Source organism: Alligator mississippiensis, chromosome 3, assembly GCF_030867095.1.
Source record: "Alligator mississippiensis isolate rAllMis1 chromosome 3, rAllMis1, whole genome shotgun sequence".
Classification (NCBI taxonomy): domain Eukaryota; kingdom Metazoa; phylum Chordata; order Crocodylia; family Alligatoridae; genus Alligator; species Alligator mississippiensis.
Window position 1 is genome coordinate 152367213 of NC_081826.1, and position 70899 is coordinate 152438111.

A 70899-nucleotide genomic window follows, 5' to 3' on the forward strand; every position below is an offset into this window, starting at 1 on the left:
GCAACCAAGTTTATCTTAAACTAGTTTCAGCCATTTTGAAACTGGTTTATGTGCACTGTACTTATGTTCTGTTACAAGTTTAAACTAGTTTCTGATCATTTAAACCAGTTTATGTGTAATGTCTGCCCCTAGCCAAACTATGGAGGTTTTCTGCATGGAGCATTTGAAAAGATCACTCCACTTTCCATTGTGATGCAGTTATGCTTTACATGAATTGGAACTGACTTCCAAAGAATCTGATGGTCATAAATTTCAGTTCACTTCTTCTTTCATATGACAAAAATGGTGTCCGTATCTTTATCTTGGTGCACTTTGGCATTTTTGTGGATTTGGGAGCTCTTGGCCAGAGATGTACCAGGGATCACTACATGGAAGTGGGTCTCATCGATCCTTTCTGTGCACTTAATGGTTCAGCAAGACATAATGGGGATTTGGGACACCAGCTTCACCTAGCTTTTGGAGGGGGCTGTTTCTGGTGTGACTGTAGCCAGGTAATGCTTTGCACCTCTGGTCCAGCGGCAGCTCCGGCTTCTGATCTTGCCCCTGCTGTGCTGCGCTGCACCATGCCACTCTGGGTGAGCAGCTTTAGTCAGGCAGCTCCTACCCCAGTGCACGGGACTCCAGCTTCAGCTCCCACCTGCCTTCTGGTGGATCTGGAGCCAGAGCCCCATGTACTTGCTGGGACTGGTGCAGCATGGAGTGGCAGGAGTGGAAGGAGGAACTGCTGCTGGAAGCAGGAGGCACAGAGAAGCACCCAGCCAGCTGCAGCTGCACCAAGAACAGCCCGCTCGAAGCTGCTCCTGCCCCTGCCATGCCATGTTGTACCATGCCATGCCATTCCAGGTGGGTGGGTGAACAGCTTCAGCCAGGTGACTTCTGTCCCAGCACTGGGGCTCCAGCTTCAGCTCCCAATCACCTTCTATGGAGCTGGAGCCAGAGCCCTGAGCACTGGGGCAACAGCCCAGCTGAAGCTGCTCACCCAGAGTGGTGCAGTGTGAAGTAGTGTAGCCCAAGACCTAGCAACCAGGCAACCCTCCCCACTCCAGACAAACACACACATGCACACATACCCCCACATCCTCACAGACAACCTAGAGGGGATGGGCATGTGATCCCAGCCACTCCTGTCCCTCCCACTCCTGAACATAGCTCCCTGCCCACCCACAGACCCATAGGGATTTGATTTCAGTGAGTTGTTGAGGGGAGGGGGGGAGTTGCTGACCTGGCCCGTAACAGCTCATCAAAACTCCCTATGTGGCCCTTGATCCCAAATAATTGCCCTCCTCTGACTTAGATGGATGCTGCCCAGCCTGGAAACCCTACATTTTTACTCCAGTGAAAAGTTCCCTGTTCTTTTCATAGACAGCAGATGTGTTTAATTAAAAAGAGAGGGCTGAAGCCAAACCTTAGCTTAAAGAAAATGGCAGCATCTTATGAAACACACGAACCTGATATGCAAGCAGATGGCACTGCTTAACTAAGGCTTATGAGAGTCCTGCACAAATTCATGTCAGTCACCCAAAGTTAGCATGACTGAAACTTGTGGAATTTTGTAACATTTGCTCCTCAGCTGTACTTGTTTAGACAGACCAGACAAAAAATACCTGTTTTAGTCTGAAGAGGGAAGCTGGAGTCCTCAGTAAACATGTATGGGCAGCACTTTTGAGCAGCCTGCCTTTCAAGTTTCATAAGAGCAGCTATGCTCAAAGAGTCTGTAATGAGGAAGGATTTGTTTGCTGAAAGATTTCTGAGGCTCTGTTGCTCCAGTTGCAGGTAGGGGGCCAGTCAGACAACCAACAAATGAAGTGACTTCTGTTGGGGGGTAACAAATATTGAAGTGAAAGCATTTTAGAACCATCTACTCTTCTGTGTCTTCTAGGCCTTTAAAAAAAATACCCATCTGCCTGCTACCTTGGTATCAGAAAACATGGAAAGCATCATGGTGATAAATAAGCCTAGAAAAGTCAGAAATGGTCTCTATTCCTACTGTCTATGGGATATAATCATTGCCTTGTACCTAGGACATAAAAAAGTCCCCTCACCATGACTTCCTGGGTGAAGTCTTTTAAGGCACACTGCCTTTCCACATTTAGTGCATACTTGATTGCACCTGTGGAAACAGCTGGCAGGTTTCACCAGCCAGTGTCAGTTCCATGTCTTTTTCTTGCAACACTAAGTGAGCCCACCTGTGGCCTGACCAAAAAAAGTGTTGTGGGATAAACATTATATGAGAAATAAGTTAGTTTCCCAGTTTTGGCTTTCTTTCTTTTGCAGTTTTCCCAGTTTCTTTCCCATCTTTGGGAGAATGCACCCTGCAGAAAGAAGGGGAGTCAACAAACAGATGGAGCCCTTTGGAATTAACATTGATAACTACAGCTGTGCACAGTTACCCGTAGGCTTGCCGTATTTCCATCATCCTATCCTGTAGATACAAGAGTTGGTGGCCTGGACCAGACAATGGAAGTCTTTCCACTGACTTCAGTGGGAGTTGAATCTGGTGGTTTGAGAATAACTGTCTCTTTGGTAATTTTTTTTCAAAAATTTGGAGGTAATTTTTCTTCATTCATTAATGAGTACATTGGAAAAGTATCTCCACATGGACAATCTCAGTTGCTATTTTGTGGCAGCCTTTGCTGGGAAAAGGCTTGGAAGAATCTGTGACATGCATTGTGCTCCAAAAGAGGGTAAGTAGAGACAGTCAAAAAGCCCAAGGCTGAATCAATTCAGTTTTTGCAGGTTAGTCTAAACTGCACAGATTAAATTGAAACAGAAGTGACAGACATTTACCTCTGATTCAGGAAATACAGCCACATGCCTGCAGTGTCTCCGGCCAGAAGCTGGGAGGCATTAGAGCTCCGCTGTCTGCTTGTGTGTTCATTTCCTCTTCTTCTTCTGGTTGTGTGTTCACTTCCTTGTCCTGCTCACAAATTGTGCCCCGCCCCCAGACTCAGGAGGCACCAGTCACCCCTGACCAGGAAGGGGTGTGGGACAAAAGTTTCATATACTGGTTTGATCCAAATCAGTTAAGTCTGACATTACATTCAACCAGGTTTATCTTAAACCAGTTTCAGCCATTTTGAAACTGATTTCTGTACACTGAGCTTCTGTTCTGCTACAGGTTTAAACCAGTTTCTGATCACTTAAACCAGGTTATGTGTAACTTCTGTCTCTAGCCCAGCTCACTGGGCTGAGCACCAGGTCCTTTGCATCTGAGTCAAGAGGTAAAGTGGAAAGCGGAAGTTCCAGAGATCTGCATGCTTCACTGACTGCTAAATGCTGCTGCATGAGCAAACTCGGGGAGCTTGTCTCTTCCAGCATCAGTGTCCAATGCCACTAATGAAATTCCTCCCCTTAAGTGTTATGACAAGGAAGCTTGAATCTACACTTAACTGCTTAAAGGCTCTGCAAAACTCAGCTCATCCAAGTGCAGACAAGAAAAGGAGAACCATGGACAATACCTACTTAAAGTGCTAATGCAGTGTGGTGCTTTGAGTGGGGTATCTGTTATCACAGCCAAGGGTTTGCAAGGAGAAAAGTGGAAGCAAACAAATCATGAAGCTGAAACAAGGACTAGCTGGCGAGATAAAACCTGCCCTCCTGCCATGCCTAGCATTTCTCTGGAATGTTTCTCCACTCTGACTTTGATAGCTGGGTGCTGGCAGATGCCATGAAAAGGTTTTCTGAGATAAAAAGCAGTTTTCTTGCTGAGACAAAGGCATCCTTGGCCTCATTTCTCTGGTTTATGGCCATACAAAAGTGACCCATTACATTCCCTCTACCATAGCTTCTGTGCTTGTGTCCAGGAATTGTTGTTAAAGCAGGATGCACAATAGATTTGATATAGGCAGATTGCCATTCACTTGCAATTTAAACTAACATATGTGCAAATTCAGGAACTGATCCTGCATTGGAGTAAGACACTGTCACCCTGCTGAATCTACTGGAGCCACACTGAATTACACCAGCAGTGAATTTGGCCCCCCAGAGTTATGGTTACCACTTACCCATTACTGACCTGACCACAAGGGTGTGAACTCACAGTAGTGAGTTCCCTTCTCTCCTTTACATTTTAATTCCATTATTTAGAGCTTCCACATAACAACTGGGACTTGACAGACAAGGTTTCAATAGTGAAATGGCTAATTCAGGCTGAAAAGCCCCTGTTCAGGGTACAAATTGATGGAAGAGAGTTTGGAAGGAACAGCATTAAGGAGGCTGGGATGATAATGACCTGGTTTTCTCTGCTTAAAAATCATAAATCCTCTGATTAAAAACCCCAAAATCTGTGATTAAAATGAAATGCCACTATATATATAGGTCTCAATTGAACACAAGGTTTTATTGATATATTTACAACTTTAAAGCAATGTGGAAGCCTACCAGTGCCTCAATCACTATAATAAAATAAATTCTAAGTACCTATACATTCTGGTATTTGATTTTGGGTTTTTTATCATGGAAAATCAGAGCTCCCCTTGCCCCCTTCACTCACCAGGATACAGGTCCAGGTCCCTCACTCCCCACCCACAGCCCCCTGGGCCCTGCTGGTGCCCCTCACTCCACCCCTGCTGGTGCCTCTCACTCCCCACCCACAGCCTCCTGCTCCCAACCCTGCCGACCCAGGTCCACAGCCCCCTGACCCCCACGGCAGCACCCGAGCCCTGGTTATTACCCACAGGAGGCAGCAGCTGCTACAGCAGAGTGGAGCATGGAGCCTAGCTCCCCCTCCCCCACAGTGGCATGGCCAGAGTGGAGCCTATGGGGGCAGGGGGGTGCAAGCCAAGGCTCTCTACCCTGTGGCCTTCCCCCTGGGTCCTTCATGGCCCAGTGGGCAGGGTGTGGTGCAGCAGAGCAGGACTGGGCAGGGAAGCTTGTTGCCACCACTGGGATCTGTGCCACCATGGCACAGCTGGAGAAACAGTAAAAGGGGTATGAGCAAGAGTCCAAGCTGTCCAATGATTCCTCTCATCCTTCCTATCACAGAAAGGTGTAGCCCCATGAGACTGTATTTAATATGACGTCAAGGAAGCCTCATATGCATATATGTGTTTAGAGATGATGGTGCAGCCCAGGATGTAGTGCATCACATGCTACTAGCATGCCATTGGTGACGCGTAGGGGGTACACACAGGTGCTCATGCACTCCCTGAGATTGGCAGCGCACCCCCTGAGAGACGCACTGCCGACACTGCCAGTTGCTGCTCCCCCTGCCACTGATACCGCTGTGGCTGCCTGTGGGAGCTCCCCACTGCCACCACCACTGCCACCACCTGCGGGCAGTAGCTGTGCCCCCCCAACCTCCAGGAGTACGCGTCATTCATGCAGCATGTCACAATGAGCCATGCAGTGCTAACTTCCTATCTTTATGTGCCCACACAGGAACTCTATGAGGCAGAGAGGAACCAATTCAAGCTCCAGCTATTTTCTACCACCAAGCAATGACGGCCAAGTTGTACACATAATATCTGAGCATGCGATGTGGATGGAGTCGAGCAGTACCCAAAACTGGATCACTCATCAATACCATCCTGAGCCTGACTCATATAACAGGGAACCTTTACCTTGTTACCAGGAGAAGGCTGGGGGACAAGCAGGGCCTGTGAGGGGCCCTTTATAAGTAATGTCTTTGTGGCTCAAAGTGAGGGGAATACAAACAAAAGCAATACAAGAATAGGCAGATTAATGCACAGGCCAGCATGGCCCTGGCCCAGAGCTCCTCCAAGAGGCCTGGGGCAGACAGTATTGCCAATTAGGAATAATTATTCTTCAAGGCCCGCTGCACACCCATTTGCTTCTTGAACAACTGCCTCCTCACCCTCTGGGCTGACCTGGGGGAACAGCTGGAAAGGGGCATAGGAGTGTAGAAGCTGAACACCAGCCTCCTGGAAGATGAGCAGACCAGGCGCAACTACAGAGTGCTACATGGGCTGGAGGACCTTCCGGGGCCTGTACCAGAACCAGACTGAGTGTTGTGGGGCGAATGTGAAGAGAGGGTTTTTTTCCAGTGAGTGGGCAAGTGGCAGGCTCTTTTCCACTGGAAGTGGCACGAGTGCCTGAACTGTAAGTTGCAGGACCTGCACAGGCAGTCGGCAGCAGGCTGGGATGTGAGGGAGGCCATGTGGGAGGTGAAGGCCCAACTCGGTGCCTAGTACCAGGAGAAGGCCAGGAAAAAGTTCTTCCAGGCCAGGGCCCCCTGGGTGGAAGAGGGGAAGGAGTGGTCTGCTTACTTATCTAGGCTGAAGAAGAGCAAGGAGGAGGCCATGACATGCCTGAGGGATGGAGAGGGAGGGGAGCACCAGTCCAATGACAACATGCTAGCAACAGCGGCTGCCTTCTGTGGCAGAAGGCCACCTCTGCTTCTCCCCAAAAACTCTGCTCTGTGACAATTTGGGCCCAGCAGAGGATACACACTTTACCCTATCTCTTTAGGTAACTTGAGCTGGATACATTCCTGAGGGAGTGGGGAAACCTGCTCCCTCTGCCTACGTGACTGGCATCACATACCAGGATGAGGGGCTTGGGCTCCCTGGTGGGCTAGAGACTGCCAGTCTGCCCAGCAACTAGTGATGCATTTCAAATTGGTTGGCTGACAGCCAACAAGTGCTGGCCTCCATTGGACCAGGTAAATGAGGTCATAAGGGCTATATAAGTTAAGGACTGTCCAGGAGGAGGGGGCAGCAGCCATGAGGAAAAGTCAGAGAGAGAGAGGAGCTGGACCATCTGAAACTTGCTCTCTCTCTCAAAATTCATGATCAAGGAACTGCCTGCCTCCACAGGGAATCTCCACCTGCCTCTGGATGATACTTGTGAGTAAGCTACCTGAGATCTAACTAGATCTATAGCTTGCAGTAACTCAGATGCATGATCAAAGGCTACTCCAGCCACCCTGTTTGCTCTATGGGATTTCTCTGATACTATTCAACTCTGTACCCTATTCCAAACTTACTCCTTGTAACCAATAAAGTTCTTCTTTGTACCTACCATGGGAGACTTATTGGGAGTGGGTATAGATTATGCTTTGGGGTCCCCTTGGTTCAGCTGACTAAGGGAGACCACTACTTGTGCTTTCAACTGAGGGAAGCACCTCAAGTTCTTGAAGTCAGTCAAGTACCCTCGAGGGCTACTAGGCCTGTGTTTCCCAGGCGGTGCAGAGCCAGAATCAAGCCCATCCCTGGGTGCTGGCAGCTCTACCCCCAGGCTAATGGGTGTGCTCCAGGAAGGGGGTCAGCCAGATGTGAGGCACCCCTAGGGAGGCACTCAGAGCCTGGAAGGTGGTCAGGTGCAATGAGGTGGGTGGCTCAATGCAGGAGCACCCCCTACTGGTCCGTCACACCTTCTACCAGGAGCTCTATGCTGAGAGGCTGGTGGACCCGGAGGCCATGCAGCTGTGCCTGTGAAACCTCACCCAGACCCTCAGGGAGGAGAAGCAGCAGCAGCTGGAAGAGGACTGGATGCTGAGGAAACTTGAGAGGACCATCCAGAGTTTCAAGAATGGTAAGACTGCTGGGTCAGATGGCCTGCCCAAGGAGTTTTACCTGACCTTCTGGAACCTGGTGGTCCCAGACCTGCTGGAGTTCTTTCGAGAGTGCCTGCAGGAGGGCCAGCTGGATGTGGGGATGGACTGGGACCTTATGACCCTCCTGTACAAAAAGGGTCTGAGGGAGGAGTTGAAGAACTGGAGGCCTATCACCCTCTTGAACTTCAACTACAAGCTGCTGTGGATGAGTGATTCAAATCCATCCTAGGTACCGTCATCCATGAGGACTAGTCGAGCCCTGCTGCAACTAAGAGACACACTCCAACTGGAGAGGGAGAGAGGGCAGAGTGTCATTGTCCTGAACCTGGACCTGGAGAAGGCCTACGACAGAGTATCCCACTGGTTCCTGTTCAAGACCCTGGAGCAGATGGGAATCCCCCCGACCTTCATTAGTTGGATCAGGACCCTGTACACAGACGTGAGCAGTGAGGTGCAGGTCAGTGGGTTCCTGAGCACCTGGATCACAGTAGAGTCAGGGGTCTGGCAGGGCTGCCCACTCTCCCCAATCCTATTCATCTGCACCATCGAACCCCTGGCCAAGTACGTGAAGCAGGACCACAGAGATCCCTGGGATCTACAGAGTCCACATCCTGGGCAGCAGCAACCAAGAGGCAAAGATCCTGGCCTAGAAGGATGACCTGAACATCCTGTGCCTAAGCAAGAGGTTGCTAGGGAGAACCTCGTGGGACATGCAGGTGTATGAGGTGGCATTGGGGGCCAAACTCAATGTGGCCAAGAGCACCTGCCTGACCATGGGTGAGCTTGGGGACTTGGGGTCTCTGGGGGTCTCTGTCCCCCACGAGGTCAAGATCCTTGGGATGGAGTTCAACCCCAAGCTGAGTGGCAGGACAGTGTGGGAGAAGATGGAAGTGAAGGTAAAACAGAATCTGGGACTGTGGCACATGTGCTGCCTCTCCAAGGAGGCGGGGGTGGGGGTGGTGCCATGCCTGTGAAGGCAGTCTTACTACCGGTGCTTCTGTAAACTGCACTGGGCTTCCCCTCTTCCATGGCGACCGTGCATAAGGACAAGAGAGCTGGGGGCAGGGGCATGCCAGACATCCTCCTGTTCCTGTAGACCAAGTACATGAGCCAGATCTGCAAGCTGGTGATGGGCATAGAATCCAATACCACCTGTCTAATGAGCTATTTTGAAGGGCACCTCCTGAGATACTGGGGGTGCTCACCCCACCCAATGGGAGACTATGGGTCATGGGCCTGCCATGGTTCTACAAAATCCTGAACTAGTTAAGCAGCTTGTACAGCCTGTAGAATGGCCAACCACAAAAAGGCCTAGGAGACAGACTAAGAGACATCATGTTGCCCATGAACCTGCTCCCAGGTGATGCAGACCAGGGAACGCATCTGCCGCAAAGGCCTGCACAAAGATCACAGCAGTCTGAACTGGCTGATAGTCCACCAAACCCTGCCTGTGAGGGCTCAGAGGCATAGAGAGGGGCAGCTGCCAGCTGCCTGAGGACTACCTGCCACGGAGCCACTGAGATCAACCACCTCCTTTGGCTCTGTGTCTACGCCAAGGAAGCGTGGAAAATGGTTAAGCGGTTCTGTGAAGCAGTGACTGGGGTCAGTTGGCTGAGCAGAGAGGCAATGGTGTACAGACACCTCTCCAAACACCAGGGGAGCCCATCGACCCATTTTGACCACCTCACATCCTGCATCAGGAGTGCCCTGTGGAAAGCCAGGAACCTCCTGATGTACAAGCACAAGGATATAGAGGTGGTAGACTGTGTTAAAATGGCTCTGAGCAAATTCCAGACCTACTACCAGAAAACAGTAGCAGAGGACAGTGAGGACACGGCCAAAGCCACCTGGCAAAGACATCTTCCAACCCCCACACAGCAGGGAAATGGACTGTGACAGTGATGACTGGATCTAAGGACAGCCACAGTGACAGCAACAGCAGCAGTGAGTCCTCCAGCGGGAGCTGAAGCAACAGCGACATGGACAATGGATGATCTGAGTTTGTGACCCTGTCATCAGGGTGGGGATGAAGGGACTGTGGTGTCTGGTCTGAGAGGCCAGCAGACTTGTATGTAGGTGCACAGGTGCATATATTATAATGGATTTGGGTGGCCCTCAGGCCTTTGTACAGGTGCATGGGTGGGAATTTTGTGACAGGTTTATGGTTTTCCCTTTTGGTGTGTGACTAGGAATGTAGATACATATAACTTTATATATAGAAACCTCTATATATAGAGATATATTTCTCTAATAATGCCCCCGCCCACCAGATTTTGTGGTGAAGGGGGCGCCCAATTCTTTTCTTGCCCAGGGCCCCAAAATATCTTAATTTGGTTCTGTACAGGAAGTGGAGCAAGGGCTTCAGCAGTCACTGAAACCAAGCAGGGCTGAATGGACCAATGAGAGAGCACTGGTTTCACACTGTATGATAGGATGGACTGGCTGGAAGGGCAGAAAGTAAAAGAGACTTGCCCTCAGGCCTGCAAGCTCACTTTAGCCCTGGCTAGGGAATGATGAGAACCTCCCAGGCATGCTGCTGTGGAGCCTAGAGTGGTGGTAAGGGGAGCCCTGGCATGCAGGCAGAGAAGTCTCTTTCTTGTTTTAAGTTTGCCCAGGATGAGGGTGATTTTGAGTTCAGATTGTTCTTTGCTTTGTGAATACCTGGACAGGCTGTGTCTTTTCTTTTGCTGGGACAGAGACAGTAAATAATGGAGACCTGGTTGTGGCTGTAGAGGTGGTTAGGAGGCCATGAAAGGGCACCAGAGTGGCACTCCAGGTTTGACCCTACCCGGGCGCTATATACAGAGAGAGAGAGGAAAAGAGGTCTGGGTCAGGCTGTAACTGAGAAGGCTAGAACCTGAGCCCCGAGAAAGAGAGAGGCTAAGGCCAAGAAGCTAAGCCAGAGTGTGTGGGCTCAGGCTAGAGGCCTACAACTTGAAACCAAGAGGGCTGAAGCCTGTACAGGAGAGTGACGGACAACTGAGTGATACCCATGAGGCATGGATGTGGTTATAAGGGAGGATGGAGGCCACAATTGTAGCCCTTAAGGCTTGAGTTTGGGCCACTAGGGTCATGAGTTGAATGCCAAGGTTGAGTCTTGTCAGCAGGGCCTGAGTAGTTTTGGCTAGGTATGTGAGCCACCAGCAGAAAAGCAAGCAAGAGTCTGGTAGCAGACAGAGGGCCCAGAGACCAGAGACTGAGTGAGTCTACTAGGCACCAAGGAGTCTATTGCAGGACTCAGGGGCAGCCTCCCGTTCAGCAGAAAAGGAACATCAAGGCATGGCAGGAAAGACAAAAATGGGGAGTTATATGGAGGACCTGGACAGGGGCAGGACTAGGGTGGTCCACAGGTGGTGTCATGGTAGCTCTCAGGGCACAGGCTGTAACACCCCTGATTTCCATGCTGCTTGTGGGGCCACTTACTCCTGTGCTAAGTAGGCAGAAATGCTGCTGGTAGTGTAACAGGGTGGAAAAATCTGATCTGATAGCACCTCCCTGAACTCCCTTTTGCACTGGTTTAACTGATAGCCCCTAGGCTAAAAGATGCTGTCTTCAGGGGCATAAGGGTTCCCATTTCCTGATGCAGAGGAAGGTGATTTGAGTGCAACAACCTCTGCATGAGATAGCATTTTCATAGACACATGTTTATTCTACTGCACCCCAGAGTGGTACTAGTAAGTTCTAAGAACATAGGGTGTGACATATAATTACCAGATGCATATTGCATCTTCTGCTTTGGTACATTAAATGCCTGCAGAGTGCTTGGAGAGTACAGAGTGTTTCATGTTAACTTGCAGGGGTGTAGGTTGTAGCCGTGTTGGTCTAAGGACATAGGCAGACAAGGTTCCTTGGGTGAATTTGATATCTTTTATTAGACCAACCCAAATGGTTGGAGAATAGTTATTAATAGTTAATAATAGTTATTAAGCAAGCTTTTGAGTTCAAAAACCCTTCATCAGCAGTTGGTGTGTCATGTTAACTTGGGCCTTCAATGAAAGAAAAGTGAGATTAAACCTGCCTTTCTGTGTATACCTGTGCTGTTCCTTCCCAAGAAGAGACAGTGGGACTGGCTGTGTGGGGCACAGTAACAGGTTAGGTGCTTGAGGGCCATCGTGATGCCCCCTACAGCCCCCCTCCCCCCCCCCCCCCAAATCCCTTCTAGGCTTTCCACCTCTGTACTGTCTCTCAAAGTCTCATGTTGCCTTCTTACCTGCTATGTCTTGATGGAAACTTCATGAAAGGGAGGCTGCCCTCTGAAATTGGCAAACCTAAGGTGCTCTCCTTTTTTAGTGGTCAACTCTCTCACCCTTGTTTGCCTTACTACGTGGCTTTGACTTACCCTACACCATGTCCCATGCCTTGCAGGTGTTTTGAGTTCCTACATCACCAGGCCATCTCAGGCTTTTATTCTCCTGTTAGGGCTTCAGTCTTCCTGGCTTCTGCCCCTCTACTCTGGCTGGTCCCTTAGCCAAGCTCCTGGCTTCTGGGCCCCAGCCCCAAGCTCTATCCCTACCTAGGCTCGGCCCTGCAGCCCCCAAACTCTGCCTGTATCTGGGCTCTGGGCCCTATGGCCCCCAAGGTCTCCCCTTCCCTTAGCTCTGGGTGCTTCCCCTAGCAGGGCTCAAGGTAATCACATGCCCCTAGGGCACTAATGGGACATCCAAAAACCACCCCTCACAGTCCACACAAACCACCAGTTTACATAATGCAAAAACCCCTGTGGCTACAACAGAAAACTACCTCTCATGCTGGGTCTTAACATATATACTCACTCCCAGTCTGAACCACCAGGCTGTCTCCAATACTGACCCCTACTTCCCTGTAGGCTGTAGGCATCTAGTTTGCAGGTCTCAAGGCCTCTCCTCTCAGCCAAGCAGTCCCCTTTAGCCTCCCTGCACCAGAGCTCCTTCCCCTGTAACTTGCATGGCTAGACTGACTGTCCTGGCTCTGTTCCTGGCTTATATTTCACTCAAGCCCTGCCCCCTTGTGGTCATGTGGCTTCCATGTCAGTTGACTTGACTACAGGGCTGTTCCTTAACCCCTGCTCTGCCAGCTGCCTGTGCCTATGCTACAAATACCCTGCCTTTAAAGGGGCCATGCCACTTTCCAGTGACAGGGCAAGGGCTCCCTGTTACAGGCACCATTAATGAATCTGCTTGCTACCTGTTTCCTTAGCAAAAGATAAGCTAGAAGTCCAATATCCTCCCAGCTATGAAAGGATGGAAGCCCGTAAAGCAGGTAAATTAAGAGGCCTGGGTATAAGGAAAGCAAGATTTGGAAGGTGAGGGACAATGAGCACCAGCAGGTGGGAAATGACAACTTTGGTCAGAGTTGAGTAAACTATTTGCAGTGTAAAATTTGTGGGACAGTTCAGCCCTTCCCTTCTCTGTGAATCATCAGCAAGCAGATGGTGATGTTTATAAACCTGCTCTTTAGTATAGTGTGAAGCTAGGATAATTCAAAAGCTCCACAGCATAGATAGAACTCTCCCTGACTTAAAAGACAGTTTCCACTAGCAGTCCAATTTGCAGTAAAATGATATTGTCAGTCCCTGGGGTTCATAGTCCCTGGGAATAATTAATTGTACATACCAATAGAGGCCATATTTATATACCATAAGGACCAGATTCTGTTTCATGTATTTGGCAACTAAGTGCACTTAGGCAAGTGAAGTGCATTTCTATTCCACCCTGCTCAAGCCCCTGAAAATCCATATTACAACTCATTTTGTTATGTACCTTCATCTTACTCATGAGACTAGGTCACATAAAAACAGTAAGGAGGAAGAAAACACAAAGGCTGCATACACACTGTCACGGTGGGGTCCTTTAGGAGGGCCATGATCTCCTCGAGGTCCCTCGCTCTGTGTCAAGGCTGGCCCAAGGCACCCTCTTATTCTCTCCCGCCACATCTTTGCTGTTCAGTAGGTTTGGGAGGCTGCCTATGACTCCCTGGGCACGGCTACTTGGGACCTCCGTCCCCGTGTGTTCCTGGACCCCCTGGGGTCTCCCGGTGTAATGGGTGCTCCCCAGGCACCCTAGCCTTATGGGCTGCGCGTGGCTCCTACCGCCCCTAATACCACGCCCCAAGCCTCGCTGATGGGAAAGACGTTGTTAGGTCAAACTACACCTATGCCCACTCTTGGGCCTTCTCTACAATAAGCTGGTCCCCTCTGGGATGTCCCCTCGAGCCACCGGTCTTTTAGGCCCACCGCACCACTACCCTCTCTAGTATGGGCTCACCGCGCTGCTACTCCCCGTCCTCTCGGGGGCCACTGCAGTACCTTGCCCTTCTCTGGGACGCTGTACTGCTAACCCTTTCAGTCTGAGTCCACCACAGCACCCTTCCCGTGTCCTGGGTTCTCCGCGGTGCTAGCCTGTTACCGGGCTCGCTCCTCCTGTCCTGGGTTTCTCAATATCGACCCGCTCTAGGGCTCCTCAGTAATCGCCCCCCCCTGGGGCTGGGGTCTATGTACCCCGCAAGTGACGCCCTTGCTGGCATCTGCTGCGCCCGTCCTGGGCTTCCTAATATGGCGCTCCCCCTCTTCGGGGCTTGCTGCGCCCACCTTGGGCTTCTCAATAGTCCAATATGGCGCTCCCCCTCCTTGGGGCTCGCCGTGCCCACCTTGGGCTTCCCAATAAAATAGCCCCTCTCTCTGGGGCTGGGGTCTACGTACCCCGCACACAACCCGGGGTCTGTGTCCCCCATCCGCAACCCACTGGTTGCACCCGCAACCCACTGGTTGTGCTCCTCACTGCCAGTTGCGCCTGCACTGGCGCGTAAGCTGCGCCTTCACTGGCGCTGTGAGAATAATGCGCCCTCCTGGCGCTAGACCGCGCCCTCACTGGTGCTAGGGCACCCCCCACTCTCTGGGGTCCCTATGAGGACACTGCGCCCTCTTGGCACTAGGGCACCCCACACTCTCTGGGGTCCCTATGAGGTCAATGAGCCCTCTTGGCACTAGGGCCCCCACACTCTCTGGGGTCCCTATGAGGCCTCCTCGAACCCCTACAGCCTCACCCAAGCCTCCGGTGTAATACACACACTAACCAAACAAAACACAAGCCTCCTGGCTGTAACTTAACTCAAGGCTGCCTGGCTGCAACAACATAGCTCCTGCACCACAGAGCCACCATCCTTCAGCCTGCTTGAGCAGTCCTCGCATCTTAGCCCTGAGCTCCTGCCTCTCTGGCTGCTGGCAGGGAACTGCCAGCCTGGCCTCAGCCCTGGGCTTTATAAAGGCCAGGCCCTGCCCCCTTCTGGCCAGCTGATTCTTATCAGTTGCCCTGGCAACCTGCAGCTGTGCTCATTATCTCCGCTGGGGCTCCTTATGTACTGTCAGAGCTTCTCCTCTGGCAGTTTTCCCCTCTCTAGGAGCAGGAGCACCGAGGTGCCCTGCGACACACACATTCAAATAATCTGAGAAAATTTTCCCAGGTTTGTTCTGGTAGAAAAACTTACCCAGAGCCATGTGAAGGCCCTCTTACAGGCCCTAAAGAGTGAGCTTGCAGTGCTGACACTGTGCAGCCACAAAGAGCATTTGTGCACACATCTCAACATGTTATTCAGGCTCCCTTAGTCTGCCTAGCAACATATGGCAGCAGTACATAGGGTAGCCCTGATTGGCTGACCCAGACTGCCCATGGTCAGCCCGTATTTCCCTGAATTATGATGTGGAGATTGTGAAGAGGGCAAGTTCTGCTCCTTGCTGGAGCAGCCAAATGCAGTGAGTGACACACTGGGTATATCTACACACGTTATTTGCATGGAACAATAAACTCTGGTGTATATCTCACCTGAGTTTATTGCTCCTGGGTGCCAAATTTGAATGTGTGCCTGGGAATACAGAACGTTAAGCCAGGATAGAGCAGCCCCAGCTGGCAAGGGATGTCAGCCTGCCAGCCTGGGGCTGCTCCAACACAGCTCAGTGTGCTACGAAGGGGCTGGCTGGGGCATGAGGGTACTCCTGTGTAGGACTAGCTGGCAGGCATCCAGCATAATTGAAGCATCCTTGTGCCCCAGACAGCCCCATCATCATCTACATGTTCATTCCTGTGCATGCAAGAACTCCACTGCAGGATAGTATTTGTATTTACTAGTACTAACCTGCAACAGAGCTAATTAGTTTCCTCTGGCCTAATAGGGCCGCATGTGTAGATGTTGAGACTTTACTGCAGAGCTAATTAGGCAGCTCCCCAGTAAATGTCTCATGTAGGTGCACCCACTGTCTCCTTAGGTTGGTGTGGGGAGAAAGCGGGGATGCTGGAGAACTATGTTCTCTTCTGAGAGAAGGCACAGCATGTACAGACATGCACTCTTTCAGGAGAAAGTCTCCTGTGAGGGATGTAACCTTGGTTGTTCCTAGGTTATTTTTCTTCTGGAGTGGCTGTTTTTACTCTGGGAGAAAGAGCCTGAACATCTGTACACTTATGGTTTCTCCTGGTAAAGCAGCATCTCTCCCAAGAAAAACTGAACATCTGTACAAGGACAAAAATTGCATTAACATTTTTTCAGAAATTCAAGCAAGGTGGAATGGAATCACACTTAGGCATTTAAGTCCACATATGCCCATAATAGGTGGGAAAGAATTGAATACTGCCTAATTGTGTACTGGCACCACACTACACTTTTCACTGGAAACAAGTGCTTCTGGGGAAAAATTACATTGGTTTTCTAAATAAAAATGTTAGGTTAAAAAAAAAATGTAAACAAAAAAGCCCACTGGAACTTTAAAAGTTTTCAATTTGTTATCATTTATTTCATAAAACAGGTGAGAGGGAGAAAATAAGGGGAGGGCAGGACAGAATACTGTGTGGGGGAAACTGAGCAAAGAACAGAATAATTTTACAGAAAGATTATAAAAACTGAACTTGTTTCTATAATTTCCCATGAAAAAGCTAATGCCCATTGTAACCCATTCTATTTTGTACACATGCTAGCAGCATCCACCTATGCAAACATTCATTTCTGAACAAAGCTCCTGTTATAGCATCCGTTGCTCTGTGATTTCATTATTCATTATTTGCCCTCTGCACTATGTAGGTGGTCTCGTAAGTCATATGGTACTGGTTTTGCTCTCTGATTGGCTAGCTCCCAAAACCACAAAATGCTTTCAAGCTGGCCACCCAAGCCTTTTTCCCACAAGTACCAGCCACATCCATTCAACCAGGTTTCAGCCCTCCTATCAGTCTGTAGGGGAACTCATAGATCTATGAGGGCCATCGTTCTCATATTCTTTTCCTGTCCCCCCACCTCTTGCACAGAACAAAGCATTAAAGCTACAGTATGTGCTAATTGACAGTTTGGTCCCTCAGCATGTGCAGCAAGCAAGCTACTGCTCCCTGCCACCCAGCCCCAAGTGGCACAGGTCTGAATGCTCCTTCAGTCTGATGCATGGAACTTGGCTGAATAGCAACTGCTCTTGGCCATCCAGGCATCCACTCCCCTGTCTCCCACAGTTGTCCCCCTCAGGAGCTGGAGTATTTTGCTGATCCTACTCTCCTGTTGCTTTCCAGAGGTGAGGTTTCACTGTGAATTAGGTGGCTTAGACCTCTCACCCCTTCTCTCCCTGTTATCCCTTTCTTTCTTCCCCACTGCTACCACCACCCTGCTTGACTTTCTTGCTTTCTCTTCATTTCTTCTGTGAAGATGGCTTCTATGCTAACAGCTGTTCATGAACACTCTCAGCATGAAAGCTGTCCCCCACCTCCAGTTTAGGATCATAAGCTGATCCTTTCCTAGGGAGGTCCCTTTTCAGATTCCATGATCATAGCCCCTCCTTCCTTTAGCAGGCACTTTCAGGAGGCCAAAAGGTGGAGCAGCGCTGCAGTGGATAGGGGACAAGGTGGTCATAGGGGAAATGGGGGTGTTGATCGCTGCATTTTTGTTATGATGGGCAGAGGAGACAGATATCTGGAAAAGGAAGATTTGGAGGCCGGAACTCTAGAGACAGATTGAAGTATGTGCAGTTGAAATTGTCTGCCTTAGGAAAATCCCAACTGGCACAGAAAAATGGTGTTGCTTGGTGCAGCAGCAAGAGAATGAAGCAGAGTTTCACAGGCTTAGTTATGAAGAAGATTAAAAGCTCTGGGATAAATTTGGAGAGGGGTTAGGATTACAGAAAATGGAGTTCTAGCTCTCTAGTAAAGCCCCCATGTTGCAGAAGATAGTGGAAATTGTTTGATGTTTTTTGATGCTTCTGGGCTTTGCTGGTTTCTACATGAGGCTAGGGATGAAGCTTTCCCCCCTCCTGTTGCTACAGGAATTAAGGTTTGAGGGAGTGTGGAGCTTGTTTTTGCTTTGTTTTGTTTTTTCCTTCCTCAAAAGTATTGGCTGTTGCTACAGCTCGGGATTTTGCATGGGATTTGCTGATGCTCTAACTGGGACTGAAAAAATCAGAGGTTCTTGGGTCTAAAGTCTTTCTTCTCTGTCCAACAGACTGGTTGCCACATTTGGGATAAGGAAGACATTTTAACCAGTGATTAGACTGGCATGTACTGTGGCGTATTTTGCCTTTCTCCATGGCTGGGGGTTATGGTTTCATCTTCTTTGGATCCTTTGTGTATATTTTGATAAATTACCACCTTTCCTTGCAGTGGCAAGGCATTGACAGTGCCCTCATCTCCCTGTTTTTACCTGTGGCAAGTTAGGGTGTTTTTATGTTTTTGAGCATTGTACCTGTTAGTTGTGCAAGAGGGTTGTTTGTGTAGTTTTAGCGATAGATTAGACCAGGGGTGGCCAACCTGCACAACAGCATGGGAAGCCTATATGTGTGGCACGCAGCAGATTAGGGAATGGACAGGCAGTACAGTAGCAGATAGGGCAGGGAGTAGAAAACAGAGTATTGAATCAGACAGGGAGAACAAGGAAGGAAATAGAAGGCAGAGCAGAAGCTTGGGCAGGTAGAAGAAAGCTGAGCATATCCAGTAAAAGGAAGGGTTTGTAATGGCACTCAGGAAAGGTGCAAGGCTAATGTGTGGTATGCCTGCCAAAAAGGCTGACCTCCACTGTGATAGACAAACACTTGTATAGGATGATTTGGGTAGGAATGATCCTGCCTTGATCAAGGGGTTGGAGGAGCTGACTGCCAGAGGTCCCTTTCAGGTCTACTTTTCTATGATTCTGTGATTTTTCTGAAAATGCAGTAGCACCATTTCAGGTATCCAAATTCCACAGCCCCATTTCAGTCACCTGGGCACTCCACCCTGGTTCCCCCTTGCACACATTTCTGCATCTCCAACTCACTGCAGCATCAATGTCAAAGCTTCTGACTTGATAGTCCACGTGATACGAGATGGCTTCCAGCTCCCTGAGGGAGTCATTTGTCTCTGTGGCAAAAATTTCTACATGAATTGTGTCCCACTAGCACAGGGTAAAGGTCCCCAAGGAGTGGGGCTTGTGAGCCCTGGAGCCCAAACTGTCCATGAGCTGGACTAACAGTATTGAACTCATCGCCCCATAGATGCAAAAGGGCCAGAGGCTTCACCAGAGTGAAAACCAAACAAAATCCTTCTCTTCACTTTAGCTGTCCCTTAGGAGCTCTTCAGTAAGATACACACATACAGAATCACTTATTTTTAGTTACCTCTCTTCATCTCTTCCTCCTCATAGTTCCTTCCCTCTAAAGACATTCTTGCCCTCCTCATCTTCATCCACATACACGTTAAGCTACACACATGTTCAAGTCAGCTTCATCCAAAAAAAATAACTCATTAACAAAAAGGCCCTACTTCCTTTCAATTTGTCCTCTAGGGGCAAGGAAGAACAACCATATTTTTGTATTTGCTATTGTTACTTTAATTATTTGGGAGTTGCCAGAGTGATGAAGGCTGGAAAGCTCTCTGAACAGATGGATGGATGAGTTGATCCCATTTTTGTGTGAGATCTGCTAAGGATCTAGCAGTTCATTAACTTATACTGGCCTTATGAGGCTCCATAGATTTTTCTCCCAATCTGTCCAGCTATTTCACCTAATATCATCTGGAATCCAATGTTTGTGCTCTGCATTCAATGGTTCTTGACATCGGTTATCACTTAATTAATCTGGTAGAGATGAGTTTCAGAATGTACCCAAAGCAGGGTTATTGATATTTTAATAGCCTAGGACAATGAAGAGGCAAGTGTGGGAATTATGTAGACTAGGTAGGGCAGCAGAGATCCAGCACAAACACTGACACAGACAAAATGCTAACCAGTCAAACGGTGCACAGAAGGCTCAACCATGCAGGAGAATTCAGGGTGGAGGAACTTCATTTGTATGCCCCTCTCTGCTCCATCACAGAGTAGAAGGAGAGAAAATGTAACCTTGTTTTTTGTCTCCTTGGGGCCAGAAGTGCCAAAGATTGTGTTCAAAGGCAGGGACAGAAGGAGAAATCTCGATCCAACCAGTGTCCATGTCAATGCTCAACAGTTTCATGGGGGACAGGATTTCATCCACCATCTCACGGTTTGCTCAAGTGTCCAAACAACTGTTAATTTGAGTTTCCATAAAAAGGGAGCTGATTTTAAAAGCACTGTGATTTCTGCTTGCCCTCTGTAAAAATCACATCCTTGTTGTTTTCATAAATGCCTCTTCCAGAGAAGGGTTTTCTGTTCCCCTGGCTGAACTCAGAGAGGACTCTTGAGCAAGACTAAGACTGGCTTATAGCACAGAGGAAATAGTGAAATACACTGTCCATGTGCACAGGACTGGCCTGTACATTGGCAGCTTACGCATACAGCAGGACAGCATGAAGCCACGTTGCCCAGGGAGCTGCCTAGGTAGGGAACTTGTGCCCCAGGACACAGTTCTGTCCGTACTCTCCCAACTGGTAGTAGCCTGCTACGTCCTCTTGCAGCAGGAGAATTCAAACCCTACCCTAACACAATAAGGACATAAGACCATAAAAAGTGCTATTCTGGGTCAGATCAGTGATCCATCTAGCCCAGTATTTTGTCTCTTCCAGTGGCAGGACAAAATATCTGCCTCTATCACCTCCTGAGGCAGTGAATTCCAGAAGTTAGCTACACCTTGCATAAAATATGACTTTTCTCTTGTTAGTTTTAACTGTCTCCTATTAACTGCAGTTGTTATCTTGGATCTTGTCTTGACCAACATGGAAGAATTGGTGGGGGATGTGAACGTGATGGATGATATCTTTTATTGGACCAGTTACATGGTTGGCATAGACTTAGAGAAGCTTTGAGGTATCACAGTACATTTCCTCAGGTCCCTGAGAAAGAAGCAGGGACATCAGAACTAAACAACATATGGAACAAGGGCTTGTGTAACATGCCATATATAAATAAAAACAGGATATAAAAGAAATTATTGGGTAGCCAAAAAACAAGAAGGATATAGAAAAAACTCTTCCACTGTTAGGGTAGGGTCTGAATTCTCCTGCTGCAAGAGGACGTAGCAGGCTACTACCAGTTGGGAGAGTACGGACAGAACTGTGTCCTGGGGCACCAGTTCCCTACCTAGGCAGTTCCCTGGGCAACTTGGCTTCATGCTGTCCTGCTGTATGTGTAAGCTGCCAATATACAAGCCAGTCCTGTACACATGGGCAGTGTGTTTCACTGTTTCCTCTGTGCCATCAGCCAGTCTTAGTCTTGCTCAAGAGGCCTTTCTGAGTATGGGTTGGATTTGGCTGCAAAGATAGAACCATCTGGCATAAGAACCAGAAGCAGGGCTACTCCAGACCCCAGGGAACACATCCTAAACAAATCAAAGCATAACACCAAAGGTATGGCAGTAAAGAGACTGGAGGTAAGGTGGGGCCAGAGAGAGATAGCAGGTGGGCCAGACCACAGGGAGCACCATGTGGGCACCTGTTACAGCTTCCTTAACCTGCTATTAAAACCATTCAGGGGTTTTACTGGTCTGCTTGGTACCCTTTTTGATTTGTGGTATGCACTTTTAATATGGTATTTTCAAACAGCTTCCAAGTTGCCTGCAGGCCTTTTACTTTTTTTATTGCTCCTTTAAACTTTCTTTGTAACTTTCTCATTTTTGTGTAATTTCCCTTCCTAAAGTTTTATATTGGCTTGGTGGACTCTTTTGGCTTACTCCTTCCCACTAGGAAGTTGAGTGTGGTTATTTTATGGGCATTATTACAGAGTGGCTCACAAAAGGATAATTCTTGAACCAGGTCCTGTGTGTTACTCAGATGAGGTCTAGAATTGCTTCTTTTTTTGTGGGTTCCAACACAGCTACTATGTCTAGTTCTTTGGATAGCTAAAAGGGGGCTGTGCCCAAGTTCTGCTGATCCCTGCCTCTCCTAGGCCTCATATCTATGCTTCCACATACATGCTGCAACATGAGAAGGCCACACAGGAGTTCAAGGAAATCTAATTCACCTTTATTTAAACCCAAGAGCTATTGTGAAAGCTGGGATACTGGTGCCAGGCTAGGGTGTTATGTCTTGTGTTGTGTCAGTGTTGACTATGTAGTTTTACTGAGAAGTTAGATTATGGATTTTTATAGGATGGTTTGGATAGAGATTATCCTGCCTCCAGCAGAGAACTGGACTAAATGACATCTGGAGGTCCTTTCCAGCCCTACTTCTCTGTGTTTCTATGATACTGTCAAAAGCAGAAAGTAGACACAGCAAAGGGAAATGTCAGCAGTAAAATGGCTTGGAAGGGTGCATCCAGATGAGTGCACACATGCAGTATGTGGTGCCGCAGACTTGTCTGTGGTGCTGCAAACTGCATGCACCACACATGCAGGCATTTGCCACGCTGCCATGCATTTGCAGCATGGTGGGTTTCTTGACACTGGGAGGTCCTGGTGTAAAAAAAAACCCATGCCAGAAAAAAGTGGGATGGCACATGTGGTGGCAGCGTGCGTGCTGGCTGAAGCCAGAGCCTGTCTGGCTAGAGTAATGCTCTTGCTGCCAGATCGCTGCCACTGAAGCCCCGGGAGGCCCCAGAACCTCATGTAAGGCTGCTGAGGCCAGCCTAGGTGCTGGCCCAGCCTCCCCTACCCCACCCAGGGTAAACTGCTGTGCTCCAGAGTGTGCATGCAGGGGCATTCCCTAGGGACAACTAGAAGCAGTACAAATATGTGCCACTACTATTTGTCCTTTGGGAAAACATGTTCCCACTCCTGGGGAAGTGCCTAATGACTTCTTCCAGTTCAGACTGTTTAGATGACTGATAATCACTGCGCAAATTATGTGTAGTACACATTATGGGAGAATTAAAAACTGGCTGACTGATACATCATAAGGGAATCTTTGCCCAATGGGAGTCCTACAGGGAGTTATTCATGGCCTAAAGCTATTCCATATCTTTATCAATAACGTAGAAAAAAATATAGTCATTTATATATCTGTAAAGGTTACAGATGTAAAGTTTTGTAAAGGATACAAAACTTGACAGAGTGGCCAAAAAAAGTAATAACAGTTCTATGGAGCAGGAGGACCCAACTCATCCAGCCCTGGGAACGGCAATTAATGCTGCTGCCAAATTTCCAAACCTGCAAGGAGCCCAGTTGGCCAGATGATGTGGCTCTTGATCACTCCTGCTATAGATCTGTTTGGATGACTTAGTAAGTTAAGAACATTTAAAATGTATGTATCTTTACATGAAATACAGGATCATATATCTAGGAAATAGGAATGTAGGTAACAGTTGGATGGTAGACTATATTTTGGAAAGGACTTAGGGGTCCTGGTGGAAACCAGCTGACCCAGAGCTCTCAGTGTAATGTCATGGCTCAGAGAGCAAATTCATATGTTAGCTATATGTGCAAGGGAATATCAAATAACAGTTGGAATGGAAAGTTAACTCTGTATACAGTGAGATGGTTATCAGGTACTGTACTGTGTCCAGGTCAGATGTTCAACTTTTGGAAAGGTTTTGAAGATGAGTCACAAGAACGATGTGAAATGTCTCTGTGAAACACTAAAAAAGCTTGATCTGGTTAGCATAACAAAGAGCAGATTGAGAATCGCTAAGTGACTGAATGTGGAGAAAATTCCTGATAGCAAAGGCCTCTTTAATTCATCAGAAAAAAGACATAATAAGATACCAGGGCTGAAAACTGACACTAGATTAGCAATTAATCTTATTTTGAAATGAGGGTAATTAACCACTGGAACAACTAACCTGGAAATGTGGCAGATTTCATATGGTTAAGAACACTGAAATCAAGATTAGATGTCTAACGGACCTGTTCTAACTGTAATGATGGGATGGACACAGGAGCCAAAGGCTGTAATTCTCTATCCTGGATGAGCATCATGGCCTTAGCACAGGGGCGAGCAATTATTTTGGGCAGAGGGCCGCTTACTGAGTTTCGGCAAGCCATCAAGGGCTGCATGACAGGCAGCCCAGGGCAGATTAATATTAATTTTCTAAATTTTTTAGGGGCCCCGTGGGCCGGATAGAATGGACTGACAGGCCACATCCGGCCCCCGGGCCGCATTTTGCCCACCCCTGCCTTAGCATGTATGAGCCTAGGTTTCACTCATGCATTGGGCTTAACCATGTATTACACTGAGGCCTGTGAGCAACGACCACTATCTGTAACGGGACCAGCCACACACAGCTTTAAAGCTGGACCATTTCTTTCCAGATGAATCATTTATCCACTAAAAAAAATACTGTTTTGGGCAAATGACACCGATCATCATTTTTTCCTGAATTTAAAAATAGTTTTTTGGACGAAGGAAAAAAAAAAAGTGGGTTGGGAGGAGGGGGAGGGCCACAGGAATTCTGAAAAGTTGAAACATTTTGTATCAATATTTTCTAAGTGAAATGTTTCAACTTTTCATTTCAGAATTGACCGTTCAGTTTGAAAAATAAAAAAAGTAAAATAACACACTCAGAAATGAAATGCAGGGATTTAGGGGTCAAATAAAACTTTACTTTTGATCCAAAATGATTTTTTTTTCAGACATTTGTTTCAGCATGAAAACTGATAAATTTTTGTTTGAGATTAATCCAAAAGGAAAAAAAATCATTTTTTGGCTTAGCCATTGAACGAAAAAATTGTCTATTCGCATCATTACACTCAACACCCCCTGGGAATGCCCAGGCTTTTGGAGGGCATTGGCACCAATAAAGGAGTGTCCCCTTCATGCTGATGATGCCCACATCCTCTTATTGGTTATGAGTAAGCCTGTGAGCTTAGCCCAGCTGCCATGCTGAATTTGAGCCAAACATAATAGAAAGGTTAAAGCTATCTACTTCTTAGGCTTGTTCCATTTTCAAGTGCCTCTTCCTTACCTAGTTTCTATTTTCATTATTATATATTCTTCTCTAGTGCCCCTGCCTCACTCACAGCACTGGCTGGGTGGAACACAAGTGTATGTATACATGCAGGCATCTACGTACAAACATGTACACCACTGGAGAGCACAAGTTACTGCTTTTCAATGACTGGAGGAATTTACAGTACAAGTTTTGGTAGTGTTGAAGTGATATACAAAATATGTGAGATGCAAGAATTTTTCTTCAACAGATGAGCCTGAGGACAAACAATCCTCAGCATATTGGACACTAAGAATAAAAGGCTCTACATAGACAGTGACCTTATGGTCCATTATAATTTACCTGACTTGAAGCACACTTCAATTTATCAAAGCACACTGCAAACAGTTCTTTGTATGCAGCAAACTATGTAAACACTTTGTAACCAAGCCCCATCTAGTTTCTCCTGGCAATAAAAGTGCACTTTCCTTCCCCTGCTTCTCTTTCTGTCATTTCTTCAAAGTCTGATTAGCAGCATGATGATTGTTGAATACCTTCACAATCACTGTGCAGTCTGACAATATTGTCTTCATTATATTCACACTTATGTCCTTTTCCAGAAGATTCAATCCATGAGCAAGACAGCCAAATACTATTAAATGAGGATACTTTGCCTTTAATATTTGCCATACAGCTTTCATGTTACTCACATTATTAGTTACAAGGGCTTGTACCCTAGAGGGACCTGCACTTTCAATGTCTTCACTCAGGAATTTGGCTATGTATTCACCTGTATGACGAGAAGATTTGGTAGCAATTGTGTAACAGGGAACCCTAGCCCTGTTATCAGGAAGCAGGACAGCCCCTTTAAATCCAGAACCTTCCAGGTGCAGCTGGCCAGTGGAGGACGGGTTAAGGATCAAGCTCTGCCAGCTGATCAGGTGACAGGAAGGGGAAGGCCAGAACCATATAAACCTCAAGTGGAGAAGGCTAAGAAGGTAGCAGAGAAGGAGAGTGCTGATAACTATGGAGCAGCTGTGGCAGCCTCCTTGGGAAGAATATGCCAGGCTGTTGGACAGAAGCACAATCACAGGTCAGCAGGCACTTTGCCCCTCTTATTTTTTTTATTTTCATTATATGGCCATAGGGGCCTATGGTTTATGTTTAATGTTAAATGGCGGTGGTTTGTAGCTGAGGCTGTAGGGGAGGAGGGGACCTCATTAGCACTGAGGGGTACCATGATAGAAGGCTCAAGAAGCCCTGCTGCACTAGAGCCATGAGCCCAGAGTTGCTTGAAGGGAAGATAGGAGCCTTGAAGGCAGGTCCTAGTGGGTGGGCTTGGGCAAACCGACCTAACTACAGAAAAAGGGGCAAAGCCTGGTGCTACAGGGGCACTGTGTAGAAGAGCCAGTAGGCCTGGTGTCATGGACAGTATGGAATGGAGGGCTTTGAGCCCGAGCGAGTTAGAGCCTCAGGGTCAAGTCCTGCTTGGTAGGCTCTTGACTGACAGGCCTACCTAAGGAAAAGCTGGGTAAGCCTACAGCAGCTGAGGCCCCAACATAAAGAGAAAATTATAAAACAGCTGTGAGGCACAGGGCATGTCAAGGGGAGGTAGGAGTGTGCATTTTGCCCTTAAGAAAACAGCTCATTATCCTACAGGTGGTGAGCCTGGAACTTGTCTGGGAACCTGTGGGTCAGCCTCCTTCCTTTTTAAGAACCAAGTAACAAAGTCACGGCAGGTGAGTAAAGGGGCAAAAGCTGATCCCCAGGGGAGGAAAATTCAGCAAGACTTGACAGGGGCAGTCAGCAGCCTATTAAAAAAAAAAAAAAATGCGGCCGAAGACAGCACCCTGTCACAAACTGCTTTCAGGAATATTGGTTCAGGTGTTGTTAACAATGTTCAGTAAAGGATTTCTTTGTATATCAGTCCATCCATCTGACATCAGTCAGTGATTCTTCTTGACCAATCCTTTGAATGACCATTATTTGAACTCTGTCATACTCTCTATCTAAGGGAGAATGTAATAATAAGCAGTAACATGACAGTAACTTATACGATGGGCAAATTAGTTTGTAAAGTTCCTTCCAGTATTGATTTTCAGTTATGGAAGGAGGTGTACCACTTGCAAATATATCTCATGCTTATGTCTCATCTGCTTTTTCTTGATCTTCATTTGACATTTTGTCCACATAGCTTGATAAAAAGCTTGACTGTCTTGAACAGCTACTCATAGTGGATCACGTATCTAGTGACAGTGATCTTGAAATTGAGGATCCTGCTTCTTTTTCCTCCAGACCTGGCAGCTCAACCTTTTCATTTTCCATTTTTTTGCAAACCTACTATTTCACTTGAGCTACCAAGTTCCTGGAACAAAAGAGGGTAAGAATTTTTTATTTTAGCCTATTCTAGTCTGGCTTCATCCATCAGAAGAAGGAGAAAGAGCCAGGAGCTTGCTTCTCCCCTCTCTGCCAGAAAGAACACTCTGCTACTCAACTTGCTGCTCAGGTGCCCTGGGACTGCAGAGCCAAAGGGAAGTATAGTCCAGCCTCTGTCATCAGCCAAACATCATCAGTGTCAAACAACAATTTCTCACTTCTGTGAGGGGGGGGGGGAAATTCTAAATGAAGGATACCCAAGGAGATGTGTGTGTCTATACTACACATGTTCCCAGATCTGCAGGTGTTACTCAAGTTGTAATTTCTGCAATGAATGTATAAAGCAGGGCATTTTCAAATAAATCCATTGCTGCATGTTTAGATTTTTCCTCTACACACTTAAAATCCAAAAGGAAGACTGGGGGTCAGGTAGATGCCATGGCTTATGCCCTCTGCTGAGGCAAAGGCCACTAGGTAGCATAATATGCTTCATTATAATAAAGCATAGGTAATAAACCAACAGAATCTGTGCCCCTTCCCCCTTAAATAATGTTATACACAGGAAACACTCGCTATTCATGGATTCAAATATTCGTGGTGTACCATACCAACGGGCTGGGGCGAGTGCCGCCGTGGCTCCCTCTGGCACTGCACTGAGCTCCTGCCTCTGCGTAAGCAGGTACAGAGCGCTGTGCGGGGTGGGGGATGGCAGAGCAGAGCCAGGTGGATGGAGCAGGAGTGTAGAGCAAGCACTGGGGATGGGGCGGGAGATGGCGATGGCAGCATCTTCTCCCCCGGGGGCAGCTATGGTCAGTCCCCAGGTGCTGCAGGGGTGCCCCGTGCTTCCAGCTTCTGGTGGTGGGGAGCAGGGGTGACTGTGGGATCTGATGGGGAGCCCTGTCAGTATTCACAGATTTCACCAATCGTGGGGATCTCCAGAACGGATCCCCCCCATGAAAACCTCACTATACAATCCAAGAGACAGATAAAAGGCAAATGGAGGAGTACAAAGAAATAGGGAGGCAATATTAGTTGGTTTAAGAAGTCCCACCTCCCCAGCAGCATAACCACTATCAAGGTTTTCTAAGAGTTTGAAGGAGAGCAATGAAGTACAAATGAAACAATGAAGTAATACAGTGTTTAGACAAATAACATGCTGACAAAGAAAATACTCATTCTTATCTCCTTTATTAAGCAGATCTCATACACCTGTCCTCTAATTTCAGTATAATAGTTCCAGATTTCTTAGGCGTTATATAAGAATTTCCTACACTTTACAATGCCCAGGTGAGGTCCCTAGATGGGCTGCTTTTCAGATTCGGGCTTTACATTTATAACTCAACAAAAATGGCAAGTGATGATTGAGGCCAAAATTTACACCTGGACAATGGAAAGAGTACAGAAGAATATACTTGAGAGAGGATTATGTTGTCACTCACCAAACACAACAGAAATAATTTTCTTTTAATTGCTTTAGACAAGTCCTACTTCATACCAGAGATCTTGTTCCAGGAAGATGTTGCTGTGAGTACAGTCTGAAAATGTAATCTTATTTTTCTTGCTGAGAATATTCCTGATGATGCCTGGATATTAGCTAGAATTAATGTGTATTTAGTATTTTGAGAAGAATATTCCTAAATCCTATTTTGTTTTGTTCTTATATTTGACAGATTCATTACAAAAATTTAATTTTTCAAGACTCATGTTAGAACACAAAGGATACATTTTTCAGACATGCCTCAGTGACTTAGAAGCAAAAGGGCCAGATTTTTATGGGTATTTCATGGTGTTTGGGCTCTTAGGCACTTTTGAAAGTTCCACCATGCACCTATCTGCATCTTTATGCATTTAAACGTCCATGGGTGGATGGCAGGTGGGGGGCGGGGGTGCAGTTGCACCTACTTTTAATGCCTGCTTCACCCAAACTTTAAAACCAACTGCTTGGGAAGGCATTTCTAGTCAGGCAGCTCTGAAGGACTCAACTGATTTCATGGCTCATTATAACCATCTGATTCCTATTAATCTGTCTTCACTTCATGTACGCTAATGGCCATCTCTCCTTTTAAATGGTTTTGATGTTCTACTATTCAAAATATGCTTTTTTTTCCCCTGTAGTTTTGCTGTCTGTTATGTCTGTCTATTTCACAGCCCTGCAGACTGTTTTTAACTCTAGCTAAAAACCTTAGTTTGGGTGTGGAAATATTAACTCGGGGTAGAAGTAGCTTACAGTGAAGCATTAAAGGCACTGTCAAGAAGGCTAGATTTTGCTTTACAGATCAGAATAAGAAACATACACTTAACTATAGTGGCTACAGGACTAAGGAAGCAATGTCTTTTGACTTTTTGTCTAGCTTTTGGGTTTTTTTTTAAACTATATCATCTACCAAACATTCTAATAAAGTTTCATCTGTTTTTAATATAGTGCATGTTACTTCAGCTTATAGTTTCTGTTTAACTGTAAAAAAAAATGTTTTGCGGTTTTTGTTTTGTTTGTTTTGTTTTTATGATGTACCATACCATCTGCACCCCGCTTTTCAAAATCCTAGATCCATCCACTCGACCCACTGCCACTTTTGAAAATGTTGCCCCGATATCATTTCACTAAAAATTAAAATGACTTAAGTTGTTTGAGCTGTTAGGCAGTTAGTCCCAACTTTTGATTAGTGAGTTGTCAAATGGATTGTAGTTTCCATTTAGTGGAAACTAAATAGATCTTGGTTTCCACATATGTTATTCCTGTGCATTCAAAAGGTAGACTGGGCAAAGCAATTTTCGACCAATAGATTGTTCCCAAACTGCTCACTCTGAACATTTATTGTTCAGGTGGCCACTCACTGAAGTCTTCGGATAGTGTTTCTGCTGCCTAATAAGATGACTAATGCTTTTGAAAAAATGAACATAAGGAACTTTGGGTGTAGCTGTGATTCATAACTATATTCACAAATCAGCTTTTGACCCAGATCCAGGAAGGCACTTCAGTCCCAAAGGCTTTTTGTAGCTCCAGACCCCTGCCACCATTCAGCCAGTTGTAGTTTTGACACAGAACAGAACCAGCAGTCCCTCTGCATATAGGTAACATAACTTGCCACAATCACAATGGTTCAGATATCGTATGTGCTCAACTGGGTTACCTAATTTAGAATGAGAGAAGAAAAAAAAAAAGCATTAAGAAAAAAGCAAATAGGAGAAGAGAAGAACTCAAGAATGAAGCAGGACTTTGGTTAGTTTACGCACAGTAACAGAGAAATATGAGAGAGGAAAAAAAAGTCTTGGGCCTAATTTTGCGGGGTAGTGATCACCTTCGATGATTGCTGCAGGATTAGACCCAGACAGTTGGGAATAGGAATAATTCTTCCAGGACAGAAAAGGCCACCGTCTGCTCAATCAGAAGGATTCTGGCTTTAAAAGTCTGCTCTATCATGAGTCAGCTTCAATATAAAACAGTAGTCATATTTAAACTCTAATACTTGATTGCACTGTTCCTCTTCAAAGGCTGTGGAAGATCAATCAAGCCAGTAAAACATGGCTAACTGTCTTATAGATGGGGAAGTACAAACAGGTGTAACAATAAAAGAGAGTTGAGGCACTGAGCTGAAACTTGCAAGTGAAAATATACTGGCTCTGTGCAAGCAGCCTCACTGACCTTGTTAGAGTTCTTCCACACACACACACACACACACACACACACACACACACACACACACACGGTAAGCTGGGCCAGTCAAGGCAATGACAAGACATCTAAACACTGATTCCAGGCTCCACACAGACACGCAGTGAATTATGAGCAATTATTTACTGTCATTGATTATAGGTTGAGTTCTTCCCCATGTTGAAGACAGTGAAATGAATGACAGCTGGGGCTTGGTTCTGTTTTCTCTTCCATTTGTTCCATCTCCGTCTCTTTCTAGTATGAAACGTACCCAGTTTTCTTCTTTAGGGTAATATATTCTACTGTACCAGCTATGTAGTTGGAAAAAAAGGTAGAAAAGCTGTCAAATGCAAGACAATCTTCCTCAGCTCTGATCACAAGGAACCAGGCACAGCATAGTGAAAACAGCAGTAGGGAGAGGGTGAAAGAAATTCCTAGGGGTAGCAGACACAGTGAGCATGTCTATACATGATACTACATGGAGGACTGGGGCTGGGTGCAGGAGCTTGAGGAAGAGATGTGTCAGCTGCGCACCACCAGGGCCCACAAATACTTCATTGATGGCTACTGCCAGACCCTTCTCCAGAAAAAGGAGGAAGAGAGAGAGAGAGATGGTGGCCAAGATGATGGCTAACCAAGACGACCCACCTGGGGTCCTGGAAGACAGTCACCTCACACTCCAGGAAATGCAGGGCCAGGGCTGCTCCTCCCCCGGCCCTGCACAACAAGTACACCCCCACCCCCAGCCACACACACAAGGAGGCTCCAATGGTGACACTGGAAGGAGGAGGAAGATAAGCAGCTTGTTGCCACCCCCAAGAGGCGCCACAAAGTGGTGGTGGGGGGGGCGGGAAACGACTCCCTCCTGTGGGGCACTGAGGGACTCACCTGCTGTCTGGACCACCTAGCCTGTGAGGTCTGCTGCCTCCCAGGGGCTAGCATCTGAGTTGTAGCAGAGAGGATCCCCAGGCTCATCCAACCCTCCAACTACTACTCCATGCTCCTCACCCATGTGGGAACCAATAACAGCCAGGGGTAATCCAGACCAGGTCATGAGTGACTACAGGGCTCTGGGAGCTGGGCTGAAGGGATTGGGGGGCCTAAGTAGTCTTTTCTTCTGTGCTCCCCGTTTCAGGCCATGGTCCTAGAAGGGAAGGATGCGTTGATGAGGATCGGTTATGATCCTTCCTGACCTGTGTCAAGGAGCTCTTCCTGACTCAAGAGGTGCATGGGCCAACCAGAGGTGACGCTCTGCTAGACTTGGTCCTAGCCAAAGGAGATGACTTTGTGACCAACTTAAGTATAAAGGGAAGTCTGGGCAATAGTGACCATGAAACCATCATGTTCACTGTCTGAAATAAGGCAGACTAATTGGATAGCAGGATTGAAGTCTTGGACTTCAAAAATGCAAATTTCAACAAGCTTAGGTCACTAGTAGGGCAAGCACTGCAGGACGACCAAGGACCCAAGTTGAAAGGTGTGCATGAAGAGTGGCTGTTCCTTAAGGATACGATCCTTGAAGCACAAAGGAAGTCCATTCCCATGCAAAGAAAGGGTAAGAGAAGGGCTGGAAAGCTCTCTTGGCTAAACAGGGAAATCACGGTCCTCTTACAAAAGAAGAGAGGCTTATAAACAATGGAAGCTTGGGTTGAGCCCCAAGGAGGACTATTCCACAATGGCCTGCATTTGTAGGGAACAGATAAGACTGGCTAAAGTGGTGACCGAACTTAGATTAGCAACAGGAATCAAAGTACAACCAGAAGTCTTATGTACATAGGGAACAGGAGGAAAACAAATGGGAGTCTAAGACTATTGCTCAACAACTCCTCCAATGGGAGAGCTGGTTACCAATGAACTCCTAAATTACTACTTTGCCTCAGTCCTTCCCCAGACCGAGGAGAAAAAACACACCAGGGAGAGTAGAGGATTAGCATAGTAGGAATAATCGCCTTCCTACTATTGCCATAGAATTGGTGTATGACCAATTAAAAAAATTAGATGTATAAAAGTTGCCAGAACCAGATGAACTTCATCTGAGAGTGCTGAAGGAGCTAGCCAGAAGTCATTGCAGAACCCCTGGTGAAACTCTTCCACAACTCATGGCACTTGGGAGAAGTGCCTGAGGACTGGAAGAGAGCCAATGTTGTGCCCATCCACAAGAAGGGCAGGAGGGAGGACCCGGGTAACTATAGGCCAATAAGCCTAACTTCCATCCTAAGGAAAATCCTAGAAAAGGTCATTGAGGAGTCTATTTGGAATAAGCTTGCAGAAGGTAAGATTCTGAATAACAGCCAGCATAGTTTCATCATGGGCAGGTCTCGTCTTACCGACCTCATCTCCTTCTATGACCAGGTAATTCACCACGTGGACATGACAACAGGGTGACATTGTATACCTTGAATTCCAAAAGGCCTTTGACCTAGCATTCCACATTATCCTTGTGAAAAAGTTGGAGGATTGTGAGCTTAACTACGAGACAATCAGGTGGGTGAGAAACTGGCTGCAGGATAGAACCCAGAGAGTCATAGCGAATGGACCCATGTCATCCTGGCGAGAAGTAGGCAGAAGGTGTCCAGTAGGAGTCGATGCCCGCTCCAGTACTTTTTAACATCTTTATTAATGATTTGGATGTGGGGGAGAAGAGCTCACTGGCCAAGTTCATGGATGGACACCAAGCTATGGGGGAGCATGGTCACATTTCAAGATAGGCTACCTAGACAGGCTAGCAAGTCAGGCGAATTGGAACCTGATGAAGTTCAATGTTGAGAAATGTAAAGTGCTCCACCTTGGGACAAGCAACCCCCAACACACCTACAAGCTTGTGGCACCAAACTGACTAGCACCACAAATGAAACGGTCCTGAGGGTAGTTATAGACCACAATATGAATATGAGCCGACCGTGAGATGCTGTAGCCAGCAGGGCAAATAATACTCTGGCATGCATCAATTGATGCATCTCCAGCAAAACTAAGGAGGCGATTCTTCCATTCTACTCAGCACTGGCGAGACTGCAGTTGGAGTAGTGTGTCCAGTTCTGGGCACCACGCTTTCAAGCTTGTCCACATCCTTGTTAGAGCTCAAAGAAGAGCCACCTGTATGATCAAAGTCTTACATGACAAGCCATATGAGGAAAGGCTGAGGGATCTGGGACTCTTCAGCCTGAGGAAAAGAAGGCTGAGAGGGGACCTAGTAACAGCTTACTGCTACACTAGGGGAGTACATCAGGGACTCCGTGAGCAACTGTTTACCAGGGCACTCTAGGGGAAAACCAAGAGTAATGGCCACAAACTCCTAGAAGACCAATTCAGGCTCAACATTAGAAATAAATGTCTTTACAGTCAGGATGTCCACACTTTGGAATAAGCTCACTCCAGAGGTGGTGCAATCACCTACCCAGGCAATCTTCAAGAGGAAACTAGACAGTCACTTTTCTGGGGTCACCTGCGTGGAGCAAGGGGCTAGACCCAGTGATCTTCCGGCACCCCTTTCGGCCTTACAATCCATGTATTGCCGTGACAATGACCTAGAGCAAGGTAGTGCGAGCAGGTACAAACCATGATGCTGCATCGCTATGGTGACATAGCTGCACTCCCTCAGTATAGTGTGTTGCTGTGGTGACACAGGGGCTAAAAATAACTGTGCGCCACTGGCAAGGTGTAGTACAAGCCGTTACTGCATTGTCATTTAGTACTTCCAAAAGGAAGTACTAAATGACAGTGCTGTAGGGGCACATGTAGATGCACCCAGTTAGCAGAAGAAAAGAAGCTGACTACTAGGAGATCAAGGCCCAAAAGGGAGGAAGGTCATCATCATCTTTCCCATGTGGAAAGATTTCAGGAGTTAATTGAAACATAAATGTGCAGTGGCCTATTTTACTGTGTATTAAAAGTGTCAAGTCAAAAACTGTACTAATATGCTAGTGAGTAGCAGAAATAGGCTACCGCACATTAAGTATCACCAAAAAAACCCATGCGCTTTCATTACTGTGCATTGCGGCAGCCTAATGCACATTTATTTAGTACCTCATATTAGAGGTACAGGCAGTCCTTGGACTTGCAACACAACTGGTTCCTGAAAAACCACATTAAGTCAAAACATTGCAACTCGGAACTAATTCTCTCATAAGAAACAATGTTATAAATGGGGAATTGGTTCCTGAACCAAGGCCCGATACTCTGTTTTCACCAAAACTACCCCAGAATTTTGTACTCGATCAATTATAGATGAGTAATATAGCTACACTATTGTATTTATGTTGGGGCAACTTCCCTGGATGTTTTGAAGGGCTCTTAGGTGGACTTTTTGAAGTGTTCTTGGCTGGAGTCTGGACTGCAGGCTTTTCTGGAGTCTTGTCTGCTTTCTTAAAGACAGTGTCCAAGGAGGTTTGGATAGATGTTCTCCAGGGAGATGAGCGACACCGCCAACTTGGTCACTGGCATGCTGTCACATTGGATCAAGAGTTGCAAGTCAAAACTGATATCATAATGTCGAAACAGGATGTCGATTTATAAAACGTTGCAAGTGCAAAACGTTATAAACTCGAAACATTGTAAGTTGAGGACTGACTGTATTAAATGTGCTTTTGCTACTGCACATTAATGAACATATAGATGCTCCCAATGTGCCATAAAACTGATATCAATGTTTTAGTCCTTGGTTTTCCACGTCCGGCTAGCTTATGAATTTTTAGTTTACTTTTTATTTCACCTTCAAAAATGATGTTAGGTAGATTTCCTTTGAGCACAAGTACAGTGAAGTCAGACAGGGAGTGGTTGTTCCAAGAAGTGTGCTCCTAGTGGCATGTGTGCACATACAACCATGCCCCCTAAACATTTGGGACCTGCTTTCAGAAGACTCATGGGCCCCATTGTGCCCAAGAGTCAAAGACCCCCGAAGGACACCAACCCCCAGTGAGGAGATAGGAGGTATGCAAAAACTGCGGTGGGTGAAATGCAGTAGCCAAGCGGAGCCAAAGAAGGGAATGTCCCACCTTGGCTCCTACTTAGCCCAACCCGCACTAGAGAGCTGTGCAACCAGAGAAACATGAACAGAGCATGCAAACAGGTGTGCTACTGTGCCTGGCATGCAAGTTAGCATGGGAGTTTGCATGCAAGGGCATGCAGGAAGAGTATGAAGTGCTAGGCAATGAGCCCGAGGAGACTTGAGTACGGAGTAGCAGCACAGACTATCACCTGTACAATGGTAGGGGGACACACTGTACCCCATGGATTCCCACTCCAGCTGGAACTGCACCTCCCCCCCCCACAGTACCACTGAGGCTTCCAGCCAGATGGAAGCCATGGTTCCAGCCTCCACCCAGCTGGAGCCCTTGGCTCTAGACTGTGGGAGCTGCCTGGTGCAGCTGCCATCAGCTGGGCATGGGAGCAAGTTCATCTCCATTTGCAGGGTATGCTCCCTACTGGAGTCTCTGAAGTGCCAGATAAGGGAGCTCCAGGCTGATATGAGCAACCCATGTACCATCAGGGCCCACGAGCAGGAGATAGGATTTCTTCCAGGCTCTTCTCCAGAAGAATGAAGGGGGGGGGGGGGGAAGAAATGTCAACCAAGGATGGTTGACAACAACATGGGGATGGACAACAGGAAGATCAACTGAGAAGTCCAACTGGGGGCCAATTGGAAGACAGTTCTCTGTCCCCAAGACATGCAACCCCAGGATTATTCCCCCTGCCCTAAACTGTACGATAGGTATGCACTCCTCATGGCACCAGCAGACCCACCAGCAGAAGCACCAGCTCCTGAGGAACAGAAGGCAGCTAAGCTTCTGCCCCAAAAGAAGAAATGCAGGGTGGTTATGATGGGCAACTCCCTCTTGAGGGGAATAGAGAGAGTGATCTGCCACCCCTAGTCAGTCTGTGAGGTCTGTTGCCTCCCAGGGGCACATTTTTGGGATGTGGCAGCAAGGATTCCTAAACTCATCTGGCCCTCCAAACATTACCCCATACTCATCATAGGCAGAGGGAGAAAAATATTATTGGGGGAGGGGGAAGGGGGGGCTGAATGTACATGCCCATCTGTAAACACTGCGCTCCAGTAGGTAAGTCTGTTGTGGGGAAGGGGCAGGATTGAGGACCCTGCATTGGAGGGAGTGGGGCAAGAAGGTGGGTCATGGGACACTTGGAGCCCAGGCAGTTCATCTAGGGGTGGGGGGCTCCTGCCACTGTGCACACCCCAAGGAAGGCCCAGGAGCCATGTGTCCCCCCAGATGTGTGCAGGGCAGGAGATGGGCTGCTGCTGCAGCCTGGGTTCTGCGCCCTGCTACTGCTGCCCAGGAGCAGCACAACACCATTTGCCTGCCCCGGTCAGGCAGGCAAGCAAGGGACGTGGCACTGGCAGCATGTGGCATTGCACTGCTTCAGGGCAGGGATAGTGGGGGACAGAGCCTAGCCCACAGCAGCAGCCTGCTTCTGCCCCACACACAGATCTGGGGGGGCACATGCCCCCCAGGCCTCCACCAGCATACAGATAGCAGTGAGAGCCCCACCCTCCCTAGATGAGCCACCCAGGCTCCAAGGATCCTATGACCTGCCTTGGCCCTAGGCCCCAGGCCCCTATTCATCCCTGCCTCTGCCCCACTCCCTTCCTCACTGGAGAGGCCTCAAGTCTGCCCACCCCCATGCTCCTTCCCCATGACAGAGTTACCTGCTCTGGTGGGCAATGCTCTACACCCCTCCCAGGCTGCAGCGCCATGTCTGAATCCATGTGCGCCCCTCCCTCCTGCAGCTGCCCAGAGCCCGTACCAAGGCTGCCCTATGGCCCTACCTGTTGCCCCACATTTGTGGAAGCTAACCCTGTTAGGCAGCAGAAGACTGGAGCTATGCACCTCATCCATGTGGGCACAAATGGACACTGCCAGGAACAATCCTGGCCAGGTCATGATCAACTACAGGGCTCTGGGGGCTGGGCTCAAGGGTGCAGGTAGTTTTCTCCTCAGTCCTCCCAGTTATGGGCCATGGGCACAGAAGGGGCAGATGCATCCAAGAAGTGAACAGAAGAGTCTGGCATTGGTGCTACCATGAGGGCTTCAGATTCTGCAAATCACAGCACATATTTTAGAGACAGCAGCTTGTTGGGAAGGGACAGCATTCCCCTCACCCCAAAGGGGAAGGGGCTTTTTTTTTGGCTAGACTGGCAGACCTCCTGTATAGGGCTTTAAACTGAGACCATTGGGGACGAGCAAAAGACCTATTAGAGTATGCCCAGGAACTGGCAAGCTGGAAGCCAGTAAGATGGAAAACAATAGGAAGAACACTAACAGGGACCAAAGGACCAGACTCTTCTCAGAGAGACAGGATGTTAAGGAGCTCCAGTGGTAGGCTTGCATACCTGTACACAAAAGTGCAAGAAGCATGGGGAACAAGCAGGAAGAACTGGCCTTTCTGGTAACCAGTCACACCCCCCTCCCCCCCGGGATAACAGATCTAGTGGGACTGCACCCATGATTGGGCCACAGGCATAGAGGGCTACACCTTATATAGGGAAGAAGGGTTGTGGTGTTGCTTTCTAATGTGAAGGAGTAGTATATATATCCCTGCAAGCCAAGATAGGCATAAAAGAAGGGTGACTCAAGACCCTCTGTGTTAAGATACAAGGAGGGCATGGAGAAGGGGGACTTGGCAGTAGGAGTGTATTGCAGATCTCTCAACCAAGTGAAGGAGCTTGAACTGGAATCATCCAGAGAATTGTCAGAGGCTGCACATTCATAGAACATGGTCATTATGGGTGACTTCAATTACCCAGACATCTCATGGGAAGAGCACTCAGCTAGATCTGAGCAGTTGCGTAGAACTCCTCAATGCAAGTGAGGATGCTATTTGACTCAAGAAGTGTATAGTCCAACCAGGGGAAAGGCACTCCTGGATTTGGTTTTGGCCAAAGGGGATGATCTAGTGAGTAACCCAAGGATTGAGGGTAACCTAGGTGACAGTGACCATGGGGGGGGGGGGGGGGGGGGGGGGGGGGGGGAATTCACTTTCACCATCCATCATGAGGTAGGGAGATCAGTCAGTAAGGTAGAAGTCCTTGACTTTAGGAAAGCCGACTTCAAGCTTAGGAGATTGGTGGGTAAGGCCCTGCAGGACCATGATCCTATGAGGAAGGGAGTCCAAGAACAGCGGCCATTCCTCAAGGATATGAAGCTTGGAGCACAAAAGGAGGTCCATTGTTAGGGTAGCTTGTCATATTTTAAGGCTTTAAAAGTTGCACCTATTTATAGAGTGGTGAATTATAGCATTGTTTAAAGTTCTGTATAGCCTCATTGTTATCTGAACTTTAGGCTGGATCTAAAAGAACTTTTCATTTCAAGCAGCTTATGGCCTTGAGTTTGCTTGCGTGATGTTTCTTTCCTTTTTCTATCACTGTGAGAAGTTTTTTTCTAACACACCATAGTAATAGTTTTGTTACTAGCTCAAAAAAAAAAATAAAAATAAATATCAATCAATCAACTGAACTTGGCACTAGCCAGCTGAGTCAGAAGAATGAAGTGATTGGATGTTAATGAAAGATGATAAAGGAGACCAGTGTACAATGCTTAAAGTAAGACACTGGAAAAAGGCCAGATTAAAGAGGTGTGCTTGTAGTGGGGCTGTTGAACAAAGGAATATGCTAACAGGATAAAATATTAACAAGATGCTGACTGCAAAGAGACCAATCCAAAAGCAAGGAGTCAAAGGAATCAAGTTAAAGAAAAGCATAAGAGGGAAAAGCAAGAAATGCAAGTGTCATCTTCATGAATCCAGCTTTCAACAACCTTTGGGATCATCCCAGCCAACAACACACACTTTGCTTCAGGAACTGAGTGGCTGTCTTTTCTGTGAAGCAAAGTAACGTCTAGGATTGGGCGAGATCATTGTACCAAGTGTTTTTCTCTCCGAATATAGAAACTGCTAAAAATAACACTTATTGTACTAATAAAAGTTAGACTTTGATTTTAGGACACTGAGTTGTCGGTGTTCATATTTCACATTCCATTTAAGGGTTAATAGTGCTTAGGGATTGTTAAAGCATAGTCTGCTAGCCAGTGGTGTGAACAGTTGGTGGAGAATGAGGGCAGGCAGCTCAAGAACAGTGGCTACTTCTCAAGTATACGAAGCTTGGAGCGCAAAAGGAGGTCCATTCCTGTTCATAAGAAAGCTAGCAAAAGGGCTGGGTGATGCCCCAGACTCAGTAGGGAGATCATGGGTACCCTGAATATAAAGAGAGAAACCTATAAGAGATGAGAGCTGGGAATTACCTCCAAGGAGGAGGATGACGATGACAATGACGACACAGGAATGGCCTGCACTTGTAGGGATTGGATTAGAAAAGCTAAGGCAGAAACCAAATACAAACTGGCAACAGAAATCAAAGACAATAAGAGAGTCCTTCTTTAGGTAGAGAAGAAGCTGGGGGGGGGGGGGGGGAAAAAAAAGAGAGAGGGGGTGGGAAAACATAGGACTCCTGCTGCACACAATGGGACAGCTGGCAACTGACACTCAGGAGAAAACTGAAGTCCTAAATGAATACTTTGCATTGGTATTCCACCAGACAAAGGACATCAACTTGCTGGACAGAAAGCTGGATGGACAATGTGGGGGTGATCACCCACCTATAAATCAGTTAAGATTATGGGAGGGAATACTTAAGGAGTCTGGATATCTAGAAGTCAGCAGGACCTGATGAACCTACACCCTAGTGCTGAAAGAACTGGCAGACATCATCTCAAGACTGACAACAAGGCTATTTGAGAATTCATGGTGCTCAGGTGAGGTCCCAGAAGACTGGAAGAAGGCCAATGCAATGCCCATCTTCAAGAAAGGCAAGAAGGAGGACCAGGGAACTATAGGATGATCAGTCTGACCTCAATCCCTGGAAGAATTTAATCAAAGGATCAATCATTGTTAAACTAACAGAATTCAGTATTCCAAAAGACAGTCAACATAGCTTTGTTGCGGGCAGGTCATGTCTGACCAACCTCATCTTCTTCTATGATCAGGAAACTCACCACCTGATAAAGGGAGAGGAGGTCAACATCATAAATTTGGACTTCAACAAGGCCTCTGACTTGGTCTCCCACTACGTCCTCATTGGCATGTTGTGGCCTCAACAACTTAACAATCCAGTGGCTGTGAAACTGGCTCCGAGGTTGGACCCAGAGAGTGTGTTAATAGACAACTGAGTCGACATCACAAAAGGTGGCCAGTGGTGTCCCTCAAGGCTCAGTACTCAGACCAGCGCTTTTCAACATTTTCAGCAACAATTTGGACATGAGCATGGAAAGCATACTGGCAAAGATCACAGACAACACCAAGTTATGGGGAAAGTGTGGTCACACTGGAAAACAGGCTAAGGATACCTACTGACCTGGACAGGCTTGTAGAGTGGGTGGATCTTAACTAGATGATGTTTAACACCAAGAAATGTAAAGTGCTCCATCTAGGGAGAAACAACTCACAACATACTTACAGGCTTAGTGGTGCAACATTAGTCAGCACCACAACCGAGAGAGACCTGGGGGTAATGACTGACCATAAAGTGAACATGAGCCACCAGTGTAATGCTATAGCCGGCAAAGTGAACAACACTTGTGATGCATCGGTTGACGCATACCACAACAAGACTAAGGATGTCATCCTTCCACTCTTACCATTGGTGAGTCGACAGCTGGAATGCTGTGTGGGTGCCACAGTTCAAGAAGGATGTGAACGAGCTGGAAAGAATCCAAAAGGAGGGCCACATGAATTATTAGAGATCTCAAGAACAGACCATGTGAGGAGACATGGGAATGTTCAGCCTGGAGATGAGAAGACTTAGAAGGGACTGGGTGGCAGCCTTTAAGTATATAAGAGGCAAACAACAGGGGCTAGGAGGAGAACACCTGTTCATCAAGGCACCCCAGGGGAAGACTAGGAATTATGGTCACAAACTGATAGAGGATCAGTTCAGATTAGATATTAGGAAAAACTTCTATTCCAGACTCTGGACACATTAACTGTAAAGACTCCCCCCCAGAGGTGGTACAATCACCTTCCCTGCAGATCTTCAGAAGATGACTGGATGCACACCTCACTTGGATCTGACCTCAGCAGTCTTTCCTGCCTTGAGCAGAAGAGCTGGACCCAATGGTCTACAAGGTCCCTCCCAGTTGCTAACTTCTTTGAAGATATGAAGAAATTGCATACTAAAACACCACAAAAAAAGAACAAACAAAAAAAGAAAGCCACACACAACCAAACATTTACTGTAACCAGGGCAACCACCTTTTTAAGATATAAAGGTGAAATACATGACTGCCTCCCAACTACTCCCCCTTCAGTGGAATGGCCAGGGCAGAGCCAAGTGGGGCAGGGTTGGGGGCAGATGCAAGCTGCCCACTGTGGGCTTGGGCTGCCTGTCCTACTGCCTTCCCTCTGGGAGCCCCATACCAGCCTCATGCTCTCTACCCACCTGGCAGCACAACTCCATGCTGCCACAGCCCCAGTAGCTACTAGACAGGTAGGGGTATGCATGTCACTATGGTGGAATGGGGCTTCTGGGGGGGGGGGGGGGGAAGGGCAGCAGGGTGGAGAGCCTTGAACCCACAGCAAGCAGACTGTATATCTGTCCCTGCCCCCACCTTGCACACAAGTGTGGGCCCCCCCCCCCCCATCCTGGGGCAGGGCATGCAGTGGCAGGGAGCTGTCCTTCCCTGCACAAGCTACCTGTGGCTCTGTCCCACTCCCCACACACTACCCTGGCTGGGCAGCACCCCCAACCCCACTCCCTCACCATGGGGGCCTCAATCTGTACACCCCTGCCCTCCCAACATCTCCTCCATCCCCCATAGGCTAACCTGCAAGAAAAAGCTCTCCACCCTCCCTGGCTGTCTTGCCAGCCACCTGCATTTGTGTAGGTGCATACATGCATGTGGCAACCCCTGCATCCCACTCCCAGCAGCCCCAGCCAGCCTCTTGCAGGTTGGAATGCTGCTAGCCTGTAAGGGGAAGCCCAGATTCCTGCACCATGCTGCTCCATGATGCCAGGACTTAATGATACCATTCTAGGGCTATCCCACCCAATTAGGGATGGATGGTTACCATAACTGTAACATATTTTAATTTTATTTCAAAAAATAAATTTCTGTTCCATGTAATGGGATGGGGTCCCCGGGGATGGCCGTGGGACCCCTAGAGCACCTTGACCGTGCTAATTTGGCCCAATAGGCACCCTCTTTCTCCCCCACCACATCTTGTTGGTATTAGTTATGAATAGGGAGACTATGTTGGGCACGGTCCTGCTAGACCCTGTGGGTTCTTGGACCCCTTTTGGATCCTGCACAAAAGTGGTTGCCTCTCAGGGCACCTTCAGCCTTATGGGCTAGATGTGTGGCTCCAAATTACACCTTTACCATGCCCCAAGCCTCACAGATAGCATTCACACAGCACCCCTCCAAGGCCTTAGCTTCACTTAGCCTCTGGTTATCACTGGGTTCTCCGCAGCCCTGTCTCTCTCCACACCCACACTGGCGCTAGAGTCCATGCACCCCACATACTGCATCTACACTGGTGCTGGGGTCCATGCACTGTAGTGGGGTTGCAATAAGGCCTCCTCCTTCCCCAATAGCCTCAGCCCAATCCACCAGTTTACAAACAAAAATCAAAATACAAGTGCCTGGGCTATAACATAATGCAAGCAGCTCAGGGTGTGCTCTGTCCCTTTAAATGAATCACCCTTCCCCCAGGACAACATGCATTGTAGGCCAGGGGCTAGTAAGCTCCTGAAGTCCCTTAATCTTACCAAAAGCAGGAGATGGGTTGGTAAGCCTCTTCACTAAGCCTCTTCTAGGAAAACTGTTTCCCCCTTAACTGCTGGCAGAGAACTGATCCTCTAATCCCAGCCCTGGGGCTTATATATGCCCCAGGCCCTGCCTCTTCCTGTCAGCTGACTGCCTGCAGGTGCAGCTAATTCCCTCATTCCTGCTGCCATGGTAACTTGCAGTTGAGGGATTTCTGACTGACTGCAACCCCGCTCTTCCTAGCAGTTTCAGCCCTTAAAGGAGCAGGCACCTTAATGCCCTGCAACACCCTGCTTTATATTTTTTGAGTGGTGGATAGAGAGGCAATTGCATAATAGCTCAAAATAGTTTTACTCTTGTTTATTGTGTGTGTGGGGGTGGAGGGGTAGGGGGGTGCAGGTATGCAGGGTGTGTGTGTTTGGGGGTCAGAGGGTGTGGGGGGCTGCCCATGTGCTACATCCTGGGAGTTGGCCAGGAGTGGGGGAAGGGATGGGGCAGGGAGTGCATGCAGCAGAGCTCATCCAGGCAGTGAGTTCAAGTTATGGTCTGCACCATGCTCCCCGCTCCACTCCAGCTCCCACCCACGCCTGTCCTGGCCCCAGCCCCAGCTCTGGCCAGTGCACACAGTTTCCCAGTGGGGCTGCTCCCAGTGTGGCTACAGCTGCTCAGGTGCTGCTTAGCTCTGCCTGCCTCCAGGGGCTCCTCCTCCTCCTGCCCCTCTGCACCACTTCAGGCAGGGGGGAAGCTGCAGCCAAGTGGCTCTGGCCCCAGCACATGGGGCTCTAGCTCTAGCTCCTGAGCACCTGCCACCCACTCTGCCTGCCTGGCACGATGAGCAGCCTCCTGCAGGCAGCTGGGTGTGTGAAAGGCAACTGGAAGCTGAAGCCCCACACACTGGGGCAGGAGCCACCTGGCTGCAGCTTCCCCCCACACCTTGAATGGTGCAGCAGGGGCAGAGGAGCAGTTACTGGAGACAGAGGGAGCTGAGCAGTACCTGTGTGGCTGTAGCCACACCAGGAACAGCCTCACCAGGAAGATGTGTGTACTGGCCAGGGCCAGGGCCATCCAGCAGGCTCAGGTGGGGGTGATGCATGGGCTACCCTAAGCAGGAGCGGATGGGGCTCAGCCCCATGTAGAGCCCCACGGAGGCAGCTGTGGGCCAGATTTAATCAGTTGGCAGGCTTGATTTGGCCTGTGGGCTGTATTTTGTCCACCCCTGTGTTAAACAGTCAGCAGCAGTTCTTATCTGTTGCTCTCTAGCAGAAGTTACAGCTATTGAGGTGCTGAACAGCTGGACTCACTCCGGCCTTTGGATTCTGTCCCAATGGCCTAAAGAGAGGGTGGCAGGTCTTGGGCAGCCTCCACTTCTCCATACTCTTGCCTAGGTATATGCATCAAAGGTCTTGGTGTGATGGTCGCAGGACTCTGTACAAGAGTCATCAGGCATCTGACTAGACCTCTTATGCGTACAACATGATCCAAAGAATTGACAGTTGCCTACCACTAAGAGAATTATCAGAATATGTGCTAAATACATGTCTCCCCTCTCTAGGTTTTTCTAAGGTGAACCATTAACATGGCATCTGAGTGCTTTCTTCTGTTCTCTGATTCAGGGTCCCTTTATTTCCAAAAACCCCAGGCCCTTAACATACAAGCTGCTGTTGAGGCTTTGCCTGTCATAGTAGCTGCCAGGTGAAGGACTAATCCCCATATGGTAGTATGAGGATATTGCCAGGTACCATGCATTGGACCACAGCAACACAAGTTAATGGGTTCTGGTCTTGTCCCTTGCAATCTCAGGCTTGAGTCTCTGTCTGCTCATATGACTTCAGAAGTCTGACAGAAGTCTCCCTGCAACAGACTGAAAGCATGTTTATCACAGTATCATGCCCAGATCAGCTTTCAAGGTTTCCATTTCACTAGTTGAGAATCAGTTACCCAGCATGGAAACCACCACCAGCATCAGAAAACCTGCTTATGGAGGCAGCATTCTGGCAAGGGCTGACTCTAGGGAGACAGAGTGTGCTGCAGCATCCTATATGACTGTGTCCTTGGAAGAGATGGCATGGGACTGGGAGAAACAGGTAGCCCAACAAGGTTGTGTGTCCTTATTTAAAATATGGAACAGCTCTATTTTGTAACCAGATTGAGCAAAAGCCATACTAGCACTTAGTTACGAGCGTGGCTGATTTTCAGGACAAAACAGAGCTAGCAAGCACATGGTATGCGGGTGCCAACAGTGTTTACACAATATTTACTTTTGGTCCAGGGAGACCTGGTCATGTGTTTATTGGAAAATGGCTGCGTAAAAGAAAAAAGAGACCCAGGATATCTGCCCTCTTTCTACATACCTGAGCCAGGCTGCTAAGTGAAAATGAAGAAGAATCTCTCCCTAACTTGCTAGGCAGGAGCAGATCCTATTGCACAGAAAGATTATCTGCACCAGTATTTACCAGGGTTAGACCAGCAAGAGCCATCTTTTTGACAGGTATGTCACAAATTAGCCCTGCATCCTTCCTGAGCACCCCTTGCACACCCCTATCAACTGTTCTGCTTTCTGCTACCTACTCTGCTCCATCACTCATATGCTGCTCTGCCTTCTACTTCCTGCCCTATCTGCCACTGTACTGCGTCCCCTCCCTGATCTGTCACGTGCCACAAGCAGAGGCTGCCCTCATGCCACAGATTGGTCATGCCTGGTTTAAAGCATCTCCTGCCCCAAGGGGTCACCCCAATGGTCTCATAACCATATGGCAGAGATTTGCAAAGCAGCACATTCACACTAATAGGAGACACATGTCTAACCTGCTCAAACTACTTTGAAAATCTCACCTGCTGAGCTTGCCATCTGGGTGAGAAAGGGGCTTATGTCCAGAAGCAAATTGTTGTCAGTTCCCAGGGCAATCACTGAAAAGGTACCTTCTTGTCCACGAGCAGTGTGAAAAGCAAGGTACAGGGGCAAGTGAAAGAGAGTGCATAAGACAACAAGAATTGAGCGATCTTGAGGGGGCACTTACAAAGTGAGCTGTGAGTTAAATTCTCAGATGCTTGTACAGCTGCTGAAATTATAAGGGGCAAAATCCTGATTTCATTGAAGTCAATGGCAAAAATCCCACTGACTTCAGTAAAGCTGAGATGTCACCCTTCATCTTTATTCTCTCATAAAATCAAAAGTAGGGGAGAAATGGGGAGAGACAGGGATAGCATGCTTCAGAGCACAGTAGGTGACCAACTGCCTTTTTTTAGTTTGCCTCCCTGCTACCAAGGCCTCAATGGAATTGATGCCTGTAGTAATTTGCTGCTGCTGCCACTGCCAGTATATCTTGTGACACGTATGTGTGCATAAGAAAGTTGAGCAACGTTCCCAGTGACACACTGGTGAAGAGCAATGATAGTTTATGAGCAGAGCCTGGTTTAAATTGCAATTTCACATTTTTCATGAAAATCACAACTGAGTGATTCTTATGAAAAATGCAGTTTGTAACAAAATACCATGACATGGCCGCTTGCTGGTAAGTTCCCCAGCAAGCAGCCATATCGTGGCATTTTGTTGCAACCAGATGCCTGCTGCAGGCTGCGAAAAGTATTCCCCAGCCAGCAGCAAAAGCCTAGGAGCCCAGAGTAGGGGGGAAGAAGTCACAAAAGGGACAGGGGGAGGAGAGAGCTTGGGGTGGGGCTGTTTGCTTCTCTGGGATGGAAAACTGGGGCATGGGAGAGTGGGGGTGCCTGGGCGCTGCCTTGGGAAATGACCCTGGCACTGGGTAGGGGAGAAGCTGTTTGCTCCTCCAGGTGGGAAAACTAGGGCGCCATGGGTTAGGGGTGGGGAGAGAGAACACACGTGTGGAGGAACAATCAGACCCTCTCCTACCTGGTGGCAGGATCATCTACCAAGACAGCCCGTAGGCACCCCCAATCCCAATGCCCCAGTTTTCCTGCCCAAAGGAGCAAAAAAGCCCTTCCCCTACCTATCACCAAGCTCTTTCTTCCCCGCTCCTTTTGTGACTCCTTCCCCCTTCCCCTGGGCTGCTAGGCTTTTGTTGCTGGCTAAGGAATGTATTCTCTGACGTGCAGCAGTCATCACAGGGCATGTGAGGGGTTGCACCACAATCTGGGTGTGAAAATGGTGGCCCCTGCCAAGATCAAGCCACAATATTAGTGAGCTGGGACCACAATTTAAACCAAGCCCTATTTATGAGGTAGTTTAACAGTCACTCTGACAGCTCCTTGGGGTTGCAGCCATTGTCAGAATAACTATTATCAATTTTGTTTTTCAGGGACAGTGTTAGCCATGTTACTGCATGGAGTAGAACATTCCAGGAGAGCTACACTGGTATCATCAGCATGAGAACGTGTCTATACCTAAGGACTGGCTATAGTATTATGTGGAGCCCTGGGTGCTGACCAAGTTGCTTACCATTGTCAGAGATAATGGCTAATGACCAATCATGATACTTACAGTCACAGACACGATCTTATCTAGCCCATTCTTAAGAGATGCAGTGTTTCATGCCATTTTGGAGATTTGCCTCCTATGGAGATTGTATGTATGCAGCCTCTGTCAAAGGGGCAGAGACCTTGAAGCTCACATTTCCAGACCCCTGGGAGGTATACAAATAGTTTTAACTTCCCTCTCCAGTGGGCATCATTTTGCATTTACTGACACTGTTTTGTTTGCTCATATCTTGTCCAGCCACCTCACCCTAGAATTATTCAACTTTCTTAGCAGTTTTTTGTACAGGGAACAGCCAGCAGAGGTAACGTCAGAAGATTGTTTCTTCCCCTGTTGATACTCTCCAAGAACTCTGCATGGTGCCAGACACTATTTTCTTTTGCAGATCCCAGGCTGGTGAGAACTTGAGAACACAGCAACTGTGACTGTTCAGGTGCTTCGTTATTCTGTTTTTAGTGATCAGTTCCAATTTAGCAGGTTCAGATATAAGACTGACAGCTCTATGGCTAAGGACAGGCAGTCAAAAGGTCCAAGGCTGAATCAATTCAGTCTTTGCAGGTTAGTCTGAAATGCACAGATTAAACTGAAACAGAAGTGAATAGACATTTACCTTTGATTCATGAAATGCAGCCACATGCCTGCAGTGGCTCAGACCAGAAGCAGGGAGGGGGTAGGGCACTAGAACATGGATCTCTGGCTGTCTGTTTACTTCCTCTTCCTTCTTCCCCCAAGTTCTCTGGGATTTGCAGTCTAGAATTACAGCACCAGGACTCTGCATGTTTGTTCATCACTTCCTCTTCCTGCTTCCAGGTGCCTCTGGAATTTGTAGTTCACAGTTGCAGCCTGCAGTATGTTTGAACAGGAGAAGCAGAGTTTAACCCTCCCCCCTGGCCCAAGACCCTAGCTGGAGTTTGCCTGGGGGGGGCAGTCCCCCCCATTCCCCGCCCCCTTGTAGACTGGGCTGCATCCCCAGCCAGGCTTGCCCCTCCCACCCACTTGTCAGCCAGCCCTAATTGCTCCAACTAGGGAGCAGATGGGTGAGGCCAGCCCTGCTCTCTGGAGCAGACCGCTCAGCCCAGCCCAGCCCAGGGCTGTAAAGCATGCTGAGATGCTGGGGAACTGTGATTTAACTTGAACCAGGAAGGTTCATAAACTGGTTTGACCCAAATCAGTTAAGTCTGATACTACATTCAACTACATTTATCTTAAACCAGTTTCAGCCATTTCAAAACTGGTTTATGTGCACTGAGCTTCTCTTCTGTTACAGGTTTAAACCAGTTTCTGATTATTTAAACTAGTTCATGCGTAACTTCTATCCCTAGCCTATGCCTCAGATCACCCATAGAGCTTTTTAAAACCATCACTCCAATATTCACTATCCTGTATTTAATACAGTGCAACAATTTTTGTTAAGAGCTTAGCCATTTCACAGCTAAGCTTCTTCTGAAAGCTTGGATGTCTACTAACCATGCCTCATGATTTACTGGTTTTTACAAGATCAGTTTATTTCAACTCCTCTTTTTCTGAGACCTCAGTCTTTGCTACTCTATATTTCTTACCAGAAAAGAGAATTTTTGGGACAAGCATCTGATCAACAGCATCTGTGATGAAGAATGAGGCCGACATTTTCAGCAGCTCAGCAATGACCTTGTCTACCTTGTTTTTTAAAGCTTTGTAGAAAAAATGTCTCCCTGATCTATACACTGAACATTGATTCCCAGGTTCTGCTGCTCAGAGACCAATATGGATAATAATCCAATAATCTTTGGATTATTATCCCTTCTTTAGAGATCTGAGGTGAGAAAATAAAGACAGGAAGCCAGAGGGAGCCCCTAAAAGAGCTAGTACCCCTTCTCACTCTTCAGCTGAGACTCAGATTTTCATTTTAGCTGGACCTTGCTACAAAGGTTGGTTTTACTGACATTTGAAACCTCTGTAGAAACTCTTAAACTTCTAGCCTTCTCTGTTCAAACTTTGTTTCTGTAAATATTATTTAAATTCCATGTACAACGTTACGCTTTAAAGGGATAGCCATTGTCTTATTTCCATTTACTTTTTTTTAATTAAAGAAATATGTTTTGCAGGACTGTGCTGTGGCAATTAGTATGAATCCATTCAGCAGCTTTCATGGGAAAGAGCCTACTTTTGCACAAAACATGCATGACTATTGAGTTGCAATAGATACTGCTAAAATTTTGATTATAGTAATTTGTTGTGTTTTTTCCCCCAAAACTTTAATTTTGCAGCAGTTAAACTGTCAGCCCCAAACCACAAGATCTTACTACAAACTCTGCTTCTCTTTGTTTTACCTGAACTTGTCATCCCCACCACCTCTTTCTGCAAATCCTAATGCCAAATGAATCATTCCTTTGGGATTAGTTCTTATTTTTAACCTTTCTTGCTGGTGTTGCCCAGACTAGTTTTGGAGGTAAAAATGACACTCCTTGTGCAATGAAGCTGAACTACAAATGACTAGAAGGAAGCAGCTCCCATACTCAGCTGGGGTGTGCCTGCTCCTTTAAGGGTGCAAGTAACCTGAGAAGCAGGTTGCAGAAGGCAAAGGGGCTAATGAGGGACTCACCCAACAGGAAGAGGGCTCAGGCTGGAGCTACCTAAGCCCGGAGCTGGCACTGGCCAGGCAGTTTCTCCCTGGCCACCAGTTTCTCCCAGGCCTATAGGGCTCCTGAAGGGACCTGGGTTTATCTAAGCAACTCTGCAGGCCTGGGAAGAGAGGCAAGTTCTCTGGGCCAAGAAAGACTGGGTTTACAAGCAAGTGGCCTTTGTTTATGTTAAGTCCCAAAAGGGTTTGAGGTGTCTGTCAGAGGGCTGAGCTGCTTCTTGTTTATTTAAGTTACACTGGTATTTTATCCTTGAGCTCTGTGGTGGTAGACTCAAGGCCTATTTAGAAAGCTGGTGACCGAGGAGCCCTCAGACTGAAGATGGGGTGCAGTAGGGGTCCAGGAGCCTAGGGAAAGGCTGAGACTCAGACCAGAGGGTCCATGTGCCCAGTGAAGGGCTGAGCTGGGCCTGAGGGTCCACAAGCACAGAATGGGCTAAACCAGACTAGAGGACCCAAGAGGCCTGGAAGAGGGGCTGCATGCAGGACCAGGGGCCCAAGAGCTCAGAGGGAGACTGTGAAAGGGACCGGGGGTCTGAGGGCCCAAGGGGGCTGAGTGTACAAATAGTTAGCATCAACAAGAGAGAATACTTGTGAGGCTTGGAGTGTGGTGTAGGGGAGGAAACAGAGCCATGTGTTGCACCCTTAAGGCTATGGGTGCCCCTGAAGGGGCACAGATATGCATGTAGCTCTTGAAGCTACAGGGGCCCTGCAGGGGCACAGGCCAGTTGAGAAGGTCTATTGAACTTAAGGGTTGAATCAAGGTGGCTGAGGGTCCGGTAGGGAACCAATGGTACTGCAAGTGGAGTAAGGCGCACTCTAAGGCCTGTGGGCAGCCTTCCTTATTTAACCTCTAGTAAGAAAAAGGCATAGCAGGTGAGCACTTAAGGGACAGCTGTAATAGACTGAGTCAGGCAGGGGTCACGGCCATCACAGAGCTATACGGCTGCACTGGGGCACGAACCTGCCACTTATATTAAAACACTTTTATAGACGCAGGACGTTGGCTGCTGTGGCTCTCCTGCTTTACCTGTGGCAGGTTAAGTTATTAGGTCTTGTGCTATGTTAGGGTTGACAGTAGTTTTACAAAGAGTTTAGATTATGGATAGTATAGGATGGTTTGGATGGGTATGAACCTGCCTCAAACAGGGGGTTGACCTTTGGATGTCCCTTCTAGCCCTACTTTTCTGTGATTCTGTATGAAGTAAGGGCAAAATTAAAAAGTGCCAGCTACTACCTACTCTCACTGGACAGATTTGCAAAAGAGCGCAGTGTTACTATTAGGATTCTTTTTGCCAGAGCCCTCCAAGGATTGACATGGCAACTCATCTAATGTGGTATCGAGTAAACCTTAATAGCAATCCCTAAGTTTCCTTTCCATAATATGACCTGACAAGCGGTTTCTTCAGATGTTACAATAGTGACCTACAATGTTACCAGCCTCAGATCCTCTACTGGGTGTGTGGGATGTTAGTTATTGGAATCCCCGTTGTTCAACCAAGAATGCCAAAGTTGCTCCTTTTTCCCCAGGAGAAAGTTCATCACTTTTATAACTTCTTGTAGGGAAGTTCTCACATTTCTTGTAGGGAAACCGTTGTGCCTTGCTTGCCTAGTGACCATTCACAGCACTTCGTCTCCCCGTGCCATGGAAGGCACTCTGTTCAATTTTGTTGCTTAGTTCCGGAAAGGCCTAGACTATGGCTAAAAAGCCTTTAGCATAACTCAGTTTGCCTACTACACACAGCAGACAATATGTAGCTAAAGAAAAGAGCTCTTAGGAGAATGCCAGCAATAGTAAGGGGTGTAAGGTAAAATGCCTGCAGGAAGCCTAGAGACCATTTACAAATACCATATTAGAGGCTCAGAGTAAACATATTGGCTGCTTGTACACACCACGGGGGTTTACTTCAGTTTAATTCTCCCTAAACTGAAGCGGTGGGTTTTTAAAACACTGCTTCAATTTAGGGTAAAGTAAACCCCTGTGGCATGTACACAAGGCTTGGGTCCAATCCTTAACTGCCTCTCCGGCAGCAGGATGGGGGGGAGGGCAAGCTGCCATTCACAACCCAGCTTTAATGTGCAGTAGCCTATTTTACTGAGCATCAAAGTGTCATGTAAAAAATGATGCGATTATGCTAATGTGCACTAAAACTGGTGCATGACTCCCCACAACTCTCAGTCCGTGAGCCATCGGGCCAGTTGGGCTCCGTGCCACCACATGTGGATCCCGGCACTGAAGCCAGATGTATGTGCTGTCAGGTTGGGCCAGGCTGGCTCCATGCCTCCATATGCAGCTCCGCGCTGGAGTGCCAGAAGCCCCACATGGAAGCATGGAGCTGGCCAGGTCCACCCCTATGATGCATGGTTCCCACCTGCAGTACTGGGAGCCCCACATATTGGCACAGAAGCAGCCTAGTCTGAAAGTGTGCATCAGTGGACTGGGCCTGGCTGGCTCCACGCCACCACGTGCAGCTCCTGGGACTCAGTTGGAGCCGCATGTTACTGGGGGGTCTCTGCCTGCCCAAGCCATGAGTGCCCTGAGGGTCCACTGCCTGCTTCTGCTGCTGCCACCACCAGCAGGGGCCTTGCTCCATGGGGGGTGGGGCATGTGGCAGGGGGCCCACACCCACATACCCTACATCCACCCTCATACCCCACAAATCCCGCACCCTCCCACGCCCCTTTAGAAACTACAAACCACACACACACACACACACACACTACAAGAACAAGACTTCATTTTTACCTATTATGCAATCACCTCTGTATACACTATTCAAACACATGTAAATCAGGACAAAAATACTTTTTTGAAATAAAATTAAAATATGTTATAATAGATGTTTAATTTTTAGTATATGATTTGGGTTTTTTTCAGTTCCAATATGGCAACCCCCTCCTCCTAAAAGGATTACTTCTGGGGGCAAGAGGAGGGACATCCAGTGGCAAAGGTCAGGGGTTAGGGGTGGGACTTCTGGTCCCAAGATGGCAATCAGAGAGTGGGGCACCTGTCAAGGGGCAGGGCTACCCTTGCAGCCCTTGATAACTTACCAAAAGTTGTTGAGCAGCCCTCCAGCTGAAATAATTGCCTACCCCTGGTTTAGTACCTCACATTGGAGGTAGTAAATTTAACATGCATTAGGAAAATCATCTTAATGCATCTGTAGTCATGCCCAGTTAGTCCAAAAGAAAGCCAGGATAGTGTAATAGCACAGGCAGAGACTATTAGGAGCAGAAAGATCATTCAAACAATGCAAGTCAAATCCAAATGACACACATTCAAATAGACAGACAGAAATTCTGGTTAGTTGAATGTCAAACCACAATAAGGCTGAGCAAAAGATTTTGAGGCACATATTGCTAAAGATTTATAAGCTGCTGGTGAACTTTTTAAGTACATCAGAAACTCAAAGACTGCTGATGGGTTAGCTGGACCTTTAGGTGACCAGGGTGTAAAAGGTGCATGGAGGGAAAACAAAGTCATAGCAGAGAAGTTAAATTAATCTTTCCTACAGAGAATGTTGGGGAGACTCCTACACCACTTCATTCTTTTTTGATAAATCTGAAGAACTGACTCAAACTGAGGTGACAATTGATGGAGTTTCAGGACATATTGATAAACTGAACAGTAACAAGCCACTACGACCATACAGAATTCACCCAAGACTCTGAAAGACCTCTGATATGAAACTGCAGATTTGGTAGCAATTGGATACTTTACATCTTCAAGGCATTAGACTCCAAAATGCCAATGAATGTCAGTGGACCTCAGGCATCTCACTCCCACAGTGTTGTACGCTCAGCTTCCAGTGAATGCCAGAGCAGCCAGCTTACTTCCTCCCTATTACATACACACCTGCCTGTGAGTGCTAACAGAAGTACTCACACACTTGACATGCTAAATATCCAAGTACCAGTAAATGCCAGAATACTTTGAGGCCTTAGAATCCCAACTGTTTAGTTACTTGCATGAACTTCGGGTGTCTCAAATTTACAGCTTTCTATAGTCAAATATCAGTAAAGGTCAGGCACCTCATTCTCTCAAAGAATTTGTGTTGTATTCTTTGATTGCCATTATACGTGGTAGTGTTTATTTGAATGCTGGAACTGGGCATGTTTACATGTGCTTTTGATGTAGGACCAATTTATTTGCAAGTAAATACTCACAGGTAAATGCTACTAGACAGGCATCTACAAATGCAGGGATATGGGAACAGATTTGCTCCCTGCAATGGGACTCTGCTATCACCAGGGGGAAGTGGAGGCTCTGGCCGCAGCCGCCTGTGGCTGGAGGCAATCTTTAAAAGCCAGCCCTGCACCCTGCTCCCCCAGCCAGCAGCATTTCTGACCAGGATCAGCATGCACAGCACAGGGATAGCACGTGGCAGCTCTTGTGCCATATCCTCTGCCATCCCAGCCCCTGCCCCTGGCATCCTGGGCTCCTACTGGCTGCTGTGCTGACCCTGCTGGCCCACCACACTGGCCACTGGCTGGCCCACAGCCATCTGAGCCCTGCTGACTTGCCAATGTTCAGAAAACACCTGCCTGGCCCCACCGCACCATTCCGGGGTCCTGGACAGGACCCACATCCCTGTCACCTGCCTGCCCCATGGTGACCGCCCGTACTACAGCTGACAGGGCTTTCACTCCATTGTGCTCCAGACCATCTTTGACCACCATAGCACCTTCACCAATGGGAGTGACAGCTGGGTGGGCAGTGCCCATGATGCCTGCATTTTTTGGAACTCCACCCTGCCAGCCATGGTGCAGAGTGGGCGCTTTGTGCCCGGGGGGGGGGGTGCTGGACCTGCAGCTGGGTGCCATGGTGGTCCCTCCCCTCCTCAGGGAACCCCCCACCCACTCTTCCCCTGGCTCATGAGGCCCTACACCAGCTAGCTGGGCCCCTGCCACCCACTTCAACCAGCGCCTGGGCTGGACCTGCACCCTGGTAAAGTGCACCTCCGGCTGCCTCAAGGGACACTGGCACACCCTCACTGCCTGCCTTGATTGTTGCCAAGGACAACCTCCCCCAGGTCACTGTCACAGCCTGCATGCTGCATAACATCTGCAAGGCCCAGAGGGAGCTGTTTCACGAGGCCTGGGCACAGGAGGTGCATGGGGCAGAGGATGCCTAGCAGCAGGAACACCAGCGGTGACAGCAACAGCAGCAGGACCACCCAGCTAAGGCCCCAGGCAAGCTGCACATCCACCATCAGGGGCCAGGACACTGGCTGTGGGAAGCACTGCCCAACCACCTCGTCCTGCACTCCCCACTGTAGCCCACCTAGGCAAATGCTCATGGAGTCCTGCTCCACTGACCACCCCCAGCACCATGCTCACTGAAGCTAGTTCTCAGAAAAACAAATTATTGCCCTCACAACAAACAGACCTCTCCTCCCTGCTCCCTCCCCAACATCAGAGACCCTTCACCAACCACCCCACCCACCAACAATAAAACACCCTCTTCCCTGTGAAAACTATTTACAATGTGGTTTGTCTGTGTACCCTCCTGGGGTGGTGGCTGTGAAGTGTGGGTGCCTAGGGGGCAGAGCCCGGGGACAGGCACACAGCACGCCAACGCTTGGCCATTCCCCAATGTGTGCACATGCCATGGCAAGTCTAACAGGCAGGGGGCTTGCCCATGGGCAATGGTGACCCCTGGTCCCCTGGCACAGGTGGCTCCCCCTCCAGCAGCCAGTGGCCAGGGCAAGTAGGGCTGGCACATGGTCCTGACCCTGCAGCAGGCAGCTGTGATTCCATGCCTGCATGGAGCCAGGTCAAGTGGCAGGGCTAGGTCTAAACGAGGGGGGACTGGGTAGCAAGGGACCTGGACTGGGGGCTGAGGCAGGGGCTCCTGGCTGTAGAGGTGGCACTGGACTCAGGCCCATGACGAGGTCTGCTGCTGGCCAACAGGCAACTGCCAGGCAGAGCTAGGGTCAGGGAAAGAGTAATGGGTGGCATGGAAGTGACCGCCAGAGCCAGGATGGTGTCCAGCACTCAGCAGTCCTCCTCTCTGGCCTGCACTACCCTGGCCATGACTGCACCCTGCTCTTGCAGGGCCTCCATATGCTTATGCCCCAAGGCCAGGAGCTGTGCCTTGAACTCCCAGTTTGCCTGGTCCTGTGCATCCTTGTGCCAGTTCTGCATATCCTCATGGGCCATGCCCTCCATCTGCCACTTGTCATAGATTCATAGACGCTAGGGTCGGAAGGGACCTCAATAGATCATCGAGTCCGACCCGCTGCATCGGCAGGAAAGAGTGCTGGGTCTAGACGACCCCAGCTAGATGCCTATCTAACCTCCTCTTGAAGACCCCCAGGGTAGGGGAGAGCACCACCTCCCTTGGGAGCCCATTCCAGACCTTGGCCACTCGAACTGTGAAGAAGTTCTTCCTAATGTCTAGTCTAAATCTGCTCTCTGCTAGCTTGTGGCCATTATTTCTTGTAAACCTCAGGGGTGCCTTGGTGAACAAAACCTCACCAATTCCCTTCTGTGCCCCCGTGATGAACTTATAGGCAGCCACAAGGTCGCCTCTCAACCTTCTCTTGCAGAGGCTGAAGAGGTCCAGGTGCCCCAGTCTCTCCTCATAGGGCTTGGTCTGCAAGCCCTTAACCATACGAGTGGCCCTTCTCTGGACCCTCTCCAGGTTATCCACATACCTCTTGAAGTGCGGCGCCCAAAATTGCACGCAGTATTCCAACTGCGGTCTGACCAGCGCCCGATAGAGGGTGTAGCAGGACACTAAGGTGCCTGCTACTGCGAGAGCCAGGAAGGCTCGTCAGGTGCCGGTTGCCAAGGCAACAAAAAGGGGGCTAATGGGTTACACCTGCCTAGCCGGCTGAAAGAAGGGGCAGGGCCTGGCCTATATAAACCACAGGCAGGAGGCCAGGTGGTGGGTTCCCTATCAGCTGTTAAGGATGAGGAAGCGCCTGACTAGGAGAAAGCGAGAGCCTGAGCCACATTGGTCACTGCGGTAGGAGAGAAAACCCGGTAGGCCTGAGCCTAGTTATAGCTGGAGGCTTATGTTTGCGTTGTAGCCCAGGGGCTTGTGTTTATGTTGTTGTTTGCATTTGCTATTGTTACACTGGTGGTTTGGGTGAGGCTATAAGGGGTTGGAGGAGGCCTCATCGGGGACTCACAACGGAGTGTGAGGACCCCGGTGCCAGTGAGGGTGCAGCATGCTCAGGGGGTATCCCACAGTGGTGTGGGGACCCTGGCACCAGTGAGGGTGCAGTATCCTTAAAGGGGCCTCACAGTGGAGTGTGAGGACCCTGGCACCCAGGAGGGAGCAGCTTATGGGGTGCTTAGACCCCAGCCCCAGAAAGGGGGCATTTGAGAAGCCCCAGTGCAGGTGTAGCAAGCCCCAGTGCGGGTGTAGCAAGCCCCAGGTGGGGCACTATTGAGAAGCCCCAGCGTGGGCGTGGCGAGCCCCGGCGGCATTATTAGAAAAGCCCAAGTTGGGCACGGCGAGCCCCGGAGAGGGGAGCACCTTATTGAGAAGCCCAGGTGTGGGCGTGACGAGCCCCAGGAAGGGGGCAATATTTGAGAAGCCCAGGTGTGGGCGCGATGAGCCCCAGAGAGGGGGCACTATTGAGAAGGCCCCGAGGGAGGGCAACGGCGCAGCGAAGGCCCGGAGTGGGCAAGGAGAGCCCCAGGAGGGGGCGGCAGTGTATGTAGAAAGAGAGAGAGACAGACAGGCCAATGTCGATTCCATCTGCGAGGCTTGGGGCGTGGTATCAGGGGTGGTTGGAGCCATGCATAGCCCATAAGGCTAGGATGCCCCAAAGCACCCATTTGCAGGAGAAGACCGATGAGGAGTCCGGGAAATCACGGGGTCTGAGTCAACATAGAGATGTGTCCGAGAGGGCGTAAGGCAGCCTCCCAACCTTATCTAATAGCAAAGACGTGGCGGGCGAGAAACAGAGGGTGCCCTTGGGCCGATTTGGCACGGAGAAAGGGGGCCTTAAGGAGATCATGGCCCTCCTGTAGGACCCCGCCGTGACAGAGGGGAAGTATCACCTCCTTGGATCTGTTCGTCGTGCATCTGCTGATGCACAATAAAGTGCCATTAGCTTTTCTGATGGCTTCGTCACACTGCCGACTCATGTTCATCTTGGAGTCCACTAGGACTCCAAGATCCCTTTCCACTTCCGTGCCACCCAGCAGGTCATTCCCTAGGCTGTAGGTGTGCTGGACATTTTTCCTCCCTAAGTGCAGCACTTTGCATTTCTCCTTGTTGAATTGCATTCTGTTGTTTTCTGCCCATATGTCCAATCTGTTCAGGTCTGCTTGTAGTTGTTCCCTGCCCTCCGGCGTGTCCACTTCTCCCCACAGTTTTATGTCATCCGCAAACTTGGACAGAGTACACTTCACTCTCTCGTCCAAGTCGCTGATGAAGACATTGAAGAGTATCGGTCCTAGGACCGAGCCCTGCGGGACCCCACTGCCCACACCCTTCCAGGTCAATACCGACCCATCCACTACGACTCTCTGGGTGTGACCCTCTAGCCAATTCACCACCCACCGGACTGTGTAGTCATCCAAGTCACAGCCTCTTAACTTGTTCACCAGTATGGTGTGGGATACCATATTGAAGGCCTTCCTGAAGTCTAAGTAAACGACGTCAACCCCTACTCCTGCGTCCAGGCGTTTTGTAACCTGGTCATAAAAAGAGACTAGATTAGTCGGGCATGATCTGCCTGCTACGAACCTGTGCTGGTTTCCCCTCAGCATAATTCTTCCTGCCAGGCTCTTGCAAATGTGAGCCTTGATAATTTTTTCAAAGACTTTGCCAAGGATGGAGGTGAGACTGACTGGCCTATAGTTGCTTGGGTCCTCCTTCCTCCCCTTCTTGAAAATGGGGACCACATTGGCCCTCTTCCAGTCCTCCGGGACTTGGCCCATGCGCCACAAGTGTTCAAATATTCCCGCCAGTGGCTGTGCAATGACGTCAGCCAGTGCCTTCAGTACCCTCGGATGGAGCTCATCCGGGCCTGCCGACTTAAACGCATCCAGTTCCTCCAAGTGACTGCACCATCTCAAGGTCTACGCATGGTAGTCTGGCACCCTGCTGCTGCCTCTCTACAATCCCAGTGAGAGACTTGTCTTGCCCCTCACTTAGGAACACTGAGGCAAAGAACTCATTGAGGAGTTCAGCCTTGTCCCCCCTGTCCATCACCAATTGCTTCTGCCCATTTACTAGGGGTCCTATTCCACCCTGGGCCTTCCTTTTACTTCCTATATATCTAAAAAACAATTTTTTGTTATCCTTAACTTGGGATGCCATCCTCAGCTCCATGGTAGCTTTGGCCTGTCTAACTGCCTCTCTACAAGCGTGAGCAGAGGAGGTGTACTCCTCCTTGGTAATCTCTCCCTGTTTCCACTTTTTATATGCTCCCCTTTTAGCCCGTAGGCTGCTCTGGACTTCTCTGGTCAGCCAGGGAAGCTTTCTGGCCCCTTTCCCTCTTTTTCCTCACATTGGGATCGTCTCCCTCTGTGCCCGAAGGATCATTTCCGTAAGGCACAGCCACCCTTCCTGGGCTCCCATCTCTTCAAAACTCCTGCTGGGCAATGTCCTCTACACAGCACATTCATGCATCCACCTGCCAATCATCCGTGGCTGTCACCAGTCAGTCCAGGAGGAGGGTCCTATCCTGGGTCTCCTCTTGTGGAGCTGGTGCATCCCCCAGGGCCCCAGCTGTGGGTGGCAGTGACCCAGAGGCCACATCTTGGCTGCCAGTTGTAGCCTCTCCTCTGTGCGCAGCTGCAGGGCCTGCAGAACTATGAGAAACAAGCTCTTTGTTAGAGTTTGCAACATTTCTTAGATAAGATGCTCTGTAGCAGGGGCCATGTGATCAGGCATCAGGGGTCAGGCATGCACAGGTGTCCAGGGATCATGGTAAGCTGTCTGGGCAGGCCTGGGCCCAGGCAGCTGCTGGCCATGCCCCAACATCCCCACTCACTCCCCAGGGGCCAGCAGGCTGCTGGGTGCTGGCCACAGGCAGCCCCCCTACTCCACCCCCTTCCCAGGCCAGGACAGGCCATGCTTCTGGCAGCAACTGTTGCCATGGCTTCAGACCCCCCTTACTCCTCTTCTCCACCTGCAGGCCCACTGGTCTCCTATGCTGCCACCAAGCCCATTGTGCCTGGGCTCAGGGGTCATAGGGCTCCCAGATGACTGGGACAAGGAGCTGCCTGTGCCCCCACCCTCCCCACAGGGGGCCTCTCCAGGGAGATGCCTTGGGGCCAGCCCCCCCCCCACACCAGTGCTATGCCCCAAGTGTGTCCCTGCTGTGCGTATCCTAGGCACAGCATGAGGGCTGTTTGCACAAACCAAGGGGTGCCTGACCCACTATGCCCTGCTGCTGATGGTCACCATGGTACCTTAGGCAAACCTGAGCATCTGGCATGGGGCCCCTGAAGTTCAATAGCGTGAGGTGCAAGCCCAGGCTGCCCTGGAATCTCTGCTGCTGCCTGGAGGGCTACCTATGACTGTGCTACATGTCCCTGTAGCCCACAGCCAAGGAGGGCATTGCCACCAGCATCAACATGTTCCTTAGTGTGTGAGGCCTGTGCCCTCCTACCTGCAGGGAAACGGGCTACTCAATAAAGTTTTGCACTGTCTTCCACTTCCCTGTGTGTTGTGGGGGTGGGGAGGAACCCAGGGGTCAGGGGACTGTGGCCGGCCCAGACCAGGAGTGGGGTCAGTGATGGGAGGGCCGGGGTCAGGGGCAGGGGCTTACCATGTGGGTGGAACTGGCGTGCCCAGTAGTTCCAGTTTTCCCTGGCTGGCGGTGATGACATGCAGGTCCCAGTGGACTCATTGGGAGGCAAGGCGTGGTATGCAGGTGCCTGTACAGCCCCCTCCCCTACCACCCGGGGAGGAGCTAGCACTGCTGGCAGCTGGCAGTGATATGGCCAGCCATGCCTCATGGCTGGGGCTGAGGCTGCAGAGCTGTAGGGGCAGGCACTACCCCAGGCTTCCCAAGCTGCCGGTGGAGGCTGAGGTTGGGGAGCTCAGCAGCACAGGGTGCTGGTGCCCTGAGGGGCCCACTCTTGGCAACATATCACCACAGGTACCAGGCCAGAGTGGGAGCTCAGGCAGGCTGCCCATGCTGCTGTACACAGCATGGCTTCAGCCTCGGTCCCAGGGTGCAAGAATGGCATCCAGTTGCTGCATAAAGGGCATAGACTTGTGGACACTCCCCAGATGGACAGTTGTGGTTGGTGATGGTAATCCACTGTGCCCGCAAGGCCTTGACCTTTATGTAGCACTGCCACACTGACCAGTCATGCCTGCGCTCCTGCATCTGGTCTGGCAGCTCCTGACAGACATGGGCATTGGAGTCCCTGCCCCACACAAACTGCCACTGTACCTCTGCTTCCCCTTACAGTACCACAAGGTCACCAATCTCCTCATGTGACTAGTTGGGACCCCAGGTGGCAGCGTATGGTGTTGGCAATGAGGCCATAGGGGCTCCTGTGCCAGCTCTCTGGGTTTCTGTATGGCTGTCCCTGTGCTGCCAAGCCTGGCACATGCCTTCAGCACCCAGCACAGGGGCACAGCATGGGACTAGGGGCCACATAGCAAGGCAATGCCCTGCAACACCTACAGGGTCTGGGCAGGCTGGTAGGGGTTGGGTGTGGGCAACTGGTGCTTGCCTCAGTGACTAGGAGCTGGCTGCAGCTGGGCCAGTGGGCTGACAGGCCTTGCAGGAGCCTGCAGCAGCCTGTAGGGCTGGATGGCATGGGCCTGGCAGTCTTACGGCACTGCAGCGCCAGGGTGCAGGTAGGCTGGCACAGGTAACCTATGGCCTGTGCAGTGGCAGCAGAGACCAAGAGTCCCCCCAGGCTCCCTGGTGTTGTGCCCTAGGGCTCAAAATGCCTGCAGGCTTTTAAAGGGCCTATGACTGCGGCTACCAGAGAGGTGGCCCGGCCCTGGGGCTGAGCTCAGGCTGGCCCCTAGTGGCGTCTACACGTGTGTTACTGTGCAGTAAGTACTTGCAAGTAAATTTGCTACTTGCATTAGCAGGTAGCAAATTTTCTCATGAGTAGTGAAGTTTACTGTGCAGTAAGCATGTCCGCATGTAGACGTGTATGTTTAATGTGCAGTAAACTACGCTACTTAGCAGTAAAGCATCTTGTGTAGACCCACCCACTGTGTTCTTCCTCTGGCACTGTTTGCTTTTAGTCTGCATCCCTTCTCAGAACAATGAAGTTTCCAGCCATGTTGGCTGCATGGTACTCTCTCTCTCCTGGGCTAGTATAACCTACCCACTAGAGTGGAGCCACAAGATGTAACAGAATTGAACAGGAAAGTCCTAGTGAATACCAGTTCAGATAAGGCAACTCACTCCCGCTTACATCCAAAAACCAGTGAATGCTTGGGCTGGCAGGCACTGCAAGGGAGGTGTGTAAACCCTGCTTAGCAAACTAGGGCCCTGCAGCAACCACAGCTAACCAGTCAGAAGTCAAGCTCAACCTGCAGCAGCGGATAAAAAGGAAAGCCTGTGCAGTCTAAGAGAAGCTCTATGACTGAGAGGAACCAGTGGGCACACCAGCTGGCTACTGTAAACCCCAAGCTAAAGGGTTGGGGAGAGGAAGTAGACCAGAGGTTTTGGTATAAATGTGAGGGACTGAAAAACTTAATTTTAGGGCACTGGGCTGGAAGTTAGTGGCATGGCAGTGGGTGTTTATTTGGTATCTTATTCCTTCAGGGTGATAAATACCCATTGGCATTTGTGGGCAGGTGGGTGGCAGACAAGGTTCCTTGGGTGAATTTGATATCTTTTATTAGACCAACCCAAATGGTTGGAGAATAGTTATTAAGCAAGCTTTCGGGTTCAAAAACCCTTCGTCAGGCTAAGGAAGCTTCAGCAGTTGCTGTGTGCTCTTCCTGGATGGAATGAAAAGTAAACAAGCCAGGGGCTGGGCTGGGGAGTCAGTTGCCAGGCAGATTATAATGTATCAAAAATCCAAAGTCTATGTTTAGTCCCTGATCTCTAGTATCAGGAGGTTGATGAAATGGAGCTCATAGGCTCGTCTCTGGGAAGTGTTGTGTAAGTTTCCCTTGAGAATCAGGACTGAGAGATTGGAGAGAGAGTGGCCCTCCTGTGAGAAATATGCCCTCACCGGTAATAGAGTGTTTCTGTCTTTGATGGATTTCCGGTGTGCGTTCATTCTGGTGCGCAGTTGTTGTCTGGTCTCTCCATGGGTGGCATGCACTTTACAAACCTGGTCAGTTAGACCAGTGTTTCCCAACCAGTGTGCTGCGGCACACTGGTGTGCCATGAGGCATGTCTAGGTATGTCATGGAATTTTGGACTGGAGCCACACCCCCCGCCTGCTGCTGCCGTGGACAGACAGATGGGGGGCAGGGCTCCAGCCAGTGATTTGCATCTGCGCGTTGTGTTCAGCCGCGCCATCCCCCACCTCCTGCTTCATGCCCAGCCGTTTGCACATCCCCCCCCACCTTTCCATACCCCGCTGGCCGCTCACCACCTCCCCCCCACCGCCCGCTCTGCATTTGGCCGGTGTGCCACAGGATGGGAGAGGCCCGGTAAGTGTGTCACCAGAACAAAAGGTTGCGAAACACTGAGTTAGACAGAAGCTGTTAGTGAATGCTATAAGGTGTAAAGAACTTCATTGCCTTGTGAATGTTAGTAATTGCCATGGCCGTGGCATGCCTCATGCACATGGGGCATATGTGACCAACTGCTGGGGTATGCTAAGAATGCTAGGTGCCTCACATCTTCAAGGTATTAGGTGCCCATCTGGTATTAGGTCCACAAGGTATTAGGTGCCCACCTGGTAAGTCCCATATATAATTAGGTACCTATTTTGCTTCCATTCCCAGCTCCCCTCCCTCCTTTTCTCTTGCTCTCTCCATTACTGGCAAACCCCTTATCCTTCCTGTGAGAGTCCTCACACTCTGCTCCCCACCCCCTCCACATACTCTCATCTTTGTGCTTCTCTTTCATGTCCCTAGTAATGCCTTTGTGACCTGTCCTGTGGCTGGCAGGAGCTGTCTCCCTCCTCCATTGAGGTACAGCAGTTTGTTCTTGGAGACATAAATATCAGGCATGGCTCCTCTTTCTTCCCTCTGAGGCCTTTAAGCACTGATCTAAGATCTACATAGGATGAGTCTTGCCGTTACTGTTTATCTCCTCTGCATTTTAGTATCTTCATCTTTGCAGCATATGGAACTGCATGTAAGGATAGAATGTGAATGGTTTTTAGGTGACCTACCTCATCAATTTGAGGAGCAAGGTGCCCTACTGTACCTGAGACTAGATTTGTGCACCCTGTCTGCAGTATGGGGCCCTACCACTGAGGTGTATGAAACACCATGGCAATGCAGCTGGTGGATGAACAATGCACCCCTCTCTGCATCTCCCTCCCCAAACACACAGAGGCAAGGATGCCTTATATATGCAAACCCACCTATTACCATCACTCCATGTTCCAGTCATAGGGAAAAGTCCTATATCACTTACATGAAACCCAAAGGAGCCAGACATTTCTCTAGACAGATCTATAGAATGAACAGCATACTTATCTTTTGGTCCAGATAAGAAGACAGCAATATTTCACATAACATGAGAATTATTGCATATAGGAAAATAATAAATGGTGTATTATGCACTTCTGCTATAGATTTCCAAACAAACAATAATTTTTGTTAAAATATATAGATTTATTTACAATTCATTTTCTTTTCTTTTTTTATTTTCAAAAGAACCTTCACGAAGGGAAAAAAGACCAGCCTAATTCAGTGTTCCTGCCCAGTTCAATGCAAAAAAGAGAGCTGTACAGGAAAGTTTGAAGGTGGAAGTGTTGGCCTCAGAATTCTTGTTCTTCTCATACTCCCACAAATTCTGTTTTTGAGGATGAACATTTCACCAAGAACAGCTGTCAATTCTGAAATAAGTAATTGCTAGATTAAATAATTGTGAAAAATGGACTAGCATCTGGCAAATCTGAAATTTGCATTGAAAGAAATATAACCTGAATAAGCAAAACTGCCAAAGCCAGGTGAGAGAAATAAGAGCTGAGCAGCTGGTATTTTTAGATATAATTTTGCCTGTGTCCTTGGGTCATTTCCCTATTTCTTTGCTATGACAGGATGTGAGCTGATTTGATGGAACCCTCCTGGAAATTGGATACCAATCAGTGGGCTACACCAACTTTAACAGGTCTCCACTTAGGGACAGAAATATACTTAAAAATTCACTGATTTTGCTCTATGCCTAACAGTATGGAGCAGTCTTTGATAGACAAATATCCAGAACAAAAAGAAGCTAGAATATGAATTATCTGAGGAAGTAACAAAAGAAAGCTAAATCCAGGATGTCCAAAAGTAAGACACAGTCTTTTTTTTAAACTCCTGCTGCTATTTAAAAATGAACAACTCTTTCCAAATCTTATCATAATTGGGCTTGTAAATGCATGTTTTGGATGCACAAACTTTTAAAATTACAGGACCAAACCCTTAGCTAGTGTAAATCAATGCAGACCCGCTCACTTCAACAGAATTCTAGGGTTTCACACCAATTGAAGATCTGACCATGGAATCAAGGATGAAAGGTTACTGAGCATGTGCAATAAAAACTTTTCCCATCTAGCAGCAGATTACAGCTGTGTGAAGCTTCAGTAGCCAATTCGATTCGGAGGAGATTCAGCCTGATTCAGTGGCTGAATCTCTGAACGCAAATTGAATCAAGAGACCCATTAAAAGGTCCAAATAGAATCAGAAGCCTCCAAATCAATTCAGAGGAATTTGGAGATTCGGAAGGCTTGCAGCACACACAAACTGAGAAGAGGGAGGGGGGTGGGGTGACCTTCTATATATGGAAAAGGCTGAAAGGAGGGGGGAAAAAACTGCTTTGATATTGACATCTGTAGCTGGCCAGTCGCTGTGATCTTTCTCTGAGTTCCCTTCCAATCACAGTGCTCTGGGGGTGGGATGTAGAAACAACATATAAATCTGTGTCTGAAGTGATCTGTGCTTTTTGTGAACGCTCTTGGAGCAGCAGTGTCTGAAAGGCTCTGGCTTGCTTGCTAGTCTCTCTTCTTGTAAATTGTATCCAATCCTTTCCTACTTACCCTTGCCTACAATCCCTATTGTTATCCCTATCCATTCCTTTAGACTTATTCTTCCCCCAAAATCCTCTTATTTGTTTTTGTTAGTCTGTCTTGATTCTTTTCCCCCACAAAAATAAATCTGTGTTTTCCCTGACAGTGTGTCATCACTGTGCAGGAAAGCACAACATGTATTTTACACACACACACACACACACACACACACACATTTTGCAGCACACCAAACATTATGAAGTACACTGGAAAGGCAGGTAACACATCTTCTGGTAGGGGAGGGAAAGGGAGCACAGGGAGAGCTGCAAGTTCCCCCCACCCCAAACTTGGATGCACCCTCTTTTCTGACAGCGATGAGTCTTTTGCTGCTAGTGAGAGCAAGGAAGTGTAGCAGTGCCTGCAGCACCACCACCACTAACCACGAACCAGCAGTAGTATAACATTCTCCACCCCAATTTCAGTTCCCACTGCAAGCCTTTCAGTGCCAGAGGAAGAGCTGGATCTGGAAGCAGAGGAGCTAAGGGCCATTGTGAAGGAAATTCTGGGGAAGAAGGGGGAATCTGAGTTTGTTCTCCACACCTCTCAAAGTTCCCCTAGAGGCAGGTCTCCTTCTCTGGAAGGCACTTCGGTGGAGTTTGTGGGAGCAGATGGCTCAGCTCCTCCTGTTGCACCTCTTCCTGGTGAGGAGGGGGATAAGGCAGGATCCCCACCCTCAACCCAGATGCGACTGGGTAGTGTAGTGTGGGATCATTTTGAGGTGGCAGATGATCCCAGGTATGCTACCTGCCAGCACTGCCGAAGGCAGATCAGCCAGGGCAAGGAGGTGAAACAAGGACCCCCTTGCCCTTGTTCCTCCTCAGCCTGGCACCAGTGGGAGTGTGCCCAAAAAGAAGTCCCCCTCTCACTCCAAAACTCCCATCCCCAAGAAGCAGAGGCAGGCCACCCTGGACCACTGGGGGAAAGGCAGAGACAAAGTGGGGTGCGTTCTGAAGGCAAGCAAGGTCACCCAGAGCATTGGGGAGATGCTTGGTCTAGATAGCCAGCCCTTCTCCTTTGTTAAGTATCCAGGGTTCAGGTGGCTCATGGTGCTTGTGGCCCCTTCCTACCAAGTGCCTGCACGCACCACAACCGAATTGCTTCCCCCCCCCCCCCGCATGTTTGGCAGCGAACTCGGAAGTGGACCGGAAGTACTTCCGGTCCACTTTGGGGTCCACCAAAAAGTGCACGCCCCCCCCCCCCCGCACCCCCCTCTGGCTTGGTGGTCAGCTGTGGGGGGACCCCAGGTACCACCCCAGACCCAGGAGGCACCAGTCGCAGAGCCAGGGTGGTGCAGGGGAGGGGGGGGCAGTGCGCTCCCTGGCGGACCCAGAAGTGGGCCAAAAGTGCTTCTGGTCCATTTTCAGGTCTGCTGCCAAGCACGCTGGGGACCACCCTATGCTTCTATGGGATGGTCCATCCACCCCACCATTGCAGCATTGATGAGCCATCTGGTACCTTGAGATAGACACAGCTTTAAATGTTTTTTCTATATATGTCTGAATCGTTGAATCTTTCCAAATCTCTCTGAATTGATTCAGAGGGTTCTGATTTGATTCAGAGAGATTAAAGGGTCTCCTGATTAGATTTGGATTCAGAGCTTCAGCCACCAAATTGGGCTGAATCTCCGCCGAATCGAATCAGTGACTAAAGCTTTGCACAGCCCTAACAGTTAGGAGCCAGAACCTTGGGTTTTATCTCAGCTCTGAGAGGGAGGAGGAAGGCTATGGTACAGAAAGCCCATGAACTGGGCCCAGCTGGCTAGCCCCACATCAGGTGGCTCCACCAACCCATTGACTCGATCCCAGCCCCCTCTGTTCTTGGGTCCAGGTACCCAGTCCTTCCTGGAGTGGGGTGCACCTTTTGCCCAGAGCTAGGTAAAAGTAATGGGAAACTTCAATTAACCTCAGTTACTTGTGGTTAATTAAATGTCCCACACCACCTGACTACATTTTCCCCAAGCCCTGCTGTCTCTCCCCTCACCAGGCAGCTTGATGGGGGCTGTGGCTTCCCTCAACACCTCCCCATGTATCCATCCTGGGGTGAGGGGGTGTTAGAGGGATGTGTTGCAGAGAAGCTATGACTGTGTTCAAAGGGAAAGCTAGAGCATGGAGCTGCCAGGAGGGGAGATTGTGCAGTGGCAGCATGGAGCTTTCCTCTCTCCCTCTTGGTAACTCCATGGTCTAGAATCCCTTAGGAGCATGGAGCCATAGCTTCAGGGAGCGGGGTTTGCACAGTGGGAGCATGGAGCTGCTGGGAGAAGGGGAAGCATGTTCCATGCCCCCACCAGGCAAACCTCCCCACTTCCAGCAGCTGGACCTCCATGCTCCTATGGGATGCTGGAGAATGGAGTTACTGGGAGGGAAAGAGGCAAACTCTGCCTGCTTAGTCTGGGGCTTGTGGCTGCCATGGGGCTGCTCCTGCCAGTATTACCCCCTGGGCAGTAGACAGTGGGAGGGTGGGTAGATTGTCTATGGAGTGGGAGAGGGGGAGGGCTGGGAGTGATGCATCCTGGGATATGGGAGGACCCAAATTGCTTGTTTTATCTTTGTGGGAGCTGACTGATGGTACCATAACATGAGCTGGGTAGCATGGCCAAGAGGTACTACTCACCCAAAGTGGCATTACTTTGAGACACTCAGAGAGCACTTGGCATGAGTTCCCCTGATTTAACATGTAGACACTTGCATTTTAACTGCTTTTATCATGGCATGAGGCACGGGTGGGCAAAATGTGGCCTGCAGGCTGGATGCGGCCCACCAGGCCACTCTATCGGGCCCGCAGAGCCCCTAAAAACTTTAGAAAATTAATATTTAGTTGCCCCTGGCTTTCTGTCATGCAGCCCTCGATGGCTTGCCAAAACTCAGTAAGCAGCCCTCCACCCAAAATAATTGCTTGCCCCTGGCACATGAGTAACACGTAAGAATACCCAAATTTTAGCAATCCCGTGCACTGGAGGAAAGAGTTGGAAGTTTGCAGATGGGTTGGTCTTTGTGTTGGAGATGTGCTTTTTGCTATCCCATCTAACCTTGGCTAAGGTATGAGCATTTCAAAAAACAAACAAACAAAAAAAGAGTTTGCACATGATCTGCTGGGATTTGCTAGAACTTTGCATTAAAATTTCCTAAGGCTTCTGCCTTCATGGAGCACTCTCCATCCTATGGTTGATCAGGCCTGCTGGAGGCCTGGGTTGTGGGTGGGGCTGGGCACCCGGATTTCAAGTAGGAAGACCATTTTCCTGTGCATTGGCAAATCTAGGATTTTGAAAAGGGAGATGCAGATAGTGTGGTTCATCATCCCATATCACATAGTAGGAGTCCCCTGTGGTTCGGTGGTAGACTCCTTGTCTAACACACAGGCAACTTGGGTTCAATTCTCAGACACACATACACCTACAGCTGTGGAGGCTCTGGATATCTGAACTCACTCTGGTCTTTGGATTCTGTCTCAATGGCCTAGGGGGAGGATGGAAGGTTTAGGCAGCCTCCACTCTTCCAAAAATTCCTGCCCAGGCATGTGTATTAAAGGTCTGGGTGGCCCTCATGCATACACTATGATCCAGGAGAATTGATGGTTACTATTGTAACACAGCACATTTTTCTTCAGGTAAAAAGAAAATAGAAGCTTTACTAGCATGCTAGGGGCTAGGGCTGTATTATACAGTTTAACATTGAAGCAAAAACAAATATAGCTTTCATTGGAATGAGTTAAAACCAGTCTGCAGGGCTGTAAAATAGGAGTTACATTACCAGGAACAGCTAACAGACAGCAGAATTGCAGATGAAATGCTAGATTGATTAGCTTCTGTTCTGCTAATTTTTAGCCAAGGCTAATCTTTTAACCGTTTTTTTCAGGACCATTAAAAAGGAGAAAGGGTGATTAGTTGTGGTGTACCAATAAAGATTTTTTGGGCTGATACTGATGGCTGATTATTGACCAGCCACATCAGCTGATATCAATCTGATTGCTGATATGCAGCCTAGCAGCATGGAGAGCAGTGTCCAATTGGCAAATCTGTTCTTGGGGAAGGAACGTGGGGGTGCAAATCAAGGCCCCCGGAGTGAGGGAGGGAATGGGACTGGGGCCAGCGCTGCCCAGCTGGGGCCAGGCAGGGCACAGGACAGAGCTGGCGGCTCATCTGTGGGATGTAGGGGGAGGCTCCCACTGCTGTGTGTACCCCTGGGGGAGGCATGGGGTGCATGTGCCCCC

General features: G+C 48.7%; 2 long non-coding RNA genes across 3 annotated transcripts; one reads left to right on the forward strand and one right to left on the reverse strand.

The window, feature by feature from the left end:
- The first annotated feature begins 25603 nt into the window (after positions 1 to 25603).
- LOC109283939 (uncharacterized) lies at positions 25604 to 27493 on the forward strand. The gene is made up of 3 exons (XR_002091253.2): positions 25604 to 25787; positions 26354 to 26433; positions 27095 to 27493. It is a non-coding gene; the product is annotated as an uncharacterized LOC109283939 (long non-coding RNA).
- A 746-nt stretch (positions 27494 to 28239) lies between these two features.
- LOC109283929 (uncharacterized) lies at positions 28240 to 43780 on the reverse strand. 2 transcript variants are annotated; one of them, XR_009460915.1, is made up of 4 exons: positions 43495 to 43780; positions 41746 to 41899; positions 41366 to 41428; positions 28240 to 30201 (listed from the first exon to the last, which is right to left on the reverse strand). It is a non-coding gene; the product is annotated as an uncharacterized LOC109283929 (long non-coding RNA). The 2 variants fall into 2 exon arrangements; XR_002091246.2 differs by lacking the exon at positions 41366 to 41428 and having other exon boundaries at positions 43495 to 43777.
- Positions 43781 to 70899: the final 27119 nt, after the last annotated feature.